Below are 54,941 nucleotides of genomic sequence, written 5' to 3'. Positions count from 1 at the left end.
TGAATGGATTTTATGAGTAACTTTGATAATAATAGGAGATTGTTCAAATCAAGATTTCTGGAATTAATTCAACGCGCAAATACATGTCCATTATTTGTAAAATTGTAAGTTATTATTACTTTTCCAAAAATAAAATTTTCTAAAAATGAATTGCTCATTTTTGCAGAATTTTAATCCCTTGACTTAAATTTGGACTAATTACACCCCTTCTAATTATTAAAATAATTCGATTTATCCTCAGGAAAATCTTGGTATAAATTTATGAAATAATGGAATTCTTATAATGAATTTATTACAAATTTTTTTGGTGTTGAAATATTTAAATTCATAGTGAAAACTTTTATTAATTGTAAAAATAATTGAATTCCTGCAACGAATTTTATTACATTTTATTTAAATAATCTTCTAAATTTTTGTTTAGTGAGAACTTTTATTGAAATATAGTAAATTCTGAAAATTTTTGAATCTTAGCGTAAGAATTTCATTATTTGTGAAATGTAATTTAATTCTTGCAAATAATTTTTTGAAGATATTATTTTTCGAAAAATTTATTATAAATGTTTATTTAAAAATAATTGAAATCCTGTAAAGAATTTTATTAATTTATGAAATAATTGAATCTCTTGCAACAAATTTTATCAAAAATTTTTTTAAATAATTATGAAATAATGTAAAGAATCTATTATTTATAAAAATAATTGAATTCCTGCAATCAATTTTATTACTTTTTTTTTAAATAATTGAATTCTATTGAGAACTTTTATTAAAATAGTAGATTTTCAAAATAATTGAATTTCAACCATGAATTTCATTATATTCGTGAAATGTAATTAAATTCTTACAAAAAATATAAGAAAATAATTGCATTTTTCTGGGATTATTTTAATTTTTTTGTATTAAAATAATTGAAATCCTCAGAAAATTTTTATAATTTATAAAAATAATGGAATTCTTATAACGAATTTTATTAAAAAAATTGTTTTTAAATAATTGATTCATGTGAAAAAATTTTATTACTTGTAAAAGTAATTGAATTCCTGCAACGAATTTTATACATTTTATTAAAATAACTACATTTTTTTTTAGAATTTTATTAAAATAGTAATTTTGAAAATTTTTGAATTTCAGCGAAGAATTTCATTATTTGTGAAATTGTAATTCAATTCTTGCAACGAATTTTTATATAATTCAATTTTTTTTTTTTAATGTTATGGAAATCTAAATTTTTATAAAACATGAAGATATGAATTACTCCGAGTCGAAGACTCGGAGTGATTCATATCTTCATGTGTATAAATAATATTCTTATAAGTTGTTGAATTTTAAAAATGTTTGAATTTTAATGTTTTGAAGAATTTTAATTCCTATGGAAAAATAGTAATTAAATACTATTTAACAATGAAGTTATTGATGTTTCGAATAATTTTCGACAATTATCACAATTTTTTTTACAAATAAATTTAATCTCATAATCTAGGATGTACAAAGTATTTCTTCTTTTTTTTTGCAAATATTACATTATTCCGAAACGTTGTAGTACCGTAGAGGAAGAAACAGTTTATCAACTAAATGTGACGGTAGGGCTGCACGTTTTTTCGTGTCATAGATAACTTGTGCCTCGGCTGAAATCGTGAGGATGGCGGTGGACAACACGCGGGTACACAATTATATTTTGTGCTAGTTTCGATAAATGAGGACATTTCGCAACATTATTTGCCCACCATTGCAGGGGACAATGATCCAATGCAGCCGTTGCTTCCGATTGATATTGAAACTAATTCCAAATCCGCTTTCCTCTTCCGATGGCATTCGATTTTTAGAGCTACAAAATTGATCCCCCAACCATTGTTCCCTTCCTGTAAGATAAAATTCCTTTTATCTTTCAATAAATATTCAATCTTCTTCTAATCAAATTCATTAAAATTTTTCTCTTACTAGACATTCGTCTCTTCTTCTCGGGAATATCATCCCTTTTACTGATTCGATTTCCGCCTTCATCCTCAATTAGCTTCGTCAACATGTCCTTGATTGGTGCCGAAAACAAGTGTTTTATCCTCGTCCGTTGCATAGGAAGTTTGCTTAAATCTAAAATAGTTTTAGAAAAATAAATTTTGTAAAACTGGTTAATTATTGAAAAAAAAAAAATTAAAAGAAAATAGCTACCTTGGATCGAGTGTTGTTGCAATTTGCAAAAGTACGTAACATTACTATCGGCATAACGCTCGCACAACATGTTGATAAATTTTCCTTAAATTTCTCGTTGTACCACTGTCCGCTTCTTTTGCTTTCAAATGCGAAGAAACCAATTGCCACAATAATGGTTTTAATAGGGAAATTAATGGGATTTTCTCCTCGCCAACGGTCATTATCGTAACCTTGAAAGGTTCAAGAACAGTGACAAGATCTTCAATTAATTCCATTCATCTTGAGTGAGATCAATTGTATCGTGATCGGCTCTCTCGACGGTATCGAGAATATTACTCAATACACTACGACGCAATGCCCATTGCTCCAGCATATTGTAAGTTGAAATCCACACCGATGATAGTCCATTACTAACGAATTCTCCTCCAACTGAAAAATAATAGAAATTATATAAATAGAGAATTTAAATGGAATTAAAATTTATTTTCCATAAATAAAACTTCGCCTCGATAATATATTTTTAAAAAGTAACTAAAAAACTAATTAATAAACTTATAAAATTAAACAAAAAAAAAAAAAATTAAACAAGCCAATTTATTATTCATGAAAGAATCAATATTTATAAAAAATAATTTAAATGCTAGAGAAGAATTTATAACAAAATTTTAAATAATTGATTTCTTTCGACTAATTTTATGCAAATTCTAATTTAAATATAGGAATTCCTGAGAAATTTTTTATTACTTATGAAAAAAAATTGAATTCTTACGAAAGATTTTTACAAAAAATTTTTAAATAATTGAATTTGTTTGGAAATTTTAATGAAAATAGTAGATATTAAAATCATTGAATTGTGAAAAGATTTAAAAAAATATTAATTTTACAAAGAATTCTATTAAAATTTTTGAGAATAATTTGAATGTCTGTGGTGTCATTTTATTAAATTTTTTTGAAAATATTGAATTCTTGCGAACCGATTTTATTAAAATTTTTTTACTATTGAAAGTCCTGTGATGAAATTGTTAATTATTTTAAAATAATTGAATTTTGCAAACAATTTATTAGAATGCCTCAGAATAATTGCATTTTCAAGGGAATATTTTGTTGTTTATCGATATAAGTGAATTATTTCCCGAAGAATTATTTATGTAAATAATTGCAATTCTTGGAAAGAATTTTTATTAAAATCTAAAGAATACTTGAATTATATCAAAAAATGTAATTAAAATTGTATTTCAAATAATTGATTTATTTTCGAACAATTTTATTAAAATATTTGAAAATAATGAATTCCTGTGAAAAATTTTAATATTTTTGTAAATAATTGAATTCTTGGGAAAAATTTTTGTAAAATCTAAAAGAATAATATTGAATTGTTTCAAAAAAATTTAATTAAAATTATATTTAAAACATTTGATTTCTTTCGAAACAATTTTATTAAAAAATATTTTTTAAAAAAATTGAATTACTGTGAAAAATTCTAATATTTTTGTAAATAATTGAATTCTTCCAAAGAATTTTAAAAAAAAAACATTTTTTTAAATAATTGATTTTTTCGAAAGAATCATTAAATTTTTAAGAATAATTACATTTTTTGAGTAATTCCTGTAAAATAGTATAAAAATAATTGAAATCCTGCGATGAATTTTATTATTCATAAATAATTGAATACTTGCAAAGAATTTTATTAAATTTTCAAAAATAATTGAATTCCTGAGAAGAATTTTATTATTTATCGATATAATTGAATTCTTTCAAACAATTATTTATGTAAATAATTAATTCTTGCGGGAAAAATTTTATTAAATTTAAAAGAATAATTGAATTATTTCCAAAATGTAATTAAATTGTATTTAAAATAATTTATTTATTTCAAACAATTTTATTAAATATTTGAGAATAATTCAATTCTTGGTGAAAAAATTCTAATATTGTTGTAGATAATTGAATTCTGACGAAAATTTGTTTAAATAATTGTTTTTTTTTAAAGGAATTGAAATTAAATTTTTAAGAATAATTAAATTTTTCCAGCAATTCCTGTCAAATTGTATTAAAAATATTATCCTGCGATGAATTTTAGTATTTATGAAAATAATTTAATAGTTGCAAAGAATTTTATTAAAATTTTCGAAAAATAATTGAATTCCGAGAAGAATTTTATTATTTTTGAAATGAATTCCTGAGAAGAATTTTATATTATTTATGAAAATAATGAACTATATTACGAAAAAATTTTATTAAAATATTAAAATAATTTAATTTCTGTGAGGAATTTTGTAATTTTTTGAAAATAATTGAATTTTGAAATAATTTTGTTATTTATTGATATCATTGAATTCATTCGAAGAATTATTTATGTAAATCATTGTAATTCTTGGGAAGATTTCTTAAAGTTTAAAAAAATAATTGAATTATTTTTAGAAACAAAAACTGTAATTTAAAATTACATTTAAAATAAGTGATTTTTTTTAAACAATTTTATTAAAATTTTAAAAAATAATTGAATAATTTCATGAAAATATTCAAAAAGAATTAAATTTCTGTACGACGAAAATTTTTTTTAATTTTTGAAAATAATTGAACTCTTCATAAGAATTTTACAAAAAAAATTTTTAATAATTAATTTTTTCGAAATATAATAATATTATGAAAATTTTATTTTAAATAATTGAATTCTTGTGGAAAACTTTATTTGTAAAAATAATTGAATTTTTTATTAATTGATTTAAAAAAAAATTAAAATGATTGAAATTCTTCGATGAGTTTTATTATTTATGAAAAAAATTGAATTCTTGCTTAAAATTTTATCAAAAATTTAAAAAAAAAAAAACTGAAGTCTCCATGAAAAATGTTATTATTATTAGTGATAGTAATTGAAATTATGTGAAGAATTATATAAAAATTTTCTTAAATAATTGATTTTTTCGAAATTTTTTTTGAAAATGCTATTCTAAATTAATTGAATTTTCTGTGATAATTTTATTATTTATAAAAAAATTGAATTTTAGATGAATTTTATCAATTTTTTTTAAATAATTGAATTTTAGATGAATTTTATCAATTTTTTTTAAATAATTGAATTCTTTTGGCGAAATTTTATAAAAATAATAATTGAATTTCGAATATTTTTTTGAAATATATCGAAAATAATTCAATTTTGAATTGAATTTTTTTGAAAATATATTGAAAATAATTGAATTTCGAATATTTTTTAAAATATATTGAAAATAATTGAATTTCGAATATTTTTTCGAAAATATATTGAAAGTAATTGAATTTCGAATTGAATTTTTTGAAAATATATTGAAAATAATTGAATTTCGAATTGAATTTTTTGAAAATATATTGAAAATGATTGAATTTTGAATATTTTGTGAAAATATATTGAAAATAATTGAATTTCGAATATTTTTTTAAAATAATTGAATCGTTTTAAAGAATTGATTATAATTTTTGAGTCCTCGTATTAGCGAATTTAAAGTAGTGGAAATTCTCAAAAAAAAAACAGAAATAGTATCTTTTAGTAGCTGAAATCGAAAAAAGCACCCAAATAGTAGGATAACGTAAAGAAAATTAGTAAATAGTAGGTTTTAGTAGATGAGTGCGAAGAATATAAAAAAAAGTAATGAACCTCTAATAATTGATCCTGCATTGCAAGTGTTGCGGACGCTCCATTATGTCCCAATATCACTCCAATAATTGCTCGACACTTGGAGATTATGGGCGCAATATCCGAATCTTGAAAGCAGGCCAAGGCACAAACTTGTAGAGTGTGAAGTAAACAGGGAACTAGAGTTAAACCACGATTATTCAAAGCTGTTATCAATCCTGGTATTGAAATTGCAATCACAGCGGCAGTTATTTTTTCAATTCTCAATTCCCATTCGGCTAGTAGGAATCAACGACAATACCCCATTGAATATCATCCCAATCGTCGGGCGCGTGTAATGTACAAAGAACCTTATAATCAAGTGTTGTTTCACCAGGATGTTGATAATAAGTTGAAAATGTAACGAAATTCTCTTTAGTATTCGATCTCCATTCCTCAATAGCGAGTCCAATTTCCGTATTGAGACACGATAAATTCTGTACAATTGACTCTTTATAATTGTCATAAATCTTTGGCAATAAATCGTCTTCCAATTTACTTTTACTTGGTATTTCGCAAGGTGATTTAAGAGTGGCGACCAATTTTTGAAAACCACGACCCTCAACAATTTCTGGTAATTGAAGATCAACGATGACAAATTCAGCGATTGCGTCTAAAATTGCTGATTTTGATTCAGTGCTGCCACATTGTTGAACGGACGTATCGTCGGACATGAGAAAAGCGACATTTGAATTTAAATTACAGGAATTATTTGGATTTTTAATCATCACACGCACTGGTGATGTTACATTGACATCTTCCTCAATGCCCGTTAGGCTGACATTTGGATCGGTTACAAATTGAATGTCACTGTCAATTTGTATTGTCCCATCGGTGTTTGTCGTGTAAATATGTTGAGCTGCTGCTAAACCAGCTTTCAATAGTCTTTTTTGAGCTCTTCGTTCTTTGGCCTCTTGTGATATTATTGGTTTTCGTGGTGGATTTGCCGTTTCCAATTCAAGAAGTTCCTGCGCGTGTTTATTTTGCAAATGCATTCTGAAAAATAAATTTTTATGCAGACAAAACTATTAATTATAAAAAAAAGAGATTTTTAATAATTCTAGAATTCAAACTGAATTTGTGTTACAATAATTTCTATCAATTATAAAAAAAAGATTTTTAATGATTCTAGAGTGCAAACTAAATTTTTATTACAATAATTTCCATCAATTTAAAAAAAGAGATTTTTAATGTTTCTAGAGTTCAAACTAAATTTTTATTACAATAATTTCTATCAATTATAAAAAAAAAGATTTTTAATGATTCTAGAGTGCAAACTAAATTTTTATTACAATAATTTCCATCAATTTAAAAAAGAGATTTTTAAGGTTTCTAGAGTTCAAACTAAATTTTTATTACAATAATTTCTATCAATTATAAAAAAAAGATTTTTAATGATTCTAGAGTTCAAACTAAATTTTTATTACAATAATTTTATTACAATAATTATTTATTCAAATTTTATAAGTATTTTCACCTAAAATTCTTCTACAAATTCATTATTTTTAATAATTTATTAAATATATATTTAAAAATGTAACTAATTTCAGAAGAATTTGAATTATTAAAATTTTTCAAAAATTTAAGTTCTTTAAAATTTTTAGTTAAATTCATTAAAAATTTCAAATTGAAAAACGCAACGTTTTTTAAAACAAAAACGAAACGATTAATTTTATTTTGGCTTCAAATTCATGTTATTTTTGAGTACTTTGTCTTTTAAAAAACAATAAATAACAATTAGAATAAAAATGGAAATAAAAAATTTGAAGAAACTTTAAAAAAATGTTAAAACTTAAAAATTTTCGTTTGCAAAATTTTTAAATTCAACTTTTTGAATTAAATTTATGGTGAAGAAGATAAATAATTTTTTAATTCTTATTGATATTTTCATTTAAAATTTATTTTTTCTCGATTATCGTATTTTTGATATTTTTATTTTGAACTTGTTTTTTAATTTAGTTTTGTTTGTTTGTTAACTTTTGTTTTTTGTATTATTATTTTGATAGACTTGCTGAAGAGCAAAACATTTAGATTTCAAAAAACCTTGAAGCAAATTTTTATTTAAAAAAAAAACGACTTGTCCAAATTATTTCTTTTATTATTTCCCTACAATTAGAAAACAAATATTAGTTCGACAAAAATTTCCAGAAAATTCTTACTTTTTTCACAATATATAAATAATCGTGAAGTAAACATAAAAAGAATGCTAATAAAACGATTGTTAAAAATCGTTCTCTGTTGACTATTTTTCAAATAAAAAATTTTCTGGAAAATTTATTTTAAAACTATAATGGGAATTAAAAAAGAATTTTTTTAAATTACTTAAATTATTTTTTTGAAAGAAAAAATGTTATAAATTTACCTAAGATTACTGGTATTTCGATTGTAGGCAATTTGTGTTTTGCATAAAATGCAAACAATTTTCACTTTGGTGAGAATACTGCCATCGTCCGTTGCTGGAAAACCAAAATATTTCCAATAAATACTTCGCATGGACATTGGCACCACGAGTTTCTTGTAAGTGTAAACATGTTTCTCCTCCAAGAGATTCGGCACTGATACATTGGCACCAGTTGTTTCTTCTTCAAAGAATTCTGGACTCAATACAGGCACAGGTTGTATTTTTCTCGACATATTTTCTTATTATTATTATTTTCCTCTTTTTTTTATATTTCAAATAAATAAAACTTGGAAAAAAAACGTGGGAAAATTGTACTTTTAACATTATTCCATTTTTACAAAATGGACGCGATATTCATATAACACGTTTTTAGAAATTACTGTCCACTATTTAAACACTTTGTTTTATAAATTCCACCCTATTATCACTTTTATTGTTGTAAATTTCTTTATATTTGAGAAATTTAGCGGGAAAATTAATCGTATTTACAATGGACTTGTTTTTGTCCTTAAAATTTATATATTATCGAAAATTCTCGCTTCGAAAAGAACGATGATGCGATGCGGTTGATATCGACTGAATATCGACTCGCGATGTTACACGACACTTGCCGAGAAATGTCCCGAATTCATCAACCAATCAGCGCTCAACGTTTCCTCACTTCCTCTTTACGAATGACGCACTTCCGGTTTTCAAATTATTTTCCCTATAAAATTAAAAATACAAATTTAATTTATTTTCCCCTGATTTACATATAGAAATTTTACTGTTTCCCTGACGTTAAAGAATATTTTAATTCACTCTATAAATATAATTAAAAACACAGAAAAATATTTAATATTTGAAATTTTTTAGTTTAATTATAAAATTATTCGAAAACGTCTATATAAGTTCTTTTAGATCAATATTGAATCGTTATTATTAATTTTTTAAAATTACTTCTGTACCTAACTTATTCAAATTATTTTCAAGATTTCAATTCAATTATTTTCTAGAATTTCCAATTAAAATCTTTCTTGAATTCAATTATTTTTCATAATTTTCTAGAAAGTTTCTTAAGAATTTAATTATTCAATATTATTTAATTAAAAAAAAGATGATCAAAAATATTTCTGAAATCTACTTGTTTGCAATATAATTTCGTGAAATTTCAATAATTTGAAAATTTTTCAATTGAATATGTATTAAAAAATAAAACTAATTTAAAAAAAAATTGAATAAAAATGTTTCAAAAAAATAAATTCTTCAAAATTTTTAATTAAAATTTTTTAAAATTAAACTTTTTAAAAACTTTAATATGAAACTTTGAAATTCAATCTATATTAATAATATTTGTATTTTTAATTTAACATTCTAAAATCAAAAAAATAGTTACTTATAAATGTTTACTAATAAATAATTCAAATTTTTCTTAATTTTAATTTAGAAAATTTTTTGATATATTTTGTGATGATATTATGGTAAAAAAAATTTAGAAATTAATTTGTCTTCCACTATTTCGTATATGAAAATTTTTCTATTTTAAAAAGATAACATTTTTAATAACTTTTTATATTAATTTTTGTAACTTTTTATAATTTTGAATCTATAAAATAATTTTATTTTTGAAAAAAATGTTATCAAAATTCTTGAAAATAATTGAATTCCTTTGAAGAATTTTATGAAAATTTTTTGAAAATAAAAAATTCTTTTGAGGAATTCAATTAAAATGGTTTTGAAAATAATTCAATTTTTATAAAGAATTTTATCAAAATAATTGAATTCATTTGAGAAATTTTTTTAAAATTGTATTGAAAATAATTGAAATTGAAATTGAAATTGAAATAAATTCTTTTGAGGAATTCAATTAAAATTGTTTTGAAAATAATTGAATTCTTATAAAGAATTTTATCAAAATAATTGAATTTTTTCCAGAAAATTTTTTTTAAATTGTATTTAAAATAATTGAAATTGAAATTGAAATAAAATCTTTTGAGGAATTCAATTAAAATTGTCTTGAAAATAATTGAATTCTTATAAAGAATTTTATCAAAATAATTGAATTTTTTCCAGAAATTTTTTTAAAATTGTATTAAAAATAATTGAAATAGAAATAAATTCTTTTAAGAAATTCAATTAAAATTTTAATGAAAATAATTCAATTCTTGCCGAAGAATTTTATTATAACTTTTGAAAATAATTGAATTTCTTCGAAAGAATATTTAAAATTATAATAATCTTTCGAGAAATTTAATTACAATTGTATTGAAAATAATTTAATTCTTATAAAGAATTTGATCAAAATTTTTTGAAAATAATTGGATTTTTTCTAGGAATTTAATTAAAATTTTTTAAAATAATTTAATTTATTCGAAAAATGTTATAATTTCTTTTAAATAATTGAAATTTTTTAAAATTATATTTTAAAAATAATTGAATTTCTGTTAAGAAATTTATTATTTTTTGAAAATTATTGATTTTTTTCGAAGAATTTTATTACAATTTTTGAAAATAACAAGTAATTACCTAGTTAATGAATAGATTTTTTCAATTTTCAATTTTGAAATTATTGAAAAATTAAAGTTGATATAAAAAATGTTGTAATTTACATAATAAATTAAAATCTCTGGTTTTGCTAGTTATTTATATTATTTATAAAAAAAATTAAAAGCATGATTTTTAAACAATTTAATTATTTTTTGAATTTTTAAATACAATTTATTCACAAAATAATTTATAAAAATAATCATTTTTCGATATTTATTCGAGAATTGAATTATTTTAAAATAAATTCAATTTCAAATCTGTAAAACGTTACTATAAATTTGTGATTAATTAGGGTCCATAGGAAAGTATTTCTATAATTATCACTCAATTATTTTTTTATTCTTAACAGAAACAACTGTTTAAAAATTTTTTCATTAAATATCAATATTTAAACAAAAACAATTTTTAATATTTACATTATTTTTTTTGTTTCTTTCAATTTTCGTAAATAGTGTTTAATTTATTTTAAAAAAATTTTATGTAAAAATTTTTTTATTTTAACTTATTTATTAATATTATATATAAATTTTATTAATTTTATTAATTTTACTAATTATAACGAATATAAAAATTGTTAGTTGGATTTATTTTCTTTATTTTCGGTACTTGAAATTTTTTCTTTCTCCTTCATTAATGATTGAAATTCATTTTCATTGTTGAGAATTTGTGCGGAAACATTTGCAATTTTAGCTGCGATAAATAGTGATTCTTGAAAACGTTTCTGAGCATTCTTCAAATTCTGAGGCACAAGAACTCCAAATCTTTTTATTGGATTTGAAATTACTTTCTCGGTGTTTGTCGATTTTTTTAGACTAATATCAAAAACTGGAACGTCCATTTCATTTGATTTTATTGTTTCCAATTGAAATAGTGATTCTATTTCTTCGTCTGCGGTGGGAATTTGTAAACGTCCAATACTTTCTTTTCCACGTATATAACGAGCCTTTGCCAATTCAATATGACCATCACGTAAAATTGTTTCCATTTCAATATTTGCGGAAATTTTCTCCTCCATTAATTCGAGATTCTTCATTGTTAATTTATCCAGATTCTCACAAATCGCCTCCATATTTTTCTCCTGCAAAAAAAGAAGAGAAGAATAATTTTATATTTCAAACAAAATTTTTTTCAATTCAATTTTTTTAATTTTATTAAATATTTAATTTTTTATTTATTCAATTTTTTTAACTAATTAAAAATTTTAATTTATAAATTTTATTTCGCTTAAAAAATACCTGAACGAATTTTTTAATTTCCTCAAAAATTAATGTAACTCAACCAGGATGATTTTTTTTGTAAACAATCATATAATTTCCATAGTTTTTTTGTGGAAAGTGACAATCAAATGTTTTGTAAATTTCTCGATAGTTGGTTAATAAGAATGATTGGATTTGTTTTTGAAAATTGTCATAAATAACAAGAAATGTGGGAAGATGAATTCCTTTAGTGTAATTTTCATCAATCCATTTTTGAGGATTAGCAAAAAATTGTTGAGCCTCTTCAATATAATCCTTGGTGTTATTTAAATTCGGTTCACATTTTAGAAATCTTGTGGAAACATTTTTATGTAAATGACTATAAAGTGGTGTTGAATGACATGGAGTCAAGAAGAGAATATCATCCCCTTGATTTAAATTATTTCTCAAAAATTCCAAACTATTTAATGAACCTTTTTGATGAATCAGTGAGAAATAAACACCGGGTATTAAATTACTGACAATAAATAATCCCAAAAATAGTTTTCTCCGCAATTCGGATATTCTTTTTCTCTCATAATTTCTCGAATTACAGATAAAGATAAATATTGGCAAAAGTGGAAGAATAAAGCGAAATTCTTTATGCTCAAGACACGAGTAGACAAGAATAGTCCAAAAACAAGTGATCAATAAAATCGTCTCACAATGAAATTGTCGCCAATGTCGAAAAATTCGCCAAACTGATGAAATTAGGGTAAAATATTCAATGCCCAATAAAACCGGTAATGCTGACAAAAAATACCAAAAATGATTTTCAACACCATACGATTTTGAAATATTATTCCAAACGTTCATTTTAAAAAATTCCCAAGGTGTAATCACGAAATTTCCATAACAGAAAGAATCGATGAAAGTGGAAATTGTGAGGCAAGTAATTCCAATGAGAAAATAATTAATTAGGATAGAAATTTTTGATCTTGTACAAATATGATAGACGCACAACGGTAGCCAAATAATTGCCGAAGTTGGTCTAATTGTAAATAAAAGACCAACGATCCAAAGGAAAAAATAATTATTCTCCTTTTCTCTCCATGGGAAATGTGAGAGGGCAATAATTGTCAATGATGTTTCAAATGAATTTATTAATGTTCGTGTTGAACAATAATACCAGTACCAATTTATAGAGAGAATAAAAAGACTCCATTTACTTTTGGACCAAATGTAAAATCTATAGTCAGAATAAGCGGTGAGGAGTGATTGAAAAATTCTCGGAAGATAAATTAAAAGTATCGTGTAATCGATAGATAGAAAATGAAGAATATTATAAAGAATTGATATTAGAAAGGGATAAATATAACTACGAATTCTTTCAGTCCATTCCCATGTTAGATGACCATAATTAAATGTTAGTTTGTGTGCGACTTCGAGAGATTGCCAATATTCATCGGGAACATGAAATGTTTGTACGACGAAAACAGAACATAACCTCCAAATTATTAGCAAAAATAATACACTTCGTACTTTGCCAATGCCCATTTCTTCACAATTTTTTTTTATTGTGACACTTTTAACACACTTTTTAAAATTGTTCTTTTATTATATTTCCATTGTAGACAAGTTAGACAAGCTAGACAAGTGTTTATATCGTTTATAATAATTTAGTTGGATTTATAGTTCATTTTGTTTGACAGCAAGCAAGCAGGTGTCACGAGTATTTTGAATGACGTCAGAACTGCCACGCAATACCGCTGGGATCAATAAGAAACTATTTAAATTTTCATCCTTTGACTTTAGTGGTGTTTTACTAAATCGGCAAATTTCGTGTGAGTTCGTGTAAAACAGATGTAAACCGAACGAGGAACGAGTGACGTACGATTCAAGGTAAGTCGTCATAGCAACTGCATGGAAATATTCAGTGTTTTTATAATTTTAATTTAACTTTTGGGAAATAAATACAAAAATGGTGTTAATTTGTTTATATTCTGGTAAAAAAGAGGCAAAAGGTGAAAAGAAACTTTTTCACAAATACGTACATATTTAAATAGTAAATACATAAACATATTATTGAAGTGTATATTTTTAGGTTATATTTTGTTTATTTGTTGCATAGAATCCATAAAATATTTTACACACTGTTGTATTATTAAAAACATTACATGTATAATGCTGAATAATTATTTTAGTTTCTTTATCAAATTAAATTACTCTTTTAGATTCACATATAAGGGAAACATATATAAATGGGATTAAAATTCAATATGCACTTTGTGCAATCTAAATGAAATTAGAGTCATTAAACCATTTTCTTTTTGACTGTCCAATTTATAATGGGTACAGGAAGTTCTATCTATCTAAAATAACGTCAGATTTCAAAGGTTTGGAAAGAATGACTGAACTCTGTAACGTGTCGGATGAAGCAATTATTAAAAGTATTTGCTTCTACATAATTAATTGTTTACTGTTGCGTTCTTTTATATTAAATGAGTAGTGTCTATATGAATGTAAGAGATTTTTTTTTGTTTTTTGTTATTGTTTCTTTTGATTTGTTAATTTATTTTTGTGAAAAGCGGAACCCTCCTACAACGAAATGTAAATTTCTAAATGTAGCAATAATTATTATTATTATCAAATTAAATTTAAAACAAAAGAGATCAGTGTATACTAGCCTATAATCGTATAATCTGAGTATTATGGGTAGGAAACTCCATCGTTCTTTCTTTTTTTTTTAAATGAAAGGTGAAATTATAAAGAATATTTTATTCTTTACAATAAATATTCAAAAATCGGTCCCGTGCTTAGTAAATCGATTCAAAAACAATTTTTTTACTGTATTTTTGTAAAAAAAGTTTTTTTTGCATAATTCTGAAAGGACTTGATTTTAAGTATAACATTTCAATTTTTTTAAATTCGTTAAATTGTTTCGGAAATATTAACATTTAAAAAAATCCACTATGGCGTAACTTCCACAATTTTGAAAAATCCTTTGGTACATTTATTTTTCTTATCAAAATATAACAATATATATTTGACCAAATTACAGATTGAGGCCTCGGATAATATGACTTTTTTGACTTTTTCGACTATTTTTAAAAAATTGCAACTTTTTTTCAAATAGTGTGAAAATAACTATAAACAAATTTTTCAACATTATATTTTTGAATAATTTTTTTACGATAATAAAATTTAAAAAATATACGTATAATTAAAAAATTTTAGAATAATTGAAATTTTGTAAAATTTAATTGAAAATAATGGATTTTTTTCAAGTATTTTATTACAATTGTTGAAGAATTTGAAATGCAAATTTTTAAAATAATTAAATTCTTAAAAATTTTCAAGTGGAAATTTAAAAATGAAAATTAATGAAAATTTGCTTCCATAAAAATTATATTAAAATAATTTAGAAAAAAGAAATTCTTAGAATTTTCCCATTCTAATTTTTAAAATTTTTAAATATTTCAATATTTTCGCACTTACATAATTCAAAAAAATGCAAATACACACAAAAAATAATAACATTAAAATTTGTTAGAATTATTTCTAACATTTTGGAGAACACAATTATGTTTAAAAATTTTAATTAAAATTCTTCAAAAAAATTTGTTAGTTTTCTATAACTTACAGAAATTCTTTTAAGAAATTCAATTATTATTTTAAAAAAATTACACGTACAATATTTTTAAAAATCTAATTCTTAGAAATGTTTTGTCATAATTTTTTAAGATTCAAATATCTTCGAACAAAGTAAATTAAAATTTTAAAAATTTAATTTTTTAGACTTAATAAAATTTTGAAAAAAAAACATTCATATTATTTTATAATTAAAATTCTTTAAAAATTGTATTATTTTTTTATATTTTTCAAAAATTCTTTTATTTTTAAAACTATTTATCAAAACTTCAATTATTTTTAATAGATTTTATCAAATTTCAATTATTTGGAAATTTTTCAATTGTACATTTAAAGACTAAAGCGACTTTTTTTGCGCCTTAAAGTCGATCTCATACATATTTTGTTACTAAATATAATAAAGATTTTTAAAAAATTTCTAATCAATTAATTTTAATTTATTTTTTAAAATACTTTTTTTCTACACTGAAAACAATTGAAAAATTGAAAATAATGAAATAATTTCTAAAAACTAATACACTAAAATAAAAAAGAAGAGTAATTTTCGTAAACGATTTTTATTTATTTATTATATCAAACACAGTGTGTCCAGTTGTTAATAATTTGACATTTACTGAATCCTTTGGCTTTAATGTTTTTTTATTATAGTACTAATATTGTAGTACTAAAATATTATTGAAATTTTTCACAATTTACTTTTTTCATTAATTTTTAATAATATAACAGAGTTATTGTTGGAAAATTGAACCAACTTACAAACTAAATTCTATATTTGAATCATAATATTTTAAAAAATAGTCATCACTATGTAATATAATCAAGTACAAAAATAATGTAAAATTGCAATTGAAATGCAAAAGTTTAATTTAAAACAGTTGCAAATTATTTTTCTGTTTCTTTTTTAAATATCTCGTTGGAATGGTTTATTAACACATCAGTCAATTGAAAATGAATTTTTTTTTTCAAAAATTTAATGGATTGACATAAAAATTTTTGGACGTTGATTGACAAATATATTCATTTGAACAAAACTCAAGAATTTACTTGTTTTTTTTTTCTTGGGAATATTTATATAACGACAGTTGTTACAAATTCGTAAGGTTCAAAATTCATTTATTCCTAAATTGTATATTTCTCGAAAAGGAGGAAACATTATTTATAATAACAACAGGTAGGGTTTGGGGGGAGGGCACTTTTTTTTCTACATTAATATTTATTATAGTATCTAAAAATGGAACCTTACGAATTCGTTGATAATTACACAATTATTTGTCTTAAAATCTATTTTAATCTTAATTATTATTATTAATAAATTCTATAAGTCTCTGGTGTGTTGAAAATGGGTTTTTAAGGAAAAATTTGAACACGGACACAAATATTAAAAATATAAGTTCGCTCGACAAAAAAAGGTGACTACATATTATGTAGACTCAACTATATTCGTCTCGAAACATTCTTTTTTAATATTAAATTTTCTAAATTACTTTTTTTTTTTATTTAACACTTTTATGATAATTCACTAAACTTTCAAATTCGAGCTAAAAAATTTATTTAATTTAAATTTGAAAATTTAATTACAAGGAAAAGTTAAATGAGTTTTGAAAATTGAATTTGTTTTCATTGAAATGACCCACTTTAGATTAAATTCTATTTTGTCTTTATAAGAACAAACATACGAAAAGTTTACCTATATTTACTGGAAAAAGTGATTTATTTCTTGTCAAATAATTACTGAAGTTAAAATAAATTTTTTCTTCCAGTGTGTCTAGGAATTTTAAATGTAAACTGTAAGCACACGTAGATATATTTTGCAGGAAACAATTATTTTAAAAAAAGAAAATTATTCTTCGACTGTTTCCTTTTTTTTTTAAGCACACGAGATTCTGCACCATTTAATATGGAAGAACTTAATTTTAAATAGAATGATAAAAAATTTAACTAACAGTTAACAATATTTTTTTTGCAATAATCTAAAGAAATTTAAGAAATTTAAAATTTCAAAAAATCAAATCTATATTGTTAGTTAAAAATTGAAAGATTTTTTTTTTTTTAAAGAAAGAAAAATACTGCAGGAAATATTCGTTTTTTCTTTTGAAGGCATTTAAAAAAAGCCTTCGCATATTCTGCAAACTGACGTTGCCACGATGCAGTGTTCATATCATCAGCAAACTTAAACCTTCACCTGCATCTTTCATTTTATGTGTGAATTTTACTTATTTACTAAAACACATTATCTTCACAGCATCCGGGTGACAAGTAAAAATGACAAGATTGTAGTCGCAAAGGTTAAAATAACATTTGAAGTAAGATAATTCGATGAACCAGGTTTCGGTTTATTAAAGTGCAAAGTTTTCCAAACACTTTCTGGCACATCGATAAATACTTTGTCAAATCCAATTTTCGTGATTAAATTCGTAAGTTTGTCACCATTGACCTCATCGCCTTCACTGGACCAAATCGTCAATGTTGCTTTAGTATTATTAGCGACAAGTTTCTCCATTGCGTCGATACTATTTAATGCTAAACCAGCTCTAACCGCAAAGGTCACATTTTGACTCATATGATTGTCCTTTAGAGTTTTTAACATATCATCAATCTGATGTGTTGTGTAATTTCCCGTTTTGATGTTGTATTTCGTTCCGTATCTAAAAATGGAAGAAAAAAATAATGTTTTTGAATTTTTCAAAGTAGAAATATCAGGGCTCGAACTAGATTCGTAAATTTGCTTCAAGTCCGTAAAAATCCGTAAAGTTCGTAATTTGATTCAAAAAAGGATGCAAAATTCGTAAATTGTGCGATATAATTTGGAGAATTTTAGAGAAACTACAAATTATTACAGAAATTCAATAATTTTCAAAAGTAATAAAATTCTTCCCCTAAAATTCAATTATGTTCAAAAATTTTTAAAAATTCTCTTCAAAATTTCAATTATTTTTAGAAATAATAACATTCTTCGCAAAAATTCAATTATTTTTATAAAATAATAAAAATTTCACAGCAATTCAATTATTTACAAATTTTCTATAAATTTCTTCGCAATAATTCAATTATTTTCATAAATAATAAAATTTTTACAGGGATTCAATTATTTTCCTAAATAATAAAATGCTTTTTAGAAATTCAATTATTTTCATAAATAATAAAACTCATTGCAGAATTTCAATTATTTTTAATATACAATTTTAATCAAATTCCTCGAAAAATGTAATTATTCTTAAAAATTTTATTAAAATTCGTCGAAAGAATTCAATTATTTAAAAATTATTTTTTTGCATTACAAATTATTGCAGAAATTTAATTATGTTCAAAAATAATAAAATTCTTCTTAGGGATTCAATTATTTTTACAAATAATAAAACTTTTCGTAGAATTTCAATTATTTTTAAATTTTTAATCAAATTTTAATCAAATTTCTTGAAAAATGTAATTATTTTTTTTAATTTTGTTAAAATTCATAGGGGGAATTCACTCATTTAAAAATTTATTTGATAAAATTCTTTACGAGCATTCAATTTTAAGGAAATCCAATTAATAAATTATTTATTTTTATATTTAAATAATTGAATTTTAGTAGAATTTTCTAATAAAAATTGATTTAAAAATGAATTTTTAGTTAAAATTTTACATAATATTTGAATATTAAGAGCATATTAGGATAAATTTTTTAAAATAATTGAATTTAGAAAAGGTTAAAGTTTAAAATTTTTTAAAATTTTTGCTGTTTTCAAAAATCTTTTACAATTTAATGATTTTGAATACCTACTATTTTAATAAAATTTTCTAAAAGAATTCAATTATTTAAAATAAATTCAATTATTTTCATAAATATAATAAATTTCCCAGGAATTCAATTATTTACAAATTTCTTGTAAATTTCTTCGCAATAATTCAATTATTTTCATGAATAATAACATTTTTACAGGGATTCAGTTATTTTCAAAAATAATGAAACTTACCGTAAAATTTCAATTATTTTTAATACAATTTTAATCGAATTTCTCGAAAAATGTAATTATTCTTAAAAAATTTTATTACAATTCGTTGAAAAAATTTAATTATTTAAAAATTCAATTAATGATTAATTCTATCTACATATTATTTAAAAGTTTGTTGATAAAATTCTTTATGAGAATTCAATATTTAGAATCGTTCAATTATTTAATAAATTATTTATTTCTGTATTTAAATAATTGAATTCCAGTAGAATGTTTTAATAAAAATTGATTTTTATTTCATAAAAATGAATTTCAGTTAAAATTTTAGATAGTAATTGAATATTAAAAGCAATATGGCGTGAATTTTTAGAAATAATTGAATTTTGAAATTAATTTTTTTTGAAAAAGTTTAATTGAATTTTTTTTTTTATATTATTTGAAGTTTTTATTTTCTAATGTAATGTATTTAATTGAAGAATTTACGAATAATTGAAATTATTAAAATGAAATATTGTAAACAAATGGACTTGAAAATTGTTTAAAGAACTTTTTCGAAAATTATTAAAAATAAATGTTAGTTAAAAACTCTTAGAAATAATAATTGAATTGAAATGATGAAAATAATTTTGAAGAAGTACAATATTCTTATAATATAAAATAATAGTTTTATCAAATTGCTAATATTTAATTATTATAAAGCATCTTCATGTTTTATAGTTATGATAAAATTTAATTTATATTAGACTTTTAAGTAAAATATTCTCTTATTTGACTTGGACTGGTTAAATTTTTGTTAGAAAATGGTCCGTAATTTTTCAATTTTTGGTCCGTAAAGTCCGTATTTTTAAATACTGGTCCGAGCCCTGAAATATTCATTTTGTTTTAAGTTTTCATTAACTTACTTAGTGACCCATCCAACAGATATGACAAATTCTGGAAAATCTTTGACAATTGTGGATAGAAATTGTTTGGCATCGACAGGTTTTGCTTGTTCTTCTGTTGCATTAACAGGACCCATGAGAATATCTGCATTAATCCAAACTGGTACCTTCATCTTTAAAAGAATAATAATATATCATTATAAAGTAGAATAAAAAAAAAAATGTCTATATTCCCAAGGGGGGAAAAACTCACATTTGGTTTGAATTTCTTAAGAATTTCGACGCTCTGATTAAAGGCCTCAATGGATTTGAAGTCAAGTTTCATGCCCTTGGTGCCATTTTTAAGAACAATTTCGATGAATTCCTCGAGTGATAGATCGCTGGTGGTATTTGGTGGATGAGCCATAATTGGCATTAATTTTGTCATGTTGGTCTGTAAATTTCCCAAGACAACGTCAGCCTCCAGCATCATGACATCTGCTTTAAAGAGAAATTTTTAGTTCAGGAGAATCACAAAATCAATGAGAAAGAAAGGGGTGGAAAGGGGGGGGGAGGGACTTTAAAAGCTCTATATACATATACATAAAGAAGTATTCTATATAGTTTCATTGTGTGTATTCTATGTTACTTTCTCTGTCACATAGGTTTTAGTATGCGCGAGTCTAATCGTCAGTGAACCAAATTCACATATATATGTATATATATATATATATATATATAAAGATCGATGCTCTTCTTCCATACCAACAGAAATTGCAGTTTTTAACTGTAACATCTACTTTAAAATGTTAAGCCTCTGTTTCATATTGAAGCCTCACTTTGCGGAAACATGTAATAAAGATGTTAAAAGCAACCATAAAAATGCACCCAGAGACGACAATAAAGAAGAAAATGGGATTAGGGATGATCTGTCTAGAGGAAAATTTGTCATTAATTGTGTTTTGTTTTTTTTCTCGAAAAAAAAGTATTTCGGTATTTTTTTTTTTAAATTTATACCATTAACAGGCTTTGCGCTCATCTACTAAAGCTTCTGTTTACTACGTTTTTACGGTTCCCTACTATTTCAGGGTGGCAACATATATCAGTAAAGTTAGTAAAGTCAGGGAAATGTCAGGAAAAAAATTTTTTGTCAGGGAAATTAAGAAAATTAAAATATTTTTCGACTTATTTTCAAAAATTGCGACTTTTCTTTCAAACATTGCAACAAAATACCACAATTTTTAGTAAAAAAAATACTTATTTTGATTTTTATAATACGAAAAATAACTATGAACAAATCATTCAAAAATTGTTTTTGAATAATTTTTTAACATAATTAAAGAGAATGGCGCAATCAGATTTTCGTCCAAAATAACAACAATGCGGTCAACTTAGTAACATAAAATTCTCGTTGTTCAGTACATTGTACGAAACGGCAATATATGCCCGTTTATATACCTACTAAATAAATAATTAAATTTTTCAAATATATCTATAATAAAAACCTTTTTGAATAGTTGAAATTTTTTGTAAAATTTAATTGAAAATAATTAATTTATTTCAAGTATTTTGTTACAATTTTTGAAAATCAACTTTTGAAGAATTTTAATACAGGGTTAACACAAAAAATTAATTTTGTTTTTCCCTGACTTTTCCCTGATTTCCAGATAAAATTTTAACTTTTTCCCTGACCATAAAGAATATTCTGATTCACTCTAAAAATTGTTAGATACTAAAAAAGAAATTCTATTACATTTATTTACGAATTTCTTTAATTGTAAAATTATTCGCAAACATTAATAACTTCATTTTTAAATAACAGAAATAAGTATTTAATTATTATTTTTCCATAGAAATTAAAATTCTTCAAAACATTAAAATTCAAACATTTTTAAAATTCAACAACTTTTAAGAATATTATTATAAAACATGAAGATATAAAACACTCCGAGTCTTCGACTCGGAGTAATTCATATCTTCATGTTTTAGAAAAATTTAGATTTCCATAACATTTTTCAAAGAAAAAAATTAAATTATTCACAAAAATTATAATAAAATTCATTGCAAGAATTCAATTATTTTCATAAATAATAAAATTCTTCACAGGGTATGTCAATTACTTTTAATACAATTTTAAAGAAATTTCTCGAAAAATGAAATTATCTTCAAAAATTTTTTGCAAGAATTAAAATAATTTCACAAATAATGAAATACTTCGCAGAAATTCAACATTTTTCAGAATTTACTATTTTAATAAAAATTCTCGAAAGAATTTAGTTATTTAAATAAAATGTAAAATTCGTTGTAGGAATTCAATTATTTTAACAAGTAATAAAATTTTTTACATGAATTCATTAATTTAAAAAAACATTTAATAAAATTCGTTATAAGAATTCCATTATTTTCATAAATTATAAAATTTTTCTGAGGATTTCAATTATTTTTAATACAATTTAAAATAAAATCCTAGAAAAATGGAATTATTTTCTTAAATTTTTTGCAAGAATTTAATTACATTTCACGAATATATAATGAAATTCTTCGTTGAAATTCAAATATTTTCAAAATCTACTATTTTAATAAAAGTTCTCAATAGAATTCAATTATTTAAAAAAAAATTTAATAAAATTCGTTGTAGGAATTCAATTATTTTTATCAATAATATGATTTTTTACATTATTTCAATTATTTAAAAAAAAATTTGATAAAATTTGTTGCAAGAATTCAATTACTTTCATAAATTAGGTAATAAAATTCTTTACAGGATTTAAATTATTTTTAAAACAATTTTAAGTAAATTTTTTCGAGAAATGTAATTATTTTCAAAAATTTTATTAAAATTCTTCGAAAGAATTCAATTATTAATTATTTTTAAAAATTTATGCGATAATGCTTTTAATGTATTTATTAATATTCATTTTTAAATCAATTTTTATTGGAAAATTCTACAAGAATTCAATTATTTAAATACAAAAATTAATAATTTTCTGAATAAATGAATGTTTCTTTAAATTGAATTATCATGAAGAATTTTATCAACATAATTGAATTTTTTCGAGGAATTTTCATAAAATTTTCAAGAATGATTAAATTTTTCGAGGAATTCGATTGAAATTGTATTAAAAATAATTGAAATTCTATAATGAGTTTTATTATTCATGAAAATAATTGAATTTTTGTAAAAAAAATGTTATATTATTTATGAAAATTACTGAATTATTGCAAAGAAATTTATAAAAAATTTGTAAATAATTGAATTCCTGTGGAATTTTTATTATTTATGAAAATAATTTAATGTTTGCTTAAAATTTTATCAACATTTTTTTTTAAATACTAATTGAATTCTTTTGAAAAATTTTATTAAAATAGTAGATATTGAAAATTATTAATTTGAGTAAAATTTTTTGAAAATAATTGAAATTTTGCAAAGAATTTTATTAAAATTTTTGAAAATAATCGAAATTTGGAGAAGAATTTTATTATTTTTGAAAATAATTGAATTATCAAAAATTTTAATGAAAAATCTTTAAAGGTGAAATTAAAAATGAAAATTAATAAAAATTAGCATCTAATTTTTTAAAATTCAATATTTTCAATGACATATTTCCAAAAAAATAATAACATTTTAAAATTATTTTTTAACATTTTGGAGAAAACAATCATGTTCAAAATTTTTAATTAAAATTCATCAAAAAATTATTGAGTTTTTTTTAAAAATTATTACAAAAATTCTTTTAAGAAATTTAATTGTTTTCGAAAAATTGCATTTAAATATTTATTTTAACTAATGATTAGAATTAATAATATAATAATGATTCTATCACTCGTTTTTCAAATTAATTATGTGTTGAAGTTAACGATCATGAAGCCAACGTCAGTTGGCTTGACTCGGAGTGATTGTTAACTTCAACGCATAATTAATAATCAGAATTATTTTGTAATAATTTTTTAAGATTCAATTATCTTTGAACAATGTAAATAAAAATTTATGAAAATTTAGATTTTGGACTTATTAAATAGTAAATTGTCAGGGAAATTTATAAACTGAAACTTGTGACCACCCTGTATTTGTACTATACATTTTTTTAATTTTGTGACACTAAAAATTACTATTTCTTTTTGAGAATTTTTAAAAATTAAAGAATTATTAACGAGTTTAAAATATTAAACTTAGTTAAATTATTGAAATGAAAAGTTTAATATTTGTTTTCTTCACATTAATCATAAATTCAGGAATCAATTATTTACACGCCTCAGATCGACTTTGCGACATAACACAAAAAAGTCACGTTTCAGTCGATTCAAAGTACAAAAAAAGTAAAATGTCATTTATTTTATTTATTACTTTTTAAACTTCAATTATTTGCCAATAATTTTAAAAAAATTAAACTTAATTTTAAAAACACGATTATTATTAAAAATTTAAATGAAATTCTTTAAAATAATCAAATTGAAATTTAATATTATTTCGAAACATTATACAAATGTATTTCTTCAAAAAGTCAATTCTTTTCTAAAATTTAAGATTGTCGCACAAAGGTCATGGAAATCAGAGAAAAGTCTGAGATATCATTTTATCAAAAAGTACTGGAAAAATATCGAATTTCTAGAATTTCTACAAAAATTCTGTTTTCTGTTCTTCAAAATTCATTTTAAAAAATGTAAAAACCTTGAAATTATCTTGAATATTTTTTCACTTTAAAAATCTTTGAATCACAAGAAATTTTATAATTAATTATAATTAACTTGAAAAAGATTTTAGGTATATAAAAACTGTTATCCAACTTTACGAAACAATTGAATTTCAGGTTTTAGACTGAAAGTTTGTAAAAATTATCAATAGCGATGAAGAAAATGATTATATTTAAATATTTATATTTAAAAAATTAATTATTATTAAAAATTCATTTAAAAAATTAATTATAAATAAAGATTCGCTTAACAAATTATTTAAGTTTTAAATCATGGAAATCCGGTTTTTGAGAAATTTGAATTTAATTTTGATAATTTTTGTAAAAATTTTAATACAGATTTATTAAATTTTAAGTTAATAATTGGTGAATTTATAAATTTTACAAAGAGTCACAATCGAATGTATTCATGTTTGTTTATGTAAAAGCAGTATTCAATTTTTATTATTAGATACTTTAAAAGAGATTTTAGTTTTGAATTTCTTTTTTAAATTAAATTTTCGAAAAATATTATTTACATACAATTCTTTAAAATTAGGTTTTTAAAATATTTTAGCTTTATTTTTTAAAAATTATTAAATTTTTATAAACTTTATTTAAAACATTAATGTCTTTTTTTAAATTAAATTTTTTTTTAAATAAATAAAAATTTTCCTGTAAAATTATTTAAGTTTAATACTTTTTTTTAAATAAATATTTAAATATTATTTAACTTCTACATCAATTGAAATTTGCTGAAATTTAATTATTTCTCAAAATTGCTAGTGTAACTTCTCCAAAATTCAATTATTTTCTAGAATTTTCAACTAAAATTCTACTCTACATCAATTATTTTTTAAAAGCTTTTGAGAAAGTTCTTTGAGAATTCAATTATTTAAAAAAAAGAAAGTTCATTGAATTACGTTTAAAAATTTATTTGTTTTCAATTTAATTTAAAAGTTTTTACAACTTTGAGTCTTCGAAAACTTCCCAATTAAGTAAATAATTAAAAATTTAACTAATTAAAGAAGCAATTAAAATTTTTCAAAAATCTATAAGTTCATTAGAATTTTCAATTAAAATTTTTGAAAATTTATAACTTCAAAAATTTCGATATAAAACCTGTCGAAAAAAATAAATTATTTGCAAAAATTTCTATTATGACTCTTTTAATATTCAATTATTTTCTAAACTGAAGAAAGATTCTTGATAACAATTCAATTATTTACTAAAATTTTGATAAAGCTCTTTATCGGAATTCTATTTTAAGAAATATTCAATTATTCAATAAATTATTTATTTTTGTATTTTAATAATTGAATTCTCGTAGAACTTTCCATTAAGAATTGAACGTTTGAAAATTTTAATTGTTGTAAAACTGTAATAATATCAAACTTTTTGTTTTTAAATAAAATAATTAAAGTTTTAAATAATTTTATTTAAAAATTTCAACAAAAAAAAAAAAATGATTAAATTTTAGAAGAATTATAATTATGTAATTTTTGAGAAATAATTAAATTTCAAATCTTCACATTGAAAACAGTTAAAATATTTTAATTCCTGTGGAAAAATAAAATGGTATTTAAATATTTATTTGGAGAAAATTATTCTATTTTTGAATGTAATAATTTAATTTTGAAATTAAGAAATTATGGAAAAATCGAATCGGACACTTGTTTATTACTTTTTTTCTGTTTTAAAGTCACTTTTTGCTACTTTTTCAAAATTGAGTGCGAAGCCTGTATTTGTATAGGAAAAAAATATTTTCTTTCATTTAAATGTTGCAGAAGTTTTAGAAAACAAAAATAACACTTGATATGATATATTTATTAAATTTAAACTTATTATTGTTTCTTGTATATATTTTTCGTTTCTTATTGGTTGATTTTCAAGGTCATTAAACGACCAATAAAATCGACAAAATCCCCTCTTTTGGATTCATATCCCAAGTTTGCAGCGCCATCTAGAAAAAATGTGACTACAACGGTAAACTAATCAATACGAAATTTTCCTTTTCTCTTCAATGAAGAAAAAATGAAATTTATCATTTGTGAAATTTATCATCATTATCATCATAAATATTAAATTTACACCCTTTCATATCTAAATTTCGAAAATAATATTAATTTGAAAGATAATTAATCACGCGGTTTAAAAAAAATGTTGTCTTATCTTTCCTTAAGGAAAATGATAATTTAAAGAAAATTTTTTACACCGAATTGTACAGCTAATACCCCTATCATAATTAGGTTTTGTTTTGCGTTTCTTTATTTCTGCGCGTGCCGTGTGAAAACCATTTTCATATATCGTCAAGGGTAACTCGAGAAGACCATGTGGAACACACGGGTCGAGGTCGCTATCGATTGTCGTTTGAAGATGGTACCAGTGACGAGAGGCTGCTATAAAGACTTGACCAAGATTAAAATGTTACTTTGAAAAATGTGAAATCCCTTTTTTTCTGACTTTTTCCATTTTCTCCACTATTCTAAAACATTTTTATTATTATTTTCCTTTGTTACTTAGCTTTCCAAATGAAAGCAAAAAAAAAAAAAAAAAAAAAAAAAAAAAAAAATGAAGACAAAATATTCCATTAGAATTTTATGAATTACACTTTGAAATTTGGAAAATTATCAAAAAAAAGCAAAAACAAAATTTGTTCAAATTTCTACATAAAAAAACCACAGAATCGAGACAATATTTTTATAACTTTTTAATATAAAAGTTGAGTGCAAAAAATGAATCATCAGAAACAAACCAAAAAATATATACAATTGTGGAATATTTGACATGCTTCAAAAAACTTTAACCTAGTTGGTATGTCAGAAAAAAAAGAAGATTTAAACAAATTTCTATAAATAGAGTTGCGCAGAATAAGGTAGTTATCGACAGAAAACCGATAGCAGCATCCACGTGATTTTATTGTTACGTAATTTACGTCAAATATTTAGTTTATTTTTTGTAATTTTTATTTATTTATTTATTTTCCAAGTGACATTTCTTGTTTCTAACTAGGGTAGGTCTTATAGATGGTTTCTTTTCTTAATCTTCGTGTTTTTCACTTTTTGTCTTTCTTAAAATTATATTAACAGGGTGTCTATATACTATTTTCGTTCAACAAAATTTCCGGCTTTGTCCTATAATTTTTCACGGTTTTTTTTTCTCAACAAATTTAAATTTATTTGATTTCGAACATAAATAAATCTACAAATTTTTTATTAGAGTTTTTATGAATAATTAAATTCTTTTGACAATGTTTTTTTTAAACAAATTTTAAATTAAAAAATTTGGAAAATAATTGAATTAAACAAAGAATTTTTGCTATTTTTAAAATTAATTAAATCCTTCCAAAGAATATTATTATTTATATGAAAATAATTAAATGTTTGCGAAGAATTTTATTAAAATTTTTGATAATAATTGAATTGTGTAAAATAATTTAATTATTCGTTAATTATACGATATAATTTGGAGAATTTTAGAGAAATTACAAATCATTGTAGAAATTCAATTATTTTCAAAAGTAATAAAATTCTTCGCAAAAATTCAATTACGATCAAAATTTTTTTTAAATTTTCGTCAAAATTTTAATTATCTTTAGAAATATTAAAATTCTTCTCTAAAATTAAATTATTTTTAAAAAATCTAAAAAACATTGTCAACATTTCAATTATCTTTATAAATAAATAGCAAAATTCTTCGACAAAATTCAATTATTTTGAAAAATTTTAATAAAATTCATTAAAAAAAATTTTAATTAGTTTCATAATTAACAATATTTATCACACGATTTAAATTATTTTCTAAAGTAATAAAATTCAATTATTTTCAAAAATTATAATAAAAATCCATTGCTAAATTTCAATTATTTTCTAAAGTAATAAAATTCTTTTTAGGAGAATTCAATTATTTTCAATAGAATTTTAATTGAATTTCTCGAAAAAATTCTTAAAAATTTTATTAAAATTCGTCCAAAGAATTTAATTATTTAAAAATTTGTTGATAAAATTTTTAATAGGAATTGAATTCCAAGAAACATTCAATTATTTAATAAATTATTTATTTGCATTTCATTTGTATTTAAATAATTGAATTCTGGTAGAAAAAAATTTTTTTTTAAATTTTATTAAAATTCGTCCAAAGAATTTAATTATTCAAAAATTTGTTGATAAAATTTTTAATAGGAATTGAATTCCAAGAAACATTCAATTATTCAATAAATTATTTATTTGCATTTCATTTGTATTTAAATAATTGAATTCTGGTAAAATTTTCTCCTAAACATTGATTTAAAAATAGATTTCAGTTAAAATCTTAGATTATAATAATTGAATTTTTTCAGAGGATTTCATTAAAATTTTAAAAATAATTGAATTTTATCGAGACATTTTTTTAAAATTGTTTTAAAAATAATTAAATTTCTACCAAACAAAATTTTATCAAAACTTTTTAAATTGTTTGAATTTCTACTAAAATTCTGATATTTTTGAAAATAATTGAATTCTTGCGAAGAATTTTATTAAGACTTTTGAAAATAATTGAATCTCTTCAAAGATTTTTATTATTTTACGAAAATATTTAAATTCTTGAGAAAAATTTTATTATAATTTCTGAAAGTAATAGAAGATCTGCTATTTTTTTATTTTTAATTTATGCCAAGAATTTTATTAAAATTTTTAAAAATAATTGAATTCCTGTTAATTTTTTACAAGAATTTAATTATTTTTGAAAATTTTAATAAAATTCTTCGCTAGAATTCAATTATTTTTATAAATAATAAAATTCAATGCAAAATTTCAATTATTTTTAATACAATTTTAATTGAATTTCTTGAAAAATGTAATTATTCTTAAAAATTTTATTAAAATTCGTTGATAGAATTCAATTATTTGAAAATTTGTTGATAACGATTTTTTATGGAAATTGAATTTTAAGAAACGTTCAATTATTCAATAAATTATTTATTTGCATTTTTACATTTAAATTTGTATTTAAATAATTGAATTCTAGTAGAATTTTCTAATAAAAATTGATTTTCAGTTCATAAAAATGAATTTCAGTTAAAATTTTAGATAATAATTGAATATTAAAAGCAATATAGCATGAATTTAAAAAAATAATTGAATTTTGTAATTCATTTTTTTGAAAAAGTTTAATTGAGTTTTTTTAATATTATTTCTATTTTCTATTTTCTAATATTTATTTAATTAAAGAATTTACGAATAATTTAAATTTCGTAAAATTGAATATTGTAAAGAAATGAATTTTGGATAAAATTCTTAAAAATAATAATTAAATTGATAATGATTTTAATTATTATAAATTATTTTTATTAATAATTATTATTAATTATTATAATAATATTCGGCCTGATTCTATTTTTGTCAGTTGGTCCGTAAAGTCCGTATTTTTAAATACTTTCATTGCTTCGATCCCTGTAATTGAAATTTTAAGAATTTAAAAAAAAATTTTAAACATACTTGAATTTCTGCGAAGAATTTGATTACTTTTTAAAATAATTGAATTGTTTTTTAGAATTTTATGGAAATTTATGAAAATAATTGAATTCTTGTGAAGAATATTTTTTAAAAATAATATTCTCGTTAATTCAGTTAAGGGCATTTGAACCTTGATGACGTCACACATGCTTTGCACAATCTGTAACGTCATCAAGGTTCAAATGCCCTTAAATAAAATTTTTTTAAAAAATTGAAAACTAAATAATTTAAAAATATCTAAAAATATTTTATAATAGAATAAAAATGTTACTAAATGAAATAATTTTAATTCCTATTAATTTAAATACTTTGGATTCATAAAATTTTCTTTTGCAGAGCGTAAATATAAATATATATTGTATGTAGAGAATTTAACATCCTGTGGCTTCTTTTATAGGTAGACATAGGTAACAAAAAGTATATAATAATAATAATATGTCATTTGAAAATAATATACTCACTGCTTGCTAAAGAACTGTTTAAAAGCGCCTTATTGTTAACAGCATGTTTCCACGTAATTGTCGTCAGATTACCACGAACTTTTTCTTTAAAGAATTCTTCAATACTCGGTGGATTTGTAGACATGACAAATTCTGTAAAAACAAATATTCATAATTTGATTACTGAGAATTCAAGTGTTTCGACCTCTGACATATAACGAATATATATTTTTTTTACCCTCTATTTATATTCGAGTGACGATATAAAAGAATAACAGTTACATTTTTTCCAATTACGTACAATTTTAAACTCTTATCAAATTACTATACAAAAAATGTCTGAATGAAATTCTTTATAATACACAAAATTTAATTTTTTTCTGATTAATATTTGTTATCTAAATTTATTTTCTCTGTAAAGAAAAAGAAAAATTTTTCTTGGAAATATAAATACAATGGTATGAAAGTATCACTGAAATAAATTAATTCCAAATTAGAATTTTTGATTCACTGAAAAATTTCAAATTCTAACTCTAAAAATGTTAAAATTACAATAAAAAGTTTTAAAAATTGGTTTTTATACCGAGATGAGAAATAAAATTGAGTTATTAAAATTACAGGGTTGCCAAAGGTCAGGGAAATCAGGGAATTCAGGGAAAAGTCATGGAAAATAAAAATTGGACAGGGAAATCAGGGATTATTTTTAAAAATTTTAAAAAAATTCTTTGCAAAATTTCAATTATTTTCAAAAAATTTTCCTCAATTCAATGATTTTCAATATCTACTATTTTAATAAAATTTTTCAAAAGAATTTAATTGTTTAAAAAAGAAATGCTGATAAAATTCTAAGCAAACATTAAATTATTTTCATAAATAATGAAAATTTCACAGGACTTCAACTATTTTACAAAAATTCAATTATTTTCATGAATAAATAAAACTCATTATAGAATTTCAATTATTTTTAATACAATTTTAATTGAATTCTTAGAAAAATGTAACTATTCTTGAAAATTTGATTAAAATTCCTCGAAAAAATTTAATTATGTTGATTAAATTCTTTATAATAATTCAATTTAGAGAAACATTCATTTATTCAGTAAATTATTTATTTTTGTATTTAAATAATTAAATTCTTGTAGAATTTTCCAAAAAAAAAAAAAATCATTTAAAAATTAATATTAATGAATATATTGAAAGCATTATCGCATAAATTTTTAAAAATAATTGATAATTGAATTCTTTCGAAGAATTTTAATAAAATTTTTGAAAATAATTACATTTTTTAAAGAATTTACTTAAAATTGTATTAAAAATAATTGAACTCCGGTAAAGAATTTTATTAATTTATGAAAGTAATTGAATTTTTGCAACAAACTTTATCAAATTTTTTTTTAAATAATTGAAATAATGTAAAAAATTTTATTATTTATGAAAATAATTGAATTCCTGCAACGAATTTTATTAAATTTTTTTTAAATAATTGAATTCTATTGAGAATTTTTATTAAAATAGTAGATTTTGAAATTATTTGAATTTCAACGAAGAATTTCATTAACTATATTCGTGAAATGTAATTAAATTCTTGCAAAAAATTTATGAAAATAATTCCATTTTTCTAGAATTTTATTTTAAATTGTATAAAAAATAATTGAAATCCTCAGAAAAATTTTATAATTTATGAAAATAATGGAATTCTTATAACGAATTTTATTAAATTTTTTGTAAATAATTGAATTTATGTGAAAAATTTTATGAAAATTGAGTTTTAAATAATTGAATTCCTACAACGAATTTTATTACATTTTATTTAAATAGCTAAATTCTTTTGAAAACTTTTATTAAAATAGTAAATTTTGAAAATTTTTGAATTTCAGCGAAGAATTTCATTATTTGTGAAATGTACCTAATTTAATTCTTGCAAAAAATTTTTGAAGATAATTTCATTTTTCGAGAAATTTCTTTAAAATTGTAAAAAAAAAAAGTAAAAAAAAAAAAAAAAAATTATTATTATTATTATTATTATTATTTATTATTATTTTTTTTTTTAGTTAAAAGTAATTGATATACCCTGTGAAGAATTTTATTATTTATGAAAATAATTGAATTCTGGCAATGAATTTTATTATAATTTTTGTGAATAATTTAATTTTTTTTTGAAAAATGTTATGGAAATCTAAATTTTTATAAAATATGAAGATATGAATTACTCCGAGTCAAAGACTCGGAGTGATTTATATCTTCATGTTTTATAATAATATTCTTAAAAGTTGTTGAATTTTAATGTTTTGAAGAATTTTAATTCCTATGGAAAAATAATAATTAAATACTTATTTCTGTTATTTAAAAATGAAGTTATTAATGTTTGCGAATAATTTTACAATTAAAGAAATTCGTAGGTAAATGTAATAGAATGTTCTTTTTGATTATCTAATAATGTTTAGTGTGAATCAGAATATTCTTCAGGGTCAAGTAAAATGTTAAAATTTTGTCTGGAAATCAGGGAAAAACAAAATTAATTTTTTGTTCCAACCCTGAATTAAAAAGTTTCCAAAAATTGTGTTTTTTTAAATACCTGTTTGGATTTTGTTTTTTGACACTACTTTGTTTTGAAAAAGAAGAAAAATCGTAGAATGAAATAAATATATGATTACCTTCTTTAAATACGATTGGATTTCAAAATTGCCAAAAAAAATTTTATTCTCACTTTGTACTATTCACGTAAAAATAACAACATGACATTATCTCGAGATAAAAAGATCTTTTTTTATATATATATTTGTTTTTAAAAAAACAGAAGGAAATCTGTTTCACGCAAAGCTGCACATGATATATTCACTTGAGGTTGAGAGTTTACCGGTGAAAATCACAGGTACGTGTCAAACTGACCTCGGTCAATATGACGAACGCACACCAAAGGAATCTAATTGACATAGACAATCGATCGATTGTTCAGGGAGCAATGTATTCTTTTATGTTTCTATTTATAGAAATTTACAAAATGGTCACCACTTTGTGACACTGTGAAAATATAAAAAAACATTTATCAAATAAGTGAAATCACATTTTTTTCCCCTCATAAAATTTCATTTTATAAAACGAAATCTGTAAGTCAATTTAGCCTTTAAATAAAATTCTGTAGTTTTATCGTTAGTTTTAGAAAATATAATCAAAGCACTAGTCTGAAGGTAGTTGAATTAAAAAAAGAATTCGTATCTGTAAAAAAAATTTGGTTATTTTTAAAATTATTTTAATGACAATTATTTGTATCGTCTGTTTAATTTAAAATTTAAGTTTACTTCATTGAGAATCGGAATTTAAGAGGTAAAGGAAGCGACAATGAGTGTGAGGGAGAAAAACAGGGATTTCTCTATCGCTCTCATTGTCCCCACTCCTTGTAAGCGACGGAGTGGGGGAGATGCGAGTGAGAGAGAAAAACTGAATTATCTCTTTCGCTCTCGTTATCCCCACTCCTTGAGGCGGAGCGTAAGCGCAAGAGTGGAAGAATGCGAGTGAGAGACAAAATATAAATAAATTATATTCGAATAAATAATATAATTTAATTTTAGAAATTATAAAAAAAAATTAGTCTTAAAAAATAGAAATAAATATTTACATTGAAAATAATTATTGAATTCCAGTAAAAATTAAAAAAAGTTCAATTAAATTTATAATTAAGACATATTTATAATAATATAAAATTTCTAAATTTTGACAATAAAAAAAAAGCAAAATCTGGGACTACAATGCAAAACTAAAATCTATTTTTAGATGGAAATATATTTCGGAGTCCTAGTTATGTAGCACCAACATTGACCTCTTTTCTGATGAAGTTTATATACCTCTAATCCGGAAGGAAATAATTTCCAAATTAAAACAAAAAGTATTTCATTAATTTTCCACAGCAGTGCTTTTTTCTTTTAACAATTATTATAAAATAATTTACTCATATATTTGAAAAAATAAATTAAATATTGATTATTACAAAACTAGATATATATATTTGAATAACCCCTGAATTAACTTCTTTGAAGCGTGTATAATTTGCCAGAGTTCTTCAAACACATTTTTCTTTTAATAAACACATTTTTTTTTTTTTAATAAAACTTTGATTAACGGTAGAATCTCTTTTATGTTTTTGACAGTGACATTTAGATTTGATAGAGCAATTTATGGGCGAGTTCACATTTTTATGTATAAACGATAAAAGTATATAAATTGTATAAATTTTATAAATTGCTTGAGAATTAATTCACTCAAAAAGAGGAAAATTAGAGGAAAAGTATTGGCTCTAAATTGGCCAATTTACCCAAATTGGAACTTAATATAATTTCACGAGAAAAAATATTCTTTCTAGTAAGAAAATTATTTCTATTTTATTATTTTTTTTAGGTGTGGCATTTGTTGATATAATTAATTCGAAATAATTGAAATGTTTTTTCACAGTGCCACACGGTAAATTTAATTAACCTTTTAAAAAAAAATTGTTTCTTCTCGTCTAATTTCAAAAAAAGGGGTGAATAAATTCAACGTCAAGTATATATAATTGGCTAAATTAATTAGCCAATTCGTGAAATTCCCGTACTCTATGTGTGTGTGTGAGTCATTTTTGCTAGGCGGCAATTGATAACTTTCTTTGTAGAAAAATAAATATACGGGACACGTACTTTTTATTAGAGACAATTAGTCCATCGATGATTCATTAAATGTACTTATAGTTATAATTGCTCTATATTATGCAGTTTCATCAAAAAGTTAATTTCCCATTAGAACTAAACTGATTTCTTTCATAAATTTTAAAATATTTTCATCATTACGATTATTCATTTCTCGAATTTCCAACTAAAATTCATCTTTAAGTCAATTTTTTAAAAATAATTTTTGAAAAAGTTCTTTGTGAATTTTCAAATTCTTTTGATTACAATTTAATTTAATTTTACGAAACTTCGATTATTCTGACATTATTTAATTAAATAGGGTAACTGTACCAATTGTCGAGGGTTTTAGGCAACATGTGACTTTGACATTTTTTTTCTCGGAAGTAAATGCACTTTAAAATTTGATTTTTGTATATTTGGACGAAGGATCTAATAATGTTTAATATTCATTATTATTTTTTTAATATAAACTAAATTGTTAAGCAAAAAATATATTTAAAAGTCAATCGAGCAAAAGCACCATTTGTCGATGGTCTTGTGCTAATTTCTCGAGGGTCTGTTCCAATTGTCGAGGGTATGACATTTTTAAACATATAACCCAATATAACCTAACAATTAACCTGTACAGATATTTGAAAATCAAGTAGATATTTATTTTTTCGATAAAAATATTATAGAACATTACCAGAAATCAAATATATTTATTTAACTATAATTAAATAATTTATAATATCGATATAAAACATTTTTATAGTAGACGATACAGGACAGAAAATTATTTGACTGTTTTTTAAACTTTTATAAATAAGTTAATTAAATTTAATCAATTTTGTTAATCAGACACTAATTGAAAAAATAAATTAATTTAAGTCACATTAAATTTGTAAACGAATAAAATCAACTTTTATTACGAACTGTAAATATAATGGTTAATTATAATTAAACTATAGTACAAAATTTTTTAGTTTTAAATAATGCATTTTTTTTATTAATTTTTTTTCCGTCTTCCTTGTTTTTTTTGGTTGATTATTTTCTGTTGGTTGTAAATTTTTGGAGCATTTTTTTTCTTTTTCTCTGTACCTATAAATGTTTAGTATTTATGTTTGACGTTTAGTAAATAAACACTTAACCATCGATAAATGGTACATCAGCGAAAAAAGTGACTACACCAATTTTCGAGTCATTACCTCGAAAAATGGAACTGTCAAAAAAAAAGGAACCAAATACCGATGATTTGCTTTTAAAAAATATTAAATATTTTTTTTAACAAAAAAACATGCATACAAAATTAATTTAGTTCGTGTACAAAATTATAATAATAATTTTGTACACAAAAAGTCATTATAAATACGTTTAATTTGCATTTCTAAAAATCTCTTTTAATCAACCTGAAGTATTAAGAAAACGGAGATTCGTGTAAATTTCACAGCAGTGAATTATAATATTAATTAAATAATTATTTTAGTAGAATCGCTACGAAATTTGTATATATAAATATACAGTTGAAAATACAAAGATTATTTAGAAATTTTTTTTGTTCTTAAATATTATATATTATACTACCCAGGTGCGAAAAGTTGGTCGGGCCATGGTCGCGCCGACCAAGTGGATAGTCGTGCCGACCTTGGCAGCCAAAGGTCGGCCGAACTAGTGAATTGTAACACCCGCCGTCCAGTGGCTAACATGGTCGGGCCGACCATGGGTGCCAAAGTCGGGCCGACCAGGGGTGCCAAAGTTTTCCCGACCATGAGAAAGAAGGTCGGCTTCATTTTGGCAACCATGGTCGTGCCGACCTTGGCAGCCAAAGGTCGGCCGAACTAGCGAATTGTAACACCCGCCGTCCAGTGGCTGACATGGTCGGGCCGACTATGGTTGCCAAAGTCGGGCCGACCAGGGGTGCCAAAGTTTTCCCGACCATGAGAAAGAAGGTCGGCTTCATTTTGGCAACCATGGTCGTGCCGACCTTGGCAGCCAATAGTCGGCCGACCGTTTGCAAAAAATTATTAACTTTACAATTAACAGATATTAAGTGATATCTTAATATTCATTATTTATTTATTTATTTATCGCATTCATCTTAACACTAGACGCAATCTTATACATAAATACAAATTAAAATTTCTAACGCTCGCAGGGATCGAACTCGCAACCTAAGGCACCGAAGTCTAACACGCTAACCATTACGCTACGCTTACATGAAAGCCTAAGAACAAAAATGAATTTATAAGCTGCAATTTAAAAAAAGAAATTTGTAATTCATAACGATTAATAAATCAGATAACGTTTATTAGTTTTTGTTTAATCCATTTTAGCTAAAATAATTAACACAAAAACTTTTAATTTCTACCATGGCAGTATAGAAATGTTTTTTAAGATGGTCGGGCCAACCGTGGCCAGAGTCGGCCCGACCAACAGAAATTAGGTTTTTTACACTCTGGCTGCCATAGTTTTACCGACCATCGGCCCGACTCAGGCCAGAGTCGGCCCGACCAACAGAAATTAGGTTTTTTAAACTCTGGCTGCCATAGTTTTACCGACCATCGGCCCGACTCAGGCCAGAGTCGGCCCGACCAACAGAAATTAGGTTTTTTACACTCTGGCTGCCATAGTTTTGCCGACCATCGGCCCGACTCAGGCCAGAGTCGGCCCGACCAACAGAAATTAGGTTTTTTTCACTCTGGCTGCCATAGTTTTACCGACCATCGGCCCGACTCAGGCCAGAGTCGGCCCGACCAACAGAAATTAGGTTTTTTACACTCTGGCTGCCATAGTTTTGCCGACCATCGGCCCGACTCAGGCCAGAGTCGGCCCGACCAACTAAAATTAGGTTCTCTAAACTCTGGCACCCATAGTCGGCCCAACCTTGGGTGGAAACAGTAACCAAAGTCGGCCCGACTTTGGCTGCCGACCTATTGGCAGCCATAGATGGGCCGACCTGGGCCCGACCTGCCAACTCTGGCGGCCGACCAAAATTCGCACCTGGGTATTTATCTAAAAAAGAAAATTATTATCCTCGACAATTGGAGCACCCTCGGCAATTGGTGCAGTTACCCTATATTAGAAATTAAAAAGTTCAAATAATTAAAAAAAATTCCATTAAACTTATTGAGAAAAATTAATTCTATAGAATTCTTAATTAAAAGTATGAAAAGTTCAAATTTTTAAAGATTTTAATTTAAAATTCATTTTTAAATCAATTTTTATTAGAAAATTTTACTGGAATTCAATTATTTAAATACAAATAAAATGCAAATAAATAATTTATTGAATAATTGATTGTTTTTTAAAATTTAAATTCTGCAAAAAGTTTTATTATTTGTGAAAATAATTGAATCCCTAAGAAGAATTTTATTATTTTTGAACATAATTAAATTCCTGCAATAATTTGTAATGCAAAAAAATAATTTATTGAATAATTAAATGTTTCTTAAAATTCAAATCTCATAAAGAATTTTATGAACAAATTTTTAAATAATTGAATTGAAATTCTGCCAAGAATTTTAATAAAAGTTTTGAAAATAATTGAATTTCGCAGCAAAATTTTATTATTTATAAAGATAATTGAAATTTTGACAAGAATTTTTGTAAATTTTTAAACATAATTAGATTTCTGCGAAGAATTTTATTAAAATTATTTTGAAAAAATTTGAATTGTTACGCAAATATTTGAATTAAATTTTTTGAAAATAATTTTATTCTTTAAAGAAATTTAATTAGAAATTTATTGAAAATAATACATCAATTCTAGTAAATAAATTTTAGCAAAGGTTATTAAAATAATTAAATTTCTTTGATAAATTTTAATAAAATTTTTAAGAATAATAACTTTTCTCGAGAAATTTCATTAAAGTTGTATTAAAAATAATTGAAATTCAGCATTGAGTTTTATTATTCATGAAAATAATTGAATCCCTATAAAAAATATTATTATTTATGATAATAATTAAATGAAAATAATTTGTAAATAATTAAATTCCTGGGATATTTTTATTATTTACGAAAATAATTAAATGTTTGCGTAGAATTTTATTAAAATTTTGTTTAACTAATTGAATTCTTTTAGGAATTTTTATTAAAGTAATAGATATTAAAAATCATTGAATTGAGGAAAGTTTTTGAAAATAATTTAATTTTGCCAAGAATTTTATTAAAATTTTTTTAAATAATTGAATTTCTGCAATCATTTGTAATTGTTTCAAAATTCAATTTGTTTTAGTGTTATTAACTAAAATTCTTCTATAAATCCATTATTTTTAATAAAACTATTTAAAAATATATATTAAAAAATTTAAGTAATTTTAGAAGAATTTTAGTTTAAAATTTTTTTTTTAAATACAAGTTTTTTTTTACATTTCTAATTAAATTCATTTAAAATTGAAATTTTACAAAATTTTAAATCAAAATCTTTTAAAGTTCATCTACTTATGAAAATTGTAAACGCAAGTCTTTTAAAATTGAATTAATTTTGAAATATTTAAGTGAAATTAGATTTCAAGAATAAACACAATAACTTTAGAAAACTACAATTTTTTTAGGATTTCGATCAAAATTCCCTGAGTTTTCCAGGTTTTTTCAAGGTTTATAAAATTTCCTGACATTTTCAAGTTTCCAGGTTGCGTAGAAATTCTGTTTATATTAATAATAAAAAATGTTTTTAAATATAAATAAATTTAAAAAAATTTAATTTAAATTAATTTATAAATTATTATTATAAATATTAAAGTTATTTATAATATTTATGTTACATTAAATATTAATAATAAATATTTACAATGAACGTAAATAATAAATGAATGTTTAAAATAAGTATGAGTAATGAATATAAGTAATAAATATGAACTATAATAATGTAAATAGTAAATAAAAAGAAATTCTTTCAGTAATGAAAAGAAATAATTTTTGAAATATATAAAAAAATCACATAAAAATGTGAAAAGGCATTTTTTCTTCAAGTTTATATAATCTATAGTATTGATAAAAATAAGAAGTGTGAATAGTAACCACTTGAACAAGAGTCGCTATTTGATATATATGTATGTGCGTAAAAAACTATTTTATGGTTCGAAAAATAAATTCTTGCATCAACATTTTTCTTAGAAAAGACCCAATGGTGAACCGAAGGGTCTGCATCAAGATCCCTTATTTTACTGACCTGACACGCATAGGCATTTCCTTAATCTTTTGTCAAAAGATTTTCTATACATACATCTGAGAAAAACATTTTAATCTCTAATACTTTAAAATCAACTCTACGTTAAATATTACAAAAATTACAAACTTCTTTTGAAAAAAACAATATAAATAACGAAAATAAAAATAACAAAAACGATAAATTTATTCAGTAAGAAATAAAAATATTAGTAAAAATGTACCTGTATATAAGACAAAAAAGATATATATATATAAAATACTAATATTGCAAATAGTTAATAACTAATAATAATAATAAAAATTAATGTCAGTATATACTAAATTGTATAAAAATTACAATTGTAAAAATAATAAAAAATTAATATTTTTTTAACAATAAAAATATATTTTCAAACAATGTAAAAAGTAATAAAAATTTATATTTTTAGTAATAAAAACAATTAAAAAAAAATAACTATTATTTTATAATAAAAATTAATTATTAAAAAACGAATTAAAAATGAAAAAATATTCTTGAAAACTTTAATTTCTTTATAAACTGATAAAATTTTTACTTTTCCGGTAAGTTTATTGATAAGTGATATCTTAATGTTTGATTAAAATGTTATAAATGCATAATTTAATTTCGTCACTTTCTTTTTAAAACTTCTGAATGATAAACAATAATTGAAATACTATATTTATCGGGGGGAAAATTTATTGGACTGATTAAAATTAAATTTATTTCGGTAAAAGTAAACTGCATCCAATAGGTCGCGATTTAATTTTTAAAAGGTTTAATAATTTATTTTTAAAAGGTTTCAAAAATTGAAATTTTTGAAAATCTTGATTTCTATGTAAAAATAATAATAATGATTAAATATTTATCTCAAAATTACTATTGATGTTTTAAATAAAATTTTACAATTAAAAATAAAAAAACAAAGAAATTAAATCAAAAAAATAATTTTATTGCAAACATTTTTTGGCGTTTCCAATAATTTTTAGAGCGGGATCAGAATATTTTTTTTAGAGTTGGGACAAAAGTGATTTTGAATTTTGAAAATCTGATATCAGGTTCGTAATCAGCGACCCAAAAAAACCCCCGAGTAACAAGTTTCAAGCGAATCCGTTGGGTTTTTAAAAATTCGGGCGCCATATTGGTTCCGCCATTTTGAATATTGCAGTTTTTATTTAAAATACGTAATTGTTGATAAATAACTTAAAATACCGCTGAAATGTTTGTAGTTATTTTATTTTTTTATTTTTGAAGCTTCATCTGATACCTTTCAGTTTACAAATATTGCCAAATTCACCATTTTTAAAATCTTCAAAAAACGTTATCTCAGAGTTAATGAAAGATTTTTTGAAATTTAAAAATCTTTTTTAAAGATGGAAAATATTGCTTTTAGATGAAGCTACGAACTTGTGGAAAAAAATTTTTTATTTAATGTTACATTACTTCAAAAATAGTCAAGAAACATTTTGTGGTCGCTGATTACGAACCTGATATTAGATTTTCAAAATTCAAAATGGCGGATCCAATATGGCGTCTAATTTATTAAAAGCTCAACGGATTCGCTTAAAAATCGTTGCTCGGGGGTTTTTGGGGTTTCTGATTACGAATTTGATATCAGTTTTTCGAAATTAAAAATGGCGGATCCAATATGGCGTCCGATTTTTCAAAAACTTAACGAATTCGATTAAAAATCGTTGCTCGGGGGTTTTCGGGGTCGCTGATTACGAATTTGATAACAGTTTTTCAAAATTCAAAATAGCGAATCTGATATGTTGACGAAAATAATTAGAAATTGACCAAATGTGCTTGAAATTAAAAAAAAAAATGATTAGGTAACAATTTTGACTTTCTACGATTGCAATATACATATAAGGAAATAGAAAAAAAAATTTTTTCCAAATCTTACAGTAATTTTTGAAAAAGAAAAACAAAATTCTCATCTACCGGTTTTTCATTCTAGAAATTCAAGGAAACCTTTTGATTTTGTAATCAACTAATATTCTTATCATTTATGTTGTGGGAAAAAGTTGAACGATATTTTATCAAAGAAGAAAAAATGCAACGTTTGCATTTTATGATTTAACGAATTCATTATAAAAGTTTACATGCTGCCTTAAAAAATTTGCAGTCAATTACTCATGTATTACATTTAAATGTATTATGTACGTATACTCAGAATTCAAATGTTCACCAGAATATATTACTGATAAGAAAGAGCATTTTCTTCTTTATATATAAATATATATATATAAATTCATTATTTCGAACAAATTTCATTTGACTGTGAGGAAGAGAAAGGATATGAAAAAAAATTTTTTTCCAAAAATTTTAAATAAGAAATAATTTTTTTTCTGATGAATAAATTATAAAATGTTATTTTGTATTTTAGAGTAAATTGACAGACTTTATAAACATATAGGTCAAGAGAAAATATTAATAAAAAGTCTCCTTGATGGTTGTTATACAGGTTCAAGTGATTTTCTCCACTGATTTTATATATAAAGAAAGACTAGAAAAATGCACAGCGCATTTTTTTCTTCTTTTTTTTTGTTGAGTCTGGCTTATTACCAACATCTGGTGTGAATTCATTCATCGAGTGGTTTAGAGAGTTTCTAACGAAGGGGAAAAGTAGTGAACAGATTTATATATATATGTATATGTATATAGAAGAGTGAAAATAAGAGTTATAGTATGAAGGGCGACAGCACAAAATGATTATGAAGTGCTTTTATAATAATAATTATTATTAAAAATAATAAATATGAACAAAAAAATTGTATTTTTTAAAATTTAGTTATTTTTTTTTATTTCAATTTTTTTATAAACTATAGTCGCGTCTATTGTAGAAAATTCATAACATTTGATTCAGTATTATTATTAAAAATAATAAATATGAACAAAAAAATTGTATTTCATTTAAATTTAGTTATTTTTTTATTTAAATTTTTGTATAAACTATAATCGCGTCTAATGTAGAAAATTCACAAAATTTGATTCACTATTTCCCTGATTTTTACTGATTTCAATAAAAACTATTTACTTTTTTATTTATTTTGATAATAACTTCAATTCCCAATTTTAAAGTTCAATTATTATTTTCCAAATTTTTAGTTAGAATTCTTCAAAAATACAATATTTAAAAATAATTTTTAAAAGTGAAAAAATAAAATTCTTTACAATATAAAATTTATTTCAATTAAATAAGAAAAAATTTCCAATTATTATTCTAAATTTAATTTAATATTTTAAAATTATTCATGGGAATTTAACTAAATTCAAAAAATTTTAATTACAACTTTTTAAAAGACTAATTTATTTCATAATTTCTCAATTAAATTATTCCAAATTTAAATAATTTTTGTTAAATATATACAGCTAAATATTTATTTTTTCACATAGGAATTAATATTTTACGCAATTTCAATGTAAAACTTTTTTAAATTCAATTAAAATTTTTTTTGAAAATAAATAATTTTTTATGATGAATATTTAAATATTATTACAGTTTTACATCAATTAAAATTTTCAAAGATAGGCAATTTAAAAATCTTTTGAAATTTAAATATTTCTAAAAATTTATATTATAACGCTTCTAATAATCAATTGTTATCAACAATTTTATCGGAAATTCATTTTTAAATAAATTTTTGCTAAAAAATTCTACGACAATTCAATTATTTATAAGTACAAAATTAAATAATTAATTGAATAATTGATTTTCTTTTTAATGAATTTTTATAAAGTATTTTATCAATATTTTTAAAAATTATTGTATTCGTTCAAAGAATTTTAATAAAATTTTTAAGAATAATTGTATTTTTGGAGAAATTTATTTAAAATTGCATTAGAAATAATTGAAATTGAAATCCTCTGAAGAATTTTATTAATTATAAAATTAATTGAATTTTATTAAATTTTTTCTTAAGTAATTGATTTTCTGTGCAGAATTTTATTATTTTTTGTAAAAATAATTGAATGTTTACAAAGAATTTTATTAAAACTTTTTTAAATAATTGAATTTTTAAAAAAAATTTTTACTAAGAAGTTTGAAAATAATTAAATTCTTTTGAGAAAAATAATTACAATAATTGTATTGAAAATAAATGAATTCTTATAAACAAATTTTATCAAAATTATGAAAAGTAATTGATTTCTTTCAGAGAATTTTATAAAAAAAATTTAAAAATATTTCATTTATTTCAAAAAAAATTGTATGCAAATAAATAAATTAAATAAATGAAAATTGTATTTGAAATAATTGAATTTATATGAAAATTTTATTATATTTATGAAAATAATTGAAGTTTTTACAAATAATTTATTTTATTAAATTTTTTTTTAAATAATTGAATTTTTTTGTGAAATTTGATTAAAATAGTAGTTATTGAAAGTAATTGAAATTCAGCGAAAAATGTTAATATTTAGAAAAACAATGTAATTCATGATAAAAAAAATGTTCTTAAAATTTTTGAAAATAATTAAATAGTTTTAAAGAATTTTATTAAAGCTTTTGATGTGTTTCTAAGAATTTTATTAATATTTTATTTTTAATTTTAAAAATAATTTCTTTATTTCAATTATTAGCGAATTTTTTCTGTAACTGTTACAGAACTTCTAATTTATTTTATAAAAATTGATAATAAGAATTTTCATAAAAAAAATAATATAATAAAATTAATTTTAAAAAATAATGTGTCAAAAATAACATTAAGGATAATGTGACCAAAAATAATGCACCAAAAGTAATATAAAAAGTAATGGAACAAAAAATAATTGAAAAATAATGGAACCAAAAATATAATATAAAAAAATACATCAAAGGTAATATAAAAAGTAATGCAACAAAAAATAATATAAAAAGACTAGAAATAATGTAACAAAATGTAACAAAACGTAATAAAATGTTATAAAACATTGTTACATGACATTATAATATAATTTTTATTAACTTGTAAAGGTTTCAACTTCCACTATTAATATTTAACTAACAAAAGGAAAACAAAAAAATTTTGTTTTCGTTACGTCACATAACATAGCCTCATTATATATATAATATTGTCTATAAACATTTTTATTTTCATCATTTTAGTATTAAAAGTACTCAATTATTGATAGATAATGCCACGAAAATCGTGACTCTGTCTATGCATACAATTTCTTTTTGTCAAGTGTCTTATCGAAATAGTATGAGTCAGAATATTTTTTTTTTTCAATGACAACAAAGTGTTTATTTTGCTATATGTTCATAAAAAAAGACTTGAATTTAATGCTTCTTACTTTGTGACTATCAGCTTCGTAACTTTTGTGTATTATCTACTTTTTCTTCGTGCAAAATAGTATTTATTTAAATAGGACATATATATGAAAATGAACATTGCATGAGTGATAAATATATTATTTTTTTTTCTTTTCAAATTTCAGAGAAAAGGATATATAAGTATATATATTTATATTGAGAGGAGAAAAAAAAAATTTATTCTTTCGCACTATTTTTGTTTTTATAGCCTTTGTATTCGCATTAAGTACGCCAATACGAACACACGATGTAATCTATTTTTGTCAAGGAATGATGAAACTAGAGTGAAGCAGTTTTATCACAAGGTATATAAGGCGAAAAGATAGAAGAGAGTGTTATCCTTTTTTTTTTTGCCGTAAAAGAAAAATTAATATTCTACTCATTATATGTACGTACACCAATCTGTCTTGACCTACAAAGTTTTCAAGAACGCTTTACAAAACTTTTTTTTGGTAAATTTTTTTTATTTTGCGTATCCTACAAAAATTGTTATTATTTACCTATGAAATTAAAATTTAATTAAATTATCCGGAACTAATTGTTTTTTTCAGTTACAATGATAATAATACACTTGATTAAACAGGTCGACAAAATTTCAACGAATCTCAGATAGAAAAATTTGACAATACTTTTTCGAAGGTCTTTGATGTGCTGAAGCCAAGACTGACCTTTGAATTGACCTAACATGTCAGTTTTTTGAAATATTTCAACCTGAACGTGTAAAAAAAAGCTTTTCGGACATTTTTAAGGTCATTTATACGTCAAGAGAAAAATTTTCTTAAAAAGTTTGCAACGTCATCTGAAAGTACTATTTATCTTCTTTAAAGAGACTATTAAAAACCCTCGAGCAACAATTTTTAAACGAATCCGTTAAGTTTTTAAAAAATTAAACGCCATATTGGATCCGCCATTTTGAATTTTAAAAATCTAATATCAGGTTCGTAATCGGCGACCACAAAAACCCCTGAGTAACGATTTATAAGCGAATCCGTTAAGTTTTTAAAAAATCAGACGCCATCTTGTATTCGACATTTTTAATTTCGAAAAACTGATATCAGATTTGAAATCAGCGACCCCAAAAACCCTCGAGCAACAATTTTTAAACGAATCCGTTAAGTTTTTAAAAAATCAGACGCCATATTGGATCCGCCATTTTGAATTTCGAAAATCTAATATCATGTTCGTAATCAGCGACCACAAAAACCCCTGAGCAACGATTTTTAAGCGAATCAGTTAAGTTTTTGAAAAATCAGACGCCATCTTGTATCCGCCATTTTGAATTTTGAAAATCTAATATCAGATTTCGTAATCAGCGACTACAAACGTCATTTTTTGAGATATTCTAACCTTAAAGTGAAAAAAAATGTTTCTTGATTATTTTTGAAGTAATGTAATATTAAAAGAAAATTTTTTTCCACAAGTTCATAGCTTCATATGAAAGCAATATTTTCCTTCATTAAAAAACATTTTTAAATTTAAAAAAACCTTTCTGTAGCTCTGAGATTTCGTTCTTTGAAGTTTTTAATGATGGTGAATTTGTCAGTATTTGTAAACTGAAAATTATCAGATAAAGCTTTAAAAATAAAAAAAATATTATAACTACAAAGATTTCAGCAGTATTTTAAGTTATTTATTAAGAATTACGTATTTAAAATCAAAACTGCAATATTCAAAATGGCGGAACTAATATGGCGGACGAATTTTGAAAAACACAATGGATTCGCTTGAAACTTGTTACTCGGGGGTTTTTGGGGTCGCTGATTACGAATTTGATATTAGATTTTTAAAATTCAAAATCACTTTTCCCCCAACTATAAAAAATAGTCTGATCCTGCTATAAAAATTATTGGATACACCAGAAAATGTTAGGAATACAATTATTTTTTTATTTAATTTATTTGTTCATTTTATTTATTTATTTTATTGGTTTATTTTATTTTTATTTATTTATCTTTAATTCTAAAATTTTATATAAAACATGAATAGTAATTTTGAGATAAATATTTAATCATTATTATTATTTTTCCATAGAAATCAAGATTTTCAAAAAATTTCTATTTCTTAAACCTTTTAAACTTCCTTTGAAAAATTAGTTAAACCTTTTAAAAACAAACCTTCTACTGTAACTTCTGAAAAATATTATTTAAAAAATTGCAATTCTATTATTTTTTAGTATCATTAACAAATAAAAATTCTTCTATAAATTAATAAATTTTAAATAAATTTTTAGAAAATTCTTTGAGAATTCAATTATTTAAAGAAAAAGAGAAATTTTACGTAAAATATTTTTGAAGTCCACTTGCTTGCTTTTTAATTTTATGCAAAATTTTTTCAATTAAATATCAAAAATTTAACACTAAGGCAAAACTACATTATAGAAATGTGGACAGTAGGTCGTAAACGTGAAGAAACACGATTAAAATAATTTTTTTTAATTTGTTTAAACAATTTTTATTTATAATTTTTAAAATTTTTTTAAATTTTATTTCTCGCACTTCAATAAATAGAATTATTATTCGATTTTTATTAATTAAGTGTCTAGAATAAAAAGAAACAAAAACTATCAAACACTTTTTACCCCCTAAAAGTGAATTAGTTAAGTTCTTAAAAAATAAGCCGCCATATTGGGTCCGCCATTTCGAATTTTGAAAAACAATTATCAGATTCGTAATTAGCGATCCTAAAAATTTCTGAGCAACAAATTTCAAAAAAATTCGTTCAACCGCCATGTTGGATCGGCCATTTTAAATTTTGACATTCTAAACTTTAAGAAATCTTATATTTTCATAAAGGAAATAAATTTTGTTTTTGATATGTAAATTTCATTGAATAAAAACCATATTTTTTAATAAAAGAAAAATTTTAATAAATTAATATAATAAACATATTAATTGCAGAACATTTTTTTTTTTAATTTTCGAATTAAATTAATTTTTAAAACATTTTAAAAAGTTTTGAAAATTACTTGTTTGTAACAGTAATTAAATTATTTTCTTTTTCATTGAATTAAACATCTTGAATTTAAAAAGTGATTTAATATAGAAACGATTTCTTTACTTTTGTTTTTGGATGCGCTGATTATGAAACTGATATCAGATTTTTATAATTCAAAATGGCGGATCCAATATGGCTGCCAAATTTATAAAAATCTCAAAGTATTCGCTTAAAGCTTGTTTCTCGGGGGTTTTCAGGGTCGCTGATTACGAATCTGGTATCAAAATTATAAAATTCAAAATGGTGGATCCAATATGGCGGATTATTTTTTAAAAACCTAATGGATTCGTTTAAAAATAGTTGCTTTGGGGTTTTTGGGATCGCTGATTACAAATCTGATATCAGTTTCTCAAAATTTAAAATGGTGGATCCAATATGGATGATTTTTTAAATCCTCAACTTAATAATATATATATATAATAGTTGTTAATAATTGTTATAATAATACTTTTGTTACTAAATTTTCTTTTAATGTTATATGACTTTAAAAGTATAAAAAAAACTATTTTTTCACATTTTTATGTAAAAATATTTTAAAAACCTGACCTTTTAGAGCAATTCTGAGGTCAGATTCAAATTTATCAGGTCAAAAACCTTTAGAGAAGTATTGTCCATTTCTTGTCGTCTAAATTTTGCCCGCCTGTGTTATTAATGTATAAAACAAAACGAAATTATTGAAATAATGCTAATTTTAATTTAATTAGTTTTAATTATCACTTTTATTAATTAACGTAATTATTGTTTAATGCCAATTTTACCATACATTGGAAATTTTAATTTTTTTTTCATATTTAATATGTGCTTTTAATTTTAGAACAGACGTGAATAAAAGAGTTTGCTCATAATTTATCAAAATTATTCGCTATTGTCGCAATTATTGGGTTACTAATATTTTTATTAAATTTGCAATACTGGCACAAATTTTTATCATATGTCTATAGAATGAATTTTTTTTCTCTAAAAAGCTTAAATTTTTTTTAACGATATATAATTAAAAAATTATTGAAATAATTGAATTTATTTTTAATTTACAAAAAAAAAAAAAAATAATAAAAAAAACAAAGTTTTCTAATAAAAAAAAAAAAAAAATTCACTTCCAGACGTCATCAATTTTTAAACACAACCATTGTCTTTTATTTCACTTGAAAGAAATAAACTTGTCTTTATCTTCCGGTAAGGTGTGTATGTAACAACCCACGTGTTGTGAATGAAATACACGTTAAAAAAAAAGTAATTTTCAAACCCCCAAGCATCGAAAAATATTCATCATGCGCATACAAAATAGATGGGAAAAAAAATATATCCGATTGCTCAGAAAATTATTACTCATAACGAAAAAAAGAAGAATCATTACAATGAATAGAAAAAAAAATCTATCAATTCAGCTTTTTCGGTTGGAAAATTATTCTTATCTGGGTCAGAAGGACACGTGCAATATTCTTCCAACGAATCAATTACAGCAAAGTACGAAACTAAAGAATTTTTAAGGCCTTTCGGTTCAATTTAAATTTTTGCTTTTCTTTAAATTTTCCTTCTAATTTATTTGATAAAAAATAAAATATATAAATAACGAGAAGAAATAATGTTACTTTTACAACAACGAAAAGTTGCTTTCAATTATTTTTATTCAGTATTAATAACTAATACTTCAAAAAAATAAAAATATTTATAATTTGTTTTTATTAATCAATTGTTGAAGCAAACAAATATTTTTTTGCTGCCTAAAAACAAAAATTGAAGATAAAAATAGTTAATATTTTATTGAATAAAAAAATAAAACAAAAATTATAAATGAAGTTCATTTTACATAATATAAAAAAATTTTAATTTTTAATTTTTTTTATCAAAAATTGAAGCTAACGAATGAAGTAAACAAACATTTCATTATTAACTATTTAGTATAGCAAACAAAAATTGAAGTTGAAAAACGTTTTCTTTAATAAAAATTAAAACTAACAAATATTTTCATAACCGCACAATAGAGCAATAAAAAATTGAAGCTAACGCCCTTTTTGATCAGTTAAAATTTAAATTAAAAAACTTCTTTTCATTAATCAATAAAATAACGAATAATCAAAAATTGCAGATGATTCAAATAATAAAAATTGAAGCGATAAATATTTTCTTCGGCAATTACTAAAGAAACTAAAAATCGAAGCTAATGAACCTTTTCACTAATATAAATTGAAGCTAAAAAAAATTTTGTTAATCATTATCACTAGTGAAAATTTTGGTTAAGAGAAATTTGGACTATTAAATATTTTATAGAACCAAATACTTCAATAAAAAATTGAAGTTCATGAACTCGCATTGATTAACAAATATTGAAGCTAAAAAATATTCTATCGCTTCAATTTTTATTATTTATATCGTCTGCTGTTTTTAATTATTGGTTATTTAATTTAATTAAAAGAAATTCAGTATTAAAAAAATCTATAGCGAAAATTTTATTAATAAAAATAGAATAACAAATAATTAAAAATAAGCGGTTTAAATAATGAAAATTAAAGGTAACAAATACTTTTATTAACCAATCAATAAAGTAACTAAAATTTGAAGCTAGCGAATCTTTACATTTTGAAGCTAATAAAAATTTCACTAAACGAAAAATTATCGCTAAAGAAAGTTTTGATTAATAAAAATTAAATACTAAAAATTATTTTATTTATGAAACACCGAAGCAATAAAAAATTGAAGTCGATAAACGTTTTGATTAACAAATATTGAAGTTAAAATGTTGCAATAAAAAAGTAAAGAAAAAAAAATTACCGAAAGAGCAAAAAATTATCGCCAGGCAAAGTTCTTATTAATAAAAATAGAAAATATGTGATAAATATTTTACTGATTAAGGACTATAACAATAAAAAATTGAAGCTAACGAAAAAAATTTTAGTTTTCATTAATAAAATTTGAAACTGACAAATATTTTATTTATTGAAAGCAAAAAGAATAAAAAATTGAAGGTAATGAACGATTTTTATAAAATTTGAAGCATACAAATTTTTTTGACTAATCATTAAAAATAATCAATAATATATTAAAGTTAATAAACTGTTTGAATTATGAAAATAGAGAACAAACATTTTGTTGATGAACGACATGAAATGAAAATGGAAATTATTTACTGTACGTAAAAATTGAAGCTAACTGATATTTTTATTTTTTAAGAATTGATGTTAAAAAATATTTCGTTGACTAGTTACTGAAAAAAATTGTAGCTAACGAACTTTATGGTGATTAAAAATTGAAAATAACTTTTTTAATTAACTTTAAAAAGACATGAAGATAAAAAATGAAGCTAACGAATGTTTCGAAAAAAAAAAAAAAAAAAAAAAAAAAAAAAAAAAAAAAAAAAAATTTATCAAAAATTGAAATACTTTTTTTATTTTAACAAAAAATTGAAATTAACGAAATTTTTATGATTAAAAATTAGAAAAGTAAATGCTATGAAAAATTAAAATTGGAAAACAGTTGTTTGGCAAATATTTTTACTAAAAACTTTTTGTTTAGTAAAAATTAAACGACTAAAAATTGAAGTTAAAGAAAATTTCGTTAACTAATCACTTAAAGAGTAAATAACTTTCACAATTTGTAATTTTTCACTATTATAAAATTTGAGTCTAAAAGAACACTGAACAAAAAAAAAAAAAAAGATTGAACACTGAAGCAATAAAAAATTGAAGCTAATGGAAAATTTTTGTTAATTAAAATTGAAATCAACCAACAGTTTTTTGAGGTTATCACTATGCAATTAAAAATTGAAGCAACGCACATTTTGATTTTGTAAAAATTAAAGCTAACGTACAATTTAATTTAGTAAAAATTGAAGCTAACGCACAATCTCAATTATTAAAAATTGGAGCTTCAAACACTTTCTCGAATAGTTAGTAGAATAAAAAATTCTAGTGTCGTCGAACTTTATTTTGTTGAATAAAAACTAAAACTAACTTTTTTATTCATCGATCACTGAAGATAATAAAAATAAAGATAACGAACGTTTTTGATTGATTAAAATTGATGTCTAACCAAAACTTCAAAGAAACACTCGTTGGCCATCAAATAAAAATTAATTTAAATTAGCAAATATTTTTTTTTAGTAAAAATTTTAGCAAATGACTAAAAATTGATGAATATTTTGGTAATTAATCACTTGAAGAGTGAAGAAGTTTTTCGCAATTGTAATTTTTCATTATAATAAATTTTGAAACTAGGAAATATTTAAATTTAAAATCTTTTTTGAATTAATTAAACTAATTTAAATTAGCAAATATTTTCTTTTAGTAAAAATTTTAGCAAATGACTAAAAATTGATGAATATTTCTATAATTCATTACTTGAAGAGTGAAGAAGTTATTCGCAATTGTAATTTTTCATTATAATAAATTTTGAAACTAGGAAATATTTAAATTTAAAATCTTTTTTGAATTAATTAAACTAATTTAAATTAGCAAATATTTTCTTTTAGTAAAAATTTTAGCAAATGACTAAAAATTGATGAATATTTCAATAATTCATTACTTGAAGAGTGAAGTAGTTTTTCGCAATAGTAATTTTTCATTATAATAAATTTTTAAAATAGAAAATATTTTATTGATTGAACACTGAAAAGCAATTAAAAATTAAAGTCGATGAAAAATTTTCTATTAATTAAGATTGAAATCATGTTTAACAGTTTTGTTGAAGTAATCAGTATGAAGTAACTAAATACTGACATTATCGAACGTTTGGGATGAAAAATTGAAGCTAACGAACTATGATTAATAATAACAATAATAAAATTTTAGTCTTTAGTTATTAAAATTATTATTAAATTTAAATTCAATATTTTTTTCTTTGCTTTTTCAATTTAATTTTTATTTCTATTTATTTGCTATAATTTAAAATAAATTTTTATGTATTTGCTATTTAACTTCAGTATTTATTTTTATTTGTTTACTGCTTTAATTTAATGTTTATTTCTCTTTATTTGCTATAATTTAAAATCAATTTTTGTTTATTTGCTATTTAACTTCAGTATTCATTTTTATTTATTTGCTATTTAAATTTAATGTATATTTTTATTTATTTGCTATTTAAATTTAATGTTTATTTCTATTTTATTTGCCATTCAAATTCAGTATTTATTTTTATTTATTTGCAATTTAAATTTAATGTTTATTTCTATTTATATTTGCTATTTAAATCCATTTTTATTTGGTTGCTATATTTAAATTAACAATTTATTTTTACATACTCGCTATTTAAATTTAACAAATTTAGTTATTAAATTTATTTTAAGCTTTTCACTGTTGGATTTATTTAATAAAATGAAATGAAATAAAAAAAATAAATCTTCAATTTCAGAATATATTATGAACCTTATCTTTAATTATTGCACTAGAAAAAAAAACACTTACGAATCACTGCTAGAAGGGCCAATGTTAATACGATGATCCGCGCCATACTTTGAATTTTGTCTTCAGTAATGAGTTGAACAATATATATATTTATGTGATGGTATATATGTATGTATGTACTGTGGGAAAAGCGACGCGTTTCACTCGAGAGACTGGAATCGACTGAGGAACTGAGAGACTGACGTGACTGCCGGCTACTACCCGGTTTAATATATATAAAAAATCCCGGCCTCTTTTTCACCGTTGCGCTTTATCTTCTTTCTTTTACAACTGTTTGCTGCTTTTTCTTCTTCTTCTTTCTTTTTTTTAATCTTTTTTTTATTCTTTTGCTTTTACAATATCTTTATAATATAAACCCTTAAGAAAAAGATTTTTTTTTATATAGTGTATGTAAAGCTTGACACTTCACTTCCGCACACATAAATTCGATTTTTGCTTTTGAATATATAATAATTAAAATTTTTTTTTTAAATATATAATAATTATTAATAATTTTTATTA

The 54,941-nt window shown here is 22.2% G+C and overlaps 2 protein-coding genes and 1 pseudogene across 5 annotated transcripts; all 3 read right to left on the bottom strand.

Moving 5' to 3' along the window:
• Positions 1-1,677: 1,677 nt before the first annotated feature.
• LOC122502441 lies at positions 1,678-8,794 on the bottom strand (annotated as a pseudogene).
• A 2,477-nt stretch (positions 8,795-11,271) lies between these two features.
• On the bottom strand, positions 11,272-13,776 carry LOC122502444 (GPI mannosyltransferase 3-like). Of its 2 annotated transcripts, none has more exons than XM_043612494.1 (2): positions 13,439-13,671; positions 11,272-11,799 (listed from the first exon to the last, which is right to left on the bottom strand). In XM_043612494.1, the coding sequence occupies exons 1-2, from the start codon at positions 13,451-13,453 to the stop codon at positions 11,296-11,298; spliced, it is 519 nt and encodes a 172-aa protein (XP_043468429.1). In that variant the 5' UTR covers positions 13,454-13,671; the 3' UTR covers positions 11,272-11,295. The 2 variants fall into 2 exon arrangements, with proteins under 2 accessions (XP_043468429.1, XP_043468428.1); XM_043612493.1 differs by having other exon boundaries at positions 11,660-11,799; positions 11,957-13,776.
• Positions 13,777-16,088: 2,312 nt separating this feature from the next.
• On the bottom strand, positions 16,089-54,626 carry LOC122502445 (protein FAM151B). 3 transcript variants are annotated; one of them, XM_043612495.1, is made up of 5 exons: positions 54,441-54,626; positions 30,969-31,100; positions 20,617-20,843; positions 20,385-20,536; positions 16,089-18,192 (listed from the first exon to the last, which is right to left on the bottom strand). In XM_043612495.1, the coding sequence occupies exons 1-5, from the start codon at positions 54,484-54,486 to the stop codon at positions 17,784-17,786; spliced, it is 966 nt and encodes a 321-aa protein (XP_043468430.1). In that variant the 5' UTR covers positions 54,487-54,626; the 3' UTR covers positions 16,089-17,783. The 3 variants fall into 3 exon arrangements, with proteins under 3 accessions (XP_043468430.1, XP_043468431.1, XP_043468432.1); XM_043612496.1 differs by having other exon boundaries at positions 20,617-20,840; positions 54,441-54,625; XM_043612497.1 differs by lacking the exon at positions 54,441-54,626 and adding an exon at positions 33,602-33,826.
• Positions 54,627-54,941: the final 315 nt, after the last annotated feature.

This window comes from Leptopilina heterotoma, unplaced genomic scaffold (assembly GCF_015476425.1).
Source record: "Leptopilina heterotoma isolate Lh14 unplaced genomic scaffold, ASM1547642v1 Lhet_229, whole genome shotgun sequence".
Classification (NCBI taxonomy): Eukaryota; Metazoa; Arthropoda; class Insecta; order Hymenoptera; family Figitidae; genus Leptopilina; species Leptopilina heterotoma.
This window is presented reverse-complemented; position numbering and strand designations above follow the sequence as displayed.

Bases quoted from the DNA above. Each gene is read 5' to 3' on its own strand.
- LOC122502444 (XM_043612493.1), bottom strand. From the start codon at position 13,453: ATGGGCATTGGCAAAGTACGAAGTGTATTATTTTTGCTAATAATTTGG.
- LOC122502445 (XM_043612495.1), bottom strand. From the start codon at position 54,486: ATGGCGCGGATCATCGTATTAACATTGGCCCTTCTAGCAGTGATTC. The intron at 31,101-54,440 runs GTAAGTGTTTTT...TTGTTTTTACAG, and splicing joins GGCCCTTCTAGCAGTGATTC to AATTTGTCATGTCTACAAAT. The intron at 20,844-30,968 runs GTGAGTATATTA...TTCTCTTTAAAG, and splicing joins AAACAGTTCTTTAGCAAGCA to CAGATGTCATGATGCTGGAG.